This window comes from Hoplias malabaricus, chromosome 18 (assembly GCF_029633855.1).
Source record: "Hoplias malabaricus isolate fHopMal1 chromosome 18, fHopMal1.hap1, whole genome shotgun sequence".
Taxonomy (NCBI): Eukaryota; Metazoa; Chordata; class Actinopteri; order Characiformes; family Erythrinidae; genus Hoplias; species Hoplias malabaricus.
The window spans coordinates 2,207,587-2,279,675 of record NC_089817.1 but is presented as its reverse complement, the minus strand read 5'-3'; the positions used below and the strand labels follow the sequence as shown (position 1 = coordinate 2,279,675).

The window sequence follows — 72,089 nt, the reverse complement described above, 5'->3', positions numbered from 1 at the left end:
AAATATTATCTGTACAGTATCAAACACACAGTTGCAACATACACATTTATATCTACCAGTAATTAAATTCATATTCACATGATAATGATCATTAATAATTTTAAACTCTTTCTTTACAGGTTTTGTGCAATGTGAAACCACTTCTCCATTTGTGGATCCTCCCCACTAATATAAAAATTTGCATCTCCTAGTGTCGCAGTCACACAGCTCCAGGGGCCTGGAGGTTGTGGGTTCGATTCCCGCTCCAGGTGACTGTCTCTGAGGAGTGTGGTGTGTTCTCCCTGTGTCTGTGTGGGTTTCCTCCGGGTGCTCTGGTTTCCTCCCACAGTCCAAAACACACGTTGGTAGGTGGATTGGCAACTCCAAAGTGTCCGTAGGTGTGAGTGTGTGAGTGAATGTGTGTGTGTCTGTGTTGACCTGCGAAGGACTGGCGCCCCCTCCAGGGTGCATTTCCACCTTGTGCCAAATGATTCCAGGTAGGCTCTGGACCCACCACGACCCTGAATTGGATAAGCGGTTACAGATAATGAATGAATGAATGATATATTTCAAATGTTTATTTCTTTTAATTTTATGATTATAACTGACAACTAATGAATACCCCAAATTCAGTGTCTCAGAAAATTAGAATATTACTTAAGACCAATACAAAAAAAGGATTTTTAGAAATGCTGGCCAACTGAAAAGTAAGAACATGAAAAGTGTTAGCATGTACAGCATTCAATACTTAGTTGGGGCTACTTTTGCCTGAATTACTGCAGCAATGCTGCGTGGCATGGAGTCGATCAGTCTTTGGCTCTGCTCAGGTATTATATGAGAGCCCAGGTTGCTCTGATAGTGGCCTTCAGCTCTTTGGACCTGCATTGTTGGGTCTGGTGTATTGCATCTTCCTGTTCACAATACCCCATAGTTTCTCTATGGGGTTAAGGTCAGGCGAGTTTGGTGGCCAATTAAGAACAGGGAGACCATGGTCCTTAAACCAGGTACTGGCAGCTTTGGCACTGTGTGCAGGTGCCAAGTCCTGTTGGAAAATGAAATCTGCATCTCCATAAAGTTGGTCAGCAGCAGGAAGCATGAAGTGCTCTAAAACCTCCTGGTAGATGGCTGCGTTGACCTTGTACCTCAGAAAACACAGTGGACCAACACCAGCAGATGACTTGGCACCCCAAACCACCACTGACTGTGGAAACTTTACACCTGACCTCAAGCAACATGGATTCTGCACCTCTCCTCTCTTCCTCCCAACTCTGGGACCTTGATTTCCAAAAATGTACTTTCATCAGAGCACATAACTGTGGACCACTCAGCAGCAGTCCAGTCCTTTTTGGAAGTGAGATGCCTCTGATGCTGTCTCTTTCTCAAGAGTGACACAAGGAATGTGACAGCTGAAACCCATGTCTTGCGTACGTCTGTGCATGATGGTTCTTGAAGCACTGACTCAATACTGACTCAAAACAATACTGCTTAGGTGGAAAGATCCTCTTCCTCTGACTTACACCCAATGGATCAGAGAAGTTATGCAATATATCAAACTAGAGAAAATAAGACACAATCTCCAGTGCAGTGCAAATGTTTTATGTAACCTGGCAGCCCTTCTTGACAACTGTAGAAAATATGGAAGCTGGAAATATGACCCATTAAGATGCACTATGTATAAAAAATGAAGTATGTATTTATTTCAAATTACCGTGTACCATGTTATTCAATGTGTATAAACTTTTGCTTCTATTTCTCAAATGCAGGTCTGGGGAAAGGTTGGGATTGGAGGGATTAAAAGGATAAGGGACTGATTGTATTCTATATGTTTAAAATGATTAATAAAAAGACTTTGATTAAATAAAAAATATTAGCTCATGGACAGCTTCCACAGCCGAGCAACTGCATCCAGGCCTTAATATCATCAAGCACAATGTGAAGCTTCAGATGCAGTGGTGTAAAGCATGCCACCACTGGCCTCTAGAGCAGCGGAGATGTGTTCTCTGGAGTGATGAATCACGCTTTTCAGAGAGAGAGAGAGAGAGAGAGAGAGAGAGAGAGAGAGAGAGAGAGAGAGAGAGAGAGAGAGAGAGAGAGAGAGAGAGAGAGAATTGTCTTAGGGCAGCCTTGGCCTAATGGTTACAGACCAGGCATGGTACAGGTAGGTTGCTGGTTCGATCCAGCGGGAGCATCCACGGCTGAAGTCCGCTTGAGCAAGGCACTGAACTCCAAAAGCCTGCCACTCTGGGTGTGTTCACAGACCCTAGTGCACTAGTGTAAGTGTGTGTGTGTGTGTTCAATGCCACAGATGTTTAAATGGGGAAGACACATTTAGTTGACAAATAATTGCACGTTTCATTTTTTTCCATTTCATTTCAGTATTTCAGGAAGAAAGGTGGGTGTAGCCTGTGAGTGGTGGTGGAAATTAGCCCTGTTTAGTAAAGAGTCTAACATTAGCTTATTCATATCTCCACAATATGTCAATGTTTACATTTCACCCTTCCCTAGCCAACATTTAATCAATACAGGCAAAGTATTTAGCAGCTGTTCAGACTAAATAAGCTTATCCCTGCCTCTGCCTTTTACCAGGACAGAAAGAAGTAGCCTTTCTTCCTCATCGCTATGTACTGCTCCCAGCCGAAAGAGGTGAGCAACAAAGTGTTCAACCATCATGCCTGCTGGTGTATGTAGGCTTTTGCTGGTTTAGTGCTGTTTTAGCTGGTCAGCAATAGGATGCCAGTGCTAGATGTCCAGCGTAACAGTCTCCGGAACATAAACATAGCATATGCTGATTTTGCTAATGACAAGCCACACTGGTCTATGCTGCTATTGATTAAAAAATCTGCTTGTAAAATTTTAATAAATTTAACTATAAAAATATCAATATAACATAATATAAAATATAACAATACAGATATACAAACATACTATTAAAGTGACAGAATCCATAGAAAAATGAACAAGCATCTTAAATTACTAATTTCAGAGTTATATTGAAATATGTTTTGGAAACAGGAGGTTTTGCCTGAATAGAAATAAACAGACAGATCTGAAAAGGGTAAATGACATATACATTTTGAATCTTTATAAACTCTATAAACATTGGTCTGTACTTTTTCTAGTTTTCTTAAAGCTCTTCGTCTGTCTTCTTCTCCTTTTGTGCTGGATGTTGCAGGAAAGAATCCTCTTGCAGGGAAAGATCTTTTACTTTTCCATCCATCATCACTGTCTTGATTCCCTGTTTCATCAGAAATTCCATCTTTAGTGTCCTCTTTCCTTCTACTCACATCTCCTCTTTTTTCTACTTTAGCCTGTATTCAGGCTGTATTAGGCCTCCTCCTGGTCACTCAGATCCTCATCTACAGCAGTCCTCCTTCTCATTCTCAGGTCACCTCTAGTTCTAGGTTCTCTAAGTCACCTCAGACATTGAGTTCTCTTCTTGCTTTTGGAACTTGGATACAGTTTTATCGTTGTCTCTCCTTGTCCTGTTTCAATGATGCTTCTTCCTTGACTGATGACTGGAAGCTGAGGATAGACTTTCTCAGTTTTTGTCGAGTCCACATGTGAAAAAGTCACATTAACTTTTGCCATTTGTTTTTCTATTACCTTTGTATGCTGATTTATTGCTTCTGCACCTTTCTCCCTCTTTTCTTTTGCAGCCTTTATCAGTTTCTGATTCAAATAACTGGAGAATGCCAAGCTCTATTTGTCTTTTTTCCTTTCGCTTTACTCTTTGATGCCCTTTCTTCTGTCCTGCTTTGTATGTTGATACAAGTACCTCTATCATTTTAATTACATCTGGGTTAAGTGTCCCCTCTGCCGGCCATGGTTGGTCTATGTCAGGCCATTGCTTATAACATTTTTCTGATAATTTTGCAATGCCTTTTATTAAAGAATTATTTTTCTTAATTATTTCAACAGGAGTAACCCCTTTTGAAACATTAGTGCCCATCTTTGGCATAATAATGGCTTAATACGTCCCCAGCTTACACCTTTTAAATTATTTCTCTCCTTTTTACCTCTGTTTATAGGCCACTATATTACCACAATCAACAGAAATTAAACCCAAATTGAAATTGCCAACTTCAGAGAAATCAAATTTTAATATGCAATACAATTCACACCACTAAATCCCCTTTACTAAGTAATATAATTACTAAGTACACCATAAACTTAGATTTATTAATCATTCAATAACTACCTTGTAATTAAAGAATATACAAACTTATATAAGGCTCAACAAGCACTTCTACATATGATAATTATTACCACTAAATATTTGCAACCCCATTACACCTACAGCAAAGCTTAGATCAGAAAACCCCTTTCCAAACAATAATTTGTCTTCACAAAACCTCATTTATAACTCTTAATGGAATTATAATCAAATAAGCATTATTTTTAAAAAAGGAACAACCTGTTGACAAGCTTTCTTTGAAGAAGTCTATGTCATGTACTGTAGCACAAATAATGGACTAAATGCAAATAGACATAACAATCAATGAATTTCTAACTATTACTTTTTTGCTTTTTAATAATGAGACCTATTAATGATTAAACCTAAATATATTAATGCAAGTGTTTGTGAAAGATAGTCTGTGGGTAAAAAGATAACTGGCCTTTTCTTGAAGTCTGTTCTGGGTAACACTATGTAACCCCCCTTTGTCTTTTCGGCCAGCTGCCCATCTCTGCTTGTCTCACACACCCCACAGGATAAGGGAAACAGACAAATAGAAATTTAATACATTGAGCTTAGTTTTTTTTTTGGTAATTAAACATTCAGTGAGATTATCTGTATTTTATTCACCAACATTTAGTTCATGCATAACATGTTTTATCCTTCATTCAATATTGTATGATTATTCTACATGTAAAACAACTCCAACTCCATTGGCTTAAGCCTGAATAACTTTTTTCTTAACAGCCCAGAAATTTCAACAGAATTTTATTTTTATTTCTAATAGTATAATAATATAATAGTATAATACTATAATATACTATAAAATAATAGTATAATAGTTTAAATCCAGCAAAGCTCACTGCCATGCCCACAGCAAGAAAGAGACCCTCAAATTGGTGACAAGAGCTTCAGGATCAGTGATGAAGGAGAAAGCCACATGCTCCCTCAAAATGATCAACTTCTGAAGTGCTGTCTTTGAGGCCCAAGAGAGACCTTCATGGATGTGTCCCACACAATGATGCATTTATTCATTATCTGTAACCCTTAACCAGTTCAGGGTCGCAGTGTGTCCAGAGCCTACTTGGAATCATTGGGCGCAGGAATACACCCTGGAGGGGGCGCCAGTCCTTCACAGGGCAACACAGACACATTCACTCACACACTCACACCTACGGACACTTTGGAGTCGCCAATCCACCTACCAACGTGTGTTTTTGAACTGTGGGAGGAAACCGGAGCACCCGGAGGAAACCCACACGGACAACGGGGAACACATCAACTACTCACAGACAGTCACCCAGAGGAAACCCACGCAGACACAGAGCGAACACACCACACTCCTCACAGACAGTCACCCGGAGGAAACCCACGCAGACACAGAGAGAACACACCACACTCCTCACAGACAGTCACCCAGAGCGGGAATCGAACCCACAACCTCCAGGCCCCTGGAGCTGTGTGACTGCGACACTACCTGCTGCACCACCGTGCCCTCACAATGATGCAGATAAGCGATAATGGAGAATCCCCACAGAGAAATTCAGAATGCCACATAAACATAGCATATGCTGATTTTGCTAATGACAAGCCACATTGGTCTATGCTGTTATTGATTAAAAAAGTCAGCTGGTAAGTTTTTAATAAATATAACTATAAAAATATAAATATAACATAATATAAAATATAACAATACAGATATACAAACATACTATTAAAGTCACAGAATCCATAGAAAAATGAACAAGCATCTTAAATTACTAATTTCAGAGTTATATTGAAATATGTTTTGGAAACAGGAGGTTTTGCCTGAATAGAAATAAACAGACAGATCTGAAAAGGGTAAATGACATATACACTTTGAATCTTTATAAACTCTATAAACATTGGTCTGAAGAAGTGTTCATTCTTCATCTTCAATGGCTAATTATAGAGTCACTGTTGTTTATTTGCTGTAATGTGAAGTCAGGTGATAGAAAAGAATCTCTGCAGACACGGTTAAAGGTGTAAATACATCTATATTTACAGAAACAATGTCTTACGGGTTCTTAAGGATCCTGTGAGAGAGATGTCCAATTTAGTGCTCTCTGGTCTCTCTCCCGGCTCTTGGTTTGCACTTCCATCTATATGATCTTTAACCTTTTCAAATATGGTAATATGGAATCTGGTCTACATTTGCACGTTCAAGGGACTAGGGGAGGGGTAAAAATGTATAGTCTCTATCCTCACTGAGAGCTTATCCTAAACATTTCTCTGTTTGGAGGACAGACACAGAGCATACGTCTAAACATATAGAACAGTGAACATCTCTTAATACTGCACTTAAGGCCTTATGTTTAAATATACATCATCATCTTTCCTGGTCTATCAGGAACCTATATCCTACTCTGCTAAATTATCACATGACTTCAAGGAACTCCTCTCCATATCCACCTACATAAGTACAGACACCATTATGAGTTTCATTTCTCAAAGCAGAGATCTCACAGCAAACAGCAGCAAGGGAGTGGCACAAGACTGAAAGCTGTTTTTGGCTCAGGTTGTATTTCATTATTTATATTTTTTTTAACTATTTATGGCATTAATGGTTAGATTGGGGTCAGTCTGAACTTGAACTTTTTTAAACCTTATAACTGTAAACTATATGTTCCCATTGTAATAAAGACATTAATTACAATAATAATATTATAATTTATTATAATATAATACATTTATATACCGATCAGTCATAACATTAAAACCTTGTTTCTACACTCAGTCTCAGCTCCACTGACCACACAGGAGCACTCTGTAGTCCTAAATTGCAGACTGTAGTCCATCTGTATTTTATTACCCCCCTTTCTCCCTGTTCTTCAGCACTGCACTGACACTGACGTGGTGGTGGTGTGTTAGTGTGTGTTGTGCTGGTGTAGAGTGGATCAGACACTGAGAGAATGGAAAATGATTGTAATACAAGGTTCAATATATATTATTAAATTGTGATTACCATATTTGTTTGAGAGTGAAATTAAATGGAAATTATGTTTTTACATACATTTTATTATAACAATATACTACTGACCAAAACATTCATGATAGTTTAAACAATCCCATAAATGCACGACATATATGCACCTGGCCCATATAAACAGAGTCCAAGCAGCCAGTTAAACAGTCAACATACAAATCAGCCCCAATTGGCAACAATTAAATAAGTCATTCTGCGACATGAACAAAGCACCAAACAAAGAGAGATCTTTATGCACTGTAAAATGAACCTGGAACACCTGGGAATTTCTCCTTAATCCTGCTAGTGAGAAGAAGATGTAGTACTAAAATTAAAATAAATTAAAACCGAAATTCTCTCTGTGCTTCAGGTCAGCCTGTCTTTCTTACTTCTACCATGATGGCCTCACAAGTAGACCAGTCTGAAGAGCAACCAGCCCAACCAGAATCTAAAGCAGAACCACACACCAAAGCTGAATCAGACTCTAATAAGAAAACAGGCTCTAAAGCGGAACCAGGATCTACAGCTGAATCAGACTCTAATGTGGAATCAGCCTCTAATGCGGAAACAGGCTCTAATGCAGAACCAGAATCTAAAGCTGATTCAGACTCTAATGTGGAATCAGAATCTAATGCGGAAACAGGCTCTAATGCAGAACCAGAATCTACAGCTGATTCAGACTCTAATGTGGAATCAGAATCTAATGCGGAAACAGGCTCTAATGCGGAACCAGAATCTAAAGCTGATTCAGACTCTATTGTGGAATCAGACTCTAATGTGGAAACAGGCTCTAATGCAGAAACAGGCTCTAATGCGGAAACAGGCTCTAATGCGAAACCAGAATCGAAAGCTGATTCAGACTCTATTGTGGAATCAGACTCTAATGCGGAAACAGGCTCTAATGCGGAACCAGAATCTAAAGCTGATTCAGATTCTAATGTAGAATCAGACTCTAATGTGGAAACAGGCTCTAATGCGGAAACAGGCTCTAATGCGGAACCAGAATCTAAAGCTGATTCAGATTCTAATGTGGAATCAGACTCTAATGTGGAAACAGGCTCTAATGAGGAACCAGAATCTAAAGTTGAATCAGACTCTAATACGGAACCACAATCTACATTGATATCAGACTCTAATGTGGAATCAGGCTCTAATAAGGAAACACGCACTAAAGTGGAAGCAGAATCTAATGAAGAACCAGGCTCTAAAGAAGAACATGACTCTAAAGAAGAATATAACTCTAAAGCGGAACCAGTCAATGCAAACTCCAAAGTGAATACACCTACTGTCCATGATGTGTCCAGGTCAAGTCATAACCCAGCTTCTGCTTCTGGTACTGTCCCAGGTCTGTATCAAGTTTTCAGTCTGAATCACCTTCACTGTGTAGGAATTAGAAATGATTTTATTCACTGTCTAACATTCATTTTTGTGTTTTCAGCTAATAATTCTCAACACCAGCACCAAGGTGTGAACTATGCAGAGAAAGTAAGTCATTTCTCACCATCACCTTCTTAATTTTCACACTTTCACGTCATGTGGTAGCAGGTTATGGAGGCCCATAACCTCCAAAAAGTTTAACAATCTACTCAAATATTTTACAAATGCTGTCTCCAGAAATTCAGTTCAATTCAATGTTGTTTATAGATCACTTTTTACTGGTGTTGTCATAAAACACCTTTGCAGAATTCTGGGTCCCACCTTCAAGTAATTGTCACATAAGTGATAGTGGCAGGACATACTGTCAGAGAGTAAAGCCCTAATGTATAGTTCTACATGAAACCTATGCCAGAGGCAACGTGTCGACGAAAACCCCTGATGCACACCTCTCCAGAAATTTAACTTAGCACTATGTCGACACAGACCAAACTAATGAACAAAGGAAAAATCTAGATGTCTCCAGGTAAAAATAACTCAATGGAAGAACATGCTGGTTTGTATTTGTATCTTTCCAGGCATCTCATGTAAACTATGATCTGACCCAAACAACAACCTACTCTCTAAATAGTCCACCTTAAAGATTTATAAAAGTAATACTACTACAACATTGCATTGTGTACTATGTAGTGTAGAGGTAGATGTTTGAGATTCAGCCCTAGTCGTGGGGCGGTGCAATTGCAGAAAAACACAGACACCAACACAGAAACACAAATGCTTACAACAGTGTAGGGCTCTTGCATAGCCTATGATGTAGGCTCTACGTCGAGTAAATGCAAAAGTATATATTGGCTTTTGCTAGTACAGTCCATGCCCATAAAACATAAAACTGAGAGGTGTACTCACAAGTATTACGGAAGGAGTTCAGTGTGGCTTATGAATGTTTATGAAGCCTTACGTCCCCAGTTGGATAGATTAATATATGAAAAGGGTGAAGACAGGTTGGAGGTGGGAGCAAGTTCCCCATGGAAATGATGTGAATTTGCAGGGTATATATAGAGCTGAGGGGAGGAGTTTGGGTGTGGTCCTACTCCCAAAGTTATGTTATTACATAACTACAATAAGACCATGGCTGTTGTCACGATTAGTGGAGGGCGGACTGACGGAGACGCACACGCTAAAACACAGTACTTTTAATTAAACAAAACAGACCTCAAAAAAAAGGAAACACGATGACTGGAAAACAAATCACAACAGAGGAAACGAAACGAGGAACAGCAGAGACAGACTAGACTTGGAAACCAAATGAAACGAAACGATGATGTGGAAAACAATGACAGAGAAACAGCGGAGACAGACAGACTGAATAACATGACAGAGGTAACAACATGGACCAAAACAGTACAAATGACCGACAAACAGGAGAGACACAAGGGAACTTAAAATACCAGACACAGACAAGATACACCTGGAACAGATAATGAGAGGGCAGGGTAACAAATGAGACACAGACAAGGAGGCGGAACAAAGGCGAGACTAGGGCGGAGACATGGACAACAACAAACAGAGCCATTTGCTAAGAGAGCACATGGCAGGGAAAACGGACATGACAGGACGAGGGCATGACAGCTGTAATGGCTGAAATGGGGAGGTGAACTCAGAAGGTTTTGGGAAGGAGTTCAGGGTGGCTTATGAATGCATATAAAGCCAAACCCCAAATATTACGGGAATGCTAGTCATTAAGTGCTACAGAATGGTCAGGTACAGAGGTAGTTTGGTGGAGGGTTTGGTTGATGTCCTGAATCGTGATTTGGTGAGTGAAAAGGGGTTAGTGAGTCCATGAATGAACTACCTTTAATAAATTGGTGCATGAGATGGTATAGGAATATTATTAGGTTGAGTAAATTGAAAGTATATATATATATATATATATATATATATATATATATATATATATATAATATAGAGGTCCTAAAACAGAAACTTGCTTGCTATTACTCTATATTTAAATCCGTCTTTGTGTAGTGAAGTGTAATGTATGTGCATTAATTTCTAATAGGAAATTTGAATTTTTGGGACTTTAATAATTAAAATGTAGATGCACAACTATTTTCTCAGATTGGGATCTGAGATAACAGCCAGAGAAGGGTTGTAAACCACACTACAGGCCCTGTTTATGACTCAAGGCCTTTAAGGCTCCTCAGTGGAATGCAGAGAGACCCACAGACTCACATAATATTCCACTTTGATTAAATGTCCTCTCACACATCTTAAAGAATTTTAAAACTAAAATAATCAAACATTCCTTAATTCCTAAGTTCTTACCTGGTGAACAAGTTGCATATGGGTACAACTGTCTGAAATTAATTTCATTTAGACAATCAAAATGGGTGGAATCTATATACATGTGTTTAAAATCACCTTTTTATTTGAACTTATGTAGGAACCAACGTCGACACATACTCTGTGTGTTATTTTGTTAAGAATGATGTAAAACATGGTTTTGTCTGAATTATATTACTTTGTTTTAACATCTAATCGTTTATATTGCAAAAGCATGATTCACAAATCTTGGATATTCATTCAACAGGAATCTTCCTTAAGTCTTTGTCTTGTCAAGTTTCATAAAGTTCATGTGATGTCACTACCAAGGAAGATTCTAGTCTACATGAAACATCCAATCAGGAGCAAGAGATGCTCCAATCCTCCATCCCTGAGGACCAATCAGGCCTTCAAGGCGGGTTTCCTAAAACCTAGTTTAAAAAGTTGCGGTAAATTCTGAATTCTCCGCTTAGTTCAGAGATCAGCTTAAGAGTCCAGCTCTGCAGCTCTCTTGAGGCTTCTCCGGAATCTCTTCAGATTTCTCTTATGGCAATCTCCTAAAACAGGCTTAGCTTATTCCAGCAGGGTCCAGGCAGAACAAACCCAGTACATAAAAAGAAAATGTAGAGAGAGAAAAAACAGGGAGGGGTGGAATGAAGGAGAAACTAGGTTCACCCAAAGGTGAATCTGCTTCCAATCAGAAAGCTCAGCTAAGAGAGCCCAGAAATTCAAACAGAAGTTTTATTTTTATTTCTAATAGTATAATAATATAATAGTATAATACTATAATAGTATAATATTATAATATACTATAAAATAATAGTATAACTGTTTAAATCCAGCAAAGCTCACTGCCACGCCCAGAGCATGAAAGAGACCTCAGGCCTCTGACCTGGTGACAAGAGCTTCAGGATCAGCGATGAAGGAGAAAGCCACATGCTCCCTCAGAATGATCAACTTCTGAGGTCGTGTCCCGCACAATGATGCAGATAAGCGATGACGGAGAATCCTCACAGAGACCTTCAGAATGCCACCAGCTCAGACTGAGTGGTCGCTATGTCCAAGACCGTGTCTCTGACCAAAGCCAAAAGGGAGAAGAGGAATGGCTGCTGCTGCAATGAGGCCTGTGTCGGCAATGCTCCAGAAAGCCCTGCACTGGAAAGCCCAGCATGTCTGTTATGTCTTGCAAGCCATCTCCAATCCTCCAATTTATCGGGGATAAAGAAGGTCACTGGTTAAATTATTTCATAGCTCAGGAGATATTTTTTTAGAATTTATGGTAATTATATAGAGAAATTCACTCATATATTAATCTCCCTGCTCCCTCATGTATCGCTGTATCCCAATTCATTATATGAATATATAATCAATATTCATTATGTGATATTACATTTAATAAACCTCACTCAGGACACTCAGGTAAAGAGAGGGCTGAGCTGTCAACCGATCACTATCTGGTGATGAGTTGGATCCGATGACCTGGTAAACACAAACGTATAGTGAGGGTGTGCTGGGAAAAGCTGGCAGATGACTCTGTCCAGAGGGATTTCAACTCTCACCTCTAAGAGAACTTCTCACATGTTCTAGAGCAGGTGGGGGGAATGGAGTCTGAATGGACCCTGTTACGGACTTCCATTGTGGAAGCGGCTGTCAGTGCCTGTTATGCGTGGCAACCCAAGAATGCATTGGTGGACACCAGGGGTGAGGGAAGTTGTCAAGTGAAAGAAGGAGGCTTTTCAGGCTTGGCTGGCTCTGGGAACTTCCAATTCTATGGATGAATACCGGCAGGCGAAAAAGACTGCAGCTGTGGCAGTTGCTGAAGCATAATCCAGAGCATGGGAGGAGTTTGGAGAGGCCATTGAGAATGACCTCAGGGCGGCCTCAAAGTGGTTCTGGAAAACACTCTGACTGCTCAGGAGGGGGATGGGAGACACAGCAAGAATGGTGAAACCCAGAACTCGACTGATTCCATTTCCATTGAGTCGGATTCCATTTCCTTGTCTGAGGTCACTGAGATGGTGAAAAAGCTTTGCAGTGGCAAAGCTCCAGGAGTGAATGAGATTCGCCCAGAGTTACTGATGGCAATCGATACTGTGGGGCTGTCTTGGATGACGAGCCTATACAATATTGCATGGACCTCGGGAACAGTGCCTTTGGTTTGGCAAACAGGGGTGGTGGTTCCTATTTAAAAAAAAAAGGGGGACCGGAGTAATTGTGCCAATAATCATGGCATCAAACTTCTCAGCCTCCCTGGAAAAGTCTATGTCAAGGTGCTGGAAAGGAGAATCCATCTGATAGTGGAACTTATGATTTTGGAGGAACAATGCAGATTACATCCTGGCAGTGGAACTATGGACCAACATTTTATTTTTTCACAGATGATTGAGGGGGCGTGGGAATTTGCTACTCCATTCTACACATGCTTTGTGGCTTTGGAGAAGGCATAAGACTGTGTACCCCGAGAGATTCTGTGGGAGGGCCTCCGGGAGTATGGGGTGCCAGAGTCACTCCGGCGAGCCGTATGATCCTTGTACTCTAAGAGTTTGAGTTGTGTTCGCATCCTCTGCAGTAAGTCAAGCTTGTTCATTGGATTCCATCAGGGCTGTGCCTTATCTCCATTCCTGTTCCTGATATTCATGGACAGGGTGGCGAGGCATAGCCTGGGACAGGAAGGCTTTCGTTGAGGGGCTTGGGAGGTGGCATCTCTGTTTTTTGCGGTTCTTCTGGCTTCTTCACACGTAGGCCTTCAGTGTTCAATTGAGCAGTTTGCAGCCAAGTGTGAAGTGGTCGTTATGTGGATCAGCACCTCCAAATCTGAGGCCATGGTTATCTCCTGGAAACAGATGGCATGCACCCTTCAGGAAGGGCACAAGAACTTACCCCAAGTGAAGGAATTAAAGTATCTCAAATTATTGCTCATGAGTGATGGGAAGAGGGATTGTGGGCTTGTGGGTTAGGTGCAGCATCTGCAGAAATGGGGTCACTTTATCGAACCGCCATAGTGAGAGAGAGCTGAGCCATAAAGCAAAGCTCTCAATTTACCGGTCAATCTACGTCCCCACTCTCACCTATTGTCATGAGCTCTGGATAATGACTGAAAGAACAAGATTGTGGATACAAGCGGCCAAAATGAGCTTTCTCCAACAGGTTGCTGTGCGTACTCTCCGAGATTGAGTCACTGCTCCTTCACGTTGAGAGGAGTCAGTTGAGGTGGTTCGGGCATCTGATGAGGATGCCTCCTGGACGCCTCCCACTTGAAATATACCAGGCACGTCCAACTGGAAGGAGGTCCCGGGGTAGACCCAGGATACGCTGGAGGGATTATATCAGAGGGATCCCCCAGGAGGAGCTGGTGGATGTTGCAAGTGACAGAGACGTCTGGGCTTCTTTGCTCGCACTGTTGCATTACATTATGTGTAATGTTGCTCAGCATTATAGCTTACTTGTCCAAGCTGAGACAGGACAGGTAAAGACACTACATATTACTTAATGGCTCCCAACAATGGATCTTAGCTAAATGAATTAAATAATTAATTATTAATCAAACAATAATTAATTATCAATGACTTCGCTACATTTGTGTGGTTTAGTTTTCCTCAACCTGGCAACCATTGCATTGCAGCATTGCATCTGTGTAGACAAAGAAAACTCTCCACTGTTTTTAATGTGGAGAGCAATACCTATTTTACTGACTAACATGAGCTAAAAACTATATAAAAATACAAGATAGGACTAGTAAGAAATAACTTGTATTGTTGCACATTCTTAATGTTTCAATTTCTTAGAATTAGTGATCATGCATTACATCAACCCATTTCTACAGGGCTTTAGCTGCTAGCCAGGCTTCTCTCCAAGTGGTATAGCAGAATCAGTTATACTTTATAATTTTATTATGATTGATCCTCTGTAGTGTTTTTGGCTCCGAAATGGAATCTCACCAGAAATTAAGAATTACATACAAAAACAGTGCGCACACACAAATAAATAACTGGGTTTATCAACATAGTTGGTTTATTCAACATATTAATGAAACTTGAAACTTGATTATACATTCATATAATGAAATTAAAAATACAAGGAAACATGACGGAATTTCTCTATACTATCTACCCTAAATTCTAAAAGTGAGCTATAGTTTATCCCAGAAATACACTGAACACCAACCTCTGAGCTAGGAAATGAACCATGTGACCTTACTTTCACCATTGGGATGATGTGCCGGAACCTGGTTCAAGGCAAAATTAATTCACAGCTCTTGAGCAAAGGCCCCTAACCCCCAAACTGACCCTCGGTGCTGAGGAGGTCACAGCCCCCTACTCCGGCTGTGTGTGTGTTCACTGCCCCTAGTGTGTGTGGAGAAATGCTCAATAGTGTGTGTTTGTGTGTTCACTGCCACAGATGGGTCAAATGCAGAGAAGTAATTTCCCTAAGGGATCAATAAAAGTGTTTCTTCTTTTTTTCTGAAGCCATTGGCCTGGACTTAAACTGTTGTTCCACAATTTTCAGCTTTCAGAGGTCTGAGGTTAATTTCATTTCATCATAAAGTTTCCTAATTTGGTAATACACACATAGAAATACAAACTCTAGCTGGAATTTCTATTGCCTTGAGGCAGTGGCTCCAACTTAACTGAACTTGCTGGCTGGAAGTAGATTCACCCTTGGGTGAATCCCTAATTCTCCTCTTTTACTCAATTTCTGCAGTACTGAACTTCCAGGACAGAAGTCCAAATCCAAACTGTCCTACGGACTTGCTGGAAAACTCTCTTTTCTATCTCTAATCCTTCTCCTCTTTTCTTCACTACCCCCTCACTCATCTTTTGTCCTTCCACTTAAATCCTTATACATTTTTTTTCTTTTTTTGCCACTGCTTTGTATATTCCATTGCCTATGCTGTATATATTCTTACATTAAGGCCCCACCAGTACAGCAAACATGTATTAATATTGAACCTAAATATATATTTGAGCTGCCACCTATATTAATTCTCTGCATTCACTGTTAACTATCAGGCATCTTAAATCTCAAATAATGTTTGATGTGATAAAATACTTGTTTGACATACAGGCATAAATATTTTTTTCAGAATTACTGAAAAATTGAAATCACATGTGCCAGATGGAATTGTGCTTTGACATCATCTTCTCCTGCAGAGTTACTGAATTATTATCTTTTGTATTAGGTTCAGAATATGTACTCAGATAATCAGCTCTTACTTATACAACCTATTGGGCATACTTTATGAACTGGAGTATTAATACATTGACTCACTGCTGAAAAATTGCAAGCTTAACTGAGGAAGAAACTGATTTGGATTTTGGAGCAGTTGCTAACCAGTCAGCAGAGAAGACAATAAAAGCGATGTTTGGAAATTATTAACAGATCATCATTATTAAACAGAAAATAAACAACCTCTGTTAATATTTCAGGTATTTTTTTGCAATACTAATAGAATTCTACTTCAAGTAAAGGCTAATTTTATCATAATTTGTTTTGAGGTGCACCAGGTGCCATGGAGCTTCTGTACACACTCAAACAGAATAAACCAGGCCTGCTTTTCACTTGCTTTTAACTTGAGTGCAATGACAAAGATTCTTAATGTGTTCAAATGAAATTCTTTTACAGGAGGAAAAAACAGAGCTTGATGCAGAAGAAGACACTGTACACTCTGATGAAAAGCTTGAAGAGTTATTAACGAGACTTCAAGTAAAACTGACACAAAAATTAAAACCTGCAGATGTTCTACAAATAACTGCTGACTCCCTAAAGCCCAAAGAGGACTGTGCTGAGGATGAACTAGTTCAAATATTCTTACAGAGGCTGCTGTTAGGGGACTACAGAGCAAGATATATTAGCATTAAAGAAGCAGCCAGTGACCTTCACCACAATCAGTCAGGTACCATAAACAAAAATGAAGAAGAATCATTTGAATTTTTTTTTTCTGAAAAGCCAGCATCTCTTGACCAAGCAATACATAATGATCCTATTCATCCCATGGATGTTCAGTTGGCAGTGTTCCTCTGTTCAGATGGGTTCCTAAAGCAGTTGATAGTGACTAAGCTTTCATACTGTCAGTATGCTCTGCCTCTACTAGTGCCCAATCCATTCACTGGAGGAATTGAGTTCCCACTCTGGGCGTTCCAACAAGTAAGGAAAAGCTGGAACTCCAGTAAAGTTTCTGGAAAAGTTAACAACATGGCCAGTGCACAAACTCCAATGGTGGCTGTTTTCAGATTTGGCTCTATTTCCACATCCAAGTCTCAGTTGATCAACAGCCTGATCAATGAGAAGCACAATACATTCTTCCACAGGAATTGCCCGGGCAGCAGTAGAAATCGTCTACTGATGGATGGTGTAGTGGAGATTGACTGGTACTGTCCATCTGGAAAAAACACTGATCACTTCCCTGATTGTGTGGCATTTTGTAATCTGCATGGTGATGCAGAAACTCATGAGAAACAATTGGAGATGCTGAATAAAATGTCCTCTTTGGACATTGTGGTTTTAGGCAATCCCGAAAAAGGTAGCACACACACACAAGCCCTAAAGAAGCTCTACAGTGACCCAAAGCCTCTCATTTGCCTTTTTTGTGATGATGAATCCCCTGTCAGTGGAGTGAAGAAATTGAAATACAGAATTGGTCTTAAAGGCAGGAATCAGGCAGCTGTATCTGCAGAACTCCAAAAAACTCTCAAAGAGTGTTTCCCAAACTTGAGCTCCACCTTCAGCCTTGAAGATGTGGGCAAAATAAGCGGAATCACAAAAGATATAGAGGACAATCCTGAATGCATAAAACAGAAGGAAGCTGCTCTCCAGATGATAAAGCTGCTGAAAGGAATGGAACTGTCCAAAATTAAGGAGGAATATCTGCCTTGTCAGGGAACACTGTGGCGTGACTGGTGTAAGAGGAACAAAGAACTACATCAAACATATGATGGTCATACAGAGATGGAAATCAGCAAAAAACAAAACGAAATGAAGCAGATTCGTGAAAAGCAAGCAGCACGTGGTCTCACAAACTTCCAAAAGCTGTTCATTCAAACAATAAGTTATTGTTCAACAGAAAATGAGAAATCTTACTTTCTGAAGTGGGTGGAAATACTTTTAGATATGTTCACAGCTGATGATCTCTCTGCTCTGCATCATAAATATGATGAAAAGTGGTCAAGTGTTCTGGACTTGAAAAAGAAGCATGACAAATCAGAAAAAATTAAAGCTGAGCAAATCAAACTTGAAGAAATATCTAAAGAGCTGAAAGCTGCCACCTTTGGTTTGGAACACATTCTTAGGGAGATGGGCCAGCTGTACGAGTCATTTGTATCTGTAGATCCAGAAACCAGACTATGTGGACAAGAAGTAGTTCTCGCGCTCCCCAAACTTGCAGCAGAGCTCTTAACATCAGGGCATCCACTGGAGCTGATGGATGGTGATGCAGCTCATGTTCCCATGATCTGGATTTCTGCAGTTCTAGATGAACTTATCAAGAAGCTGGGAGACAAGCGAGTATTTGTTCTCTCAGTTTTAGGAGTCCAGAGTTCAGGGAAATCCACCATGCTCAATGCTATGTTTGGACTTCAGTTTGCAGTCAGTGCTGGAAGATGCACAAAAGGAGCTTTCATGCAGCTGGTAAAATTATCTGAGGACTCAGAGATAAAACAAAATTTCGACTACATTCTTGTTGTTGATACAGAAGGTCTCAGAGCTCTGGAGTTGACCGGCATATCAACAAGACATCATGACAATGAATTAGCAACATTTGTTGTAGGACTTGGGAATACAACTATAATCAACATTATAGGAGAGAACCCTGCTGAGATGCAAGATGTCCTTCAGATTGTTGTCCAGGCATTCCTGAGGATGAAGAAGGTAAAACTGTCTCCAAGTTGTTTATTTGTGCATCAGAATGTTTCCGATATCATGGCTAAAGAGAAGAACAAAGAGGAAAAAAGACATTTGCAAGAAAAATTGGATGAAATGGCAAGGTTAACTGCCAAAGAGGAAGTCTGTGATGCTGCTTGCTTCAGTGATGTCATTGCATTTGAAATTAATAATGATGTCCATTACTTTGCACAGCTCTGGGAGGGCAGCCCTCCTATGGCTCCACCAAATCCAACCTACAGTGAAAATATTCTGGAGCTAAAGAAATCTCTACTACAGCAGGGTTCAAAACTGCACTGTATAACACTGAAACAACTCAAAGACCGGATTACAGACCTGTGGACTGCCCTCATGAATGAAAACTTTGTTTTTAGCTTCAAAAATACATTGGAGATTTCAGTGTACAGACAGCTAGAGGAGGAGTATGGGAAGTGGACCTGGAGCCTTAGGAGCACAATGTTAAGAATTCAAGACAAACTTTACAACAGAATCAAAAACAATCAACTGGAGAAAGTTGAGTACAAGTTTCTTGTTGAAGAAATGCAAGACACATTTGAAAATGTGAAAATCTCAATGACTTCCTTCTTTGAAAGTGAACAGGAGAAAGACATCATGGATCAGTGGAGGGGGAGGTTTGAAAAAAAAGTAAAATATCTACATGATGACCTCATAAAACAAGCAGAACGAGAGTTAGTTGGCATTCTCGAGCAGAGAGAAGGATTTAAAAATTTGCAAAAACAAGTATCACAGTATGAGGCAAATTTTTTTGAGAAGAGTAAAGAACTTGCTTTATCTCTCCAGAACAATGAGGATGATGAAGGGAAGAAGAAAGAACAGTTTGATTCACTGTGGGAGAAATGGATCTCTGAGTTGACTGCTACAATCCAGCCCATGAGACCAGTTGCTATAGCAGAGGACATTTTCCAAATTTTGTGTGAAAGCTATGAAGTGGCACTCGTGATCAGTCGCAGAGAGTGTAAGGAATACGTTGAAATACATATGTTGTGTGATTATACCCCTTACGTAAGACAGAAAAAAAAAAAGCCAAATTTTTCCAGCAAAATCCACTTTACCACCTGATGACCAAAACTCAGTAAGGAATCTGACACTTAGTGTGATCAAAGAAACTAAATACTTGATTAAGTCAAAACCAGTAGAACAGATGGGCTACAATCCAAGTCACATTCAGGAGATTGTTCTCCTCGTCAAACAGATGATAAAGGAACACAAGACCTCCAAATACGAGTTCACCAAAGAGTTCTCAGTGGATCTCTCTCTGTTTGTGTGTGAAACTGTAAAAGTGCCATTTGAAGAGTTACATGAGAAATTCAGGAATGCCAATGATCCCATGGTCTACCTAGAGAATAAGAAACCAAGATACTACTGCATTTTCCAGAAATTCTGCCAAGGTGCTCCTTCGGTGGTAGCATTTGGTGCATCAATGTGCAGCAAACTTGGAGAATCCATCCTGCAGAGTGTCTACAATCAGACAGCCACTGATCTGGCAGATCAGATGAAATCAGACCTTCCAGCATTTAATGGGAACAGGTCAAAGCTGGAAAAACACATTCTTAAATCACTGGCAGAAGAAGAGAACTTTCAGAAGTATAAGACCTACATAATGAATGCTCGGGAACACTTTGAGAGCTTTATTAAAGAGGTAGTGAGGAATTATATGAAAAAAGAAAATCCTAGAGCTCTCAATTAAATCATGGGAATTATTGCACACAAAAAGCAGTGTGTAATCACAGCAGCACAAAGTGCAACTGAAGAAATGAAAAAGAAACCAAGAGACGCAAATATGTGGTTGGAGTCATTTTCCAGGAGTCTCAAAGATGAGCTTGTGTGTGAAACAGAGCACCTCAGTGGTAATAACACTCAGGACGTCCGTGATTTTCAACTGCTCACAGAGTTTGTGAAAAATGAAATGTCTTTAATTACTGAAGAACTGAAGAAGAATTTAAACAGTGTCTCTGCTCTAAAAATGGAGAAGTTTAGTAGGAGACCAGATGAGATTCTGATTGAGCAGTTCTGTCACTGCTGCTGGGTGCAGTGTCCTTTCTGTAAAGCAATCTGTACCAACACCATGGTAGACCATGATGGAGATCACAGTGTGCCTTTCCATCGAAACAGTGGAATAAATGGGTGGCATTACAGTGGAACAAAGAATCTCACCATTGATTTCTGCACAACCTGTGTGGCAAGTGATCGGTCCTTGGTCACATCTTTTGACTCTGACACAACAGTGCCATGGAAACAGTACAGAAGAGCTGGTCCTGAATATGCAAACTGGAGCATCACTCCTGATCTCTCTGAGCTCCCGTACTGGAAGTGGTTTGTGTGCAGGTTTCAGAAAGACCTGGAGAATCTCTACAACATGACTTTCCAGGGAAAAGGTCAAATTCCTGATCAATGGAAGAAATACACAAAAGAGGAAGCCATTAAAAGTTTGGATAAATACATTTAACAGTGCTGAAGTGCTAACATTATTAATTACTGTACCCAGCAAATCAAGAAAATGATCACAGGTTCAGCTTTGAGAATCAGCTCCTGAGATATAAAAATATACTGCAGTATAACTGTCTATAAATCTTTAAATTAAATTTCCTTTCATTTCTCAATCACTGGAAAACCTCTTTGTACAACAAGACCCAACAAAGCCTTTAGTTTGAGATGTATAAAAACTGTTAACACAGATTTTCAATGCTCTCATATGAGCTAGTTCTGAAAATCATTAAGCAGTCAACCATTCCTTTTTCATTTCTCACAGATATGTTCTGTTTACATAGTGTCAATGATATTTTATTTGTATTTTTTAATGAATAACTCAATTTCATTTACTAATCAATTTGTGAATACTATTGTTTTATTGTATTGATTAATTTATCAGTCAAAGTTTAATTGTGGACCACAGATGTCTGGAAAAAAGGCTTTATATTGTTCCACATCTATTATAAATGTAGGCCATTAGGGTTTAACATAAATCTTCATTTACATTTACAGCTTTTAGCAGACTCTTTTACCCAGAGCAACTCACTTTCATGTTTCTTACCTTCTCCTGGTTTGTGCTGCTGTCAGGCACCAGTTAGCTGGGGCTATACTCTGTAAATCACATAAAACATGCTTTAAATAAATGAGTGTATATTACTTCTGTGTCATGACATCTTCTTTATATTTGACTCAAGAAAATCAGAATATACTGAATTTAAACAAATAAAAATGTTTTTAAATGTCAATAATAAAATGAAAATGTAGATTATTCTCCTTACGAAGTCACAGAATACATTAACATTTTATTTGAGTGGCTCACTCTCGCAGTGTGATTCTCCTAAAAATAACTACAGCACTAATTCTAGTAACGAAGAGCCATATTAGCAAAATAAATCCTGTCAAAATAAAAAAACACAATAAAAATGATTTCTTTACTCAATCACAAATTATAATCGGAGGGAACTGAATTAAATGAATTATAGGACACCTGAAGATTTAAAAGAAATTTAATTTTGAAGGGAAAATGTACTTTTTAAGCCACTAGCAATATTACTATATATAGAATACTGCTATTCTAGTTTTATTATAGAGATGTTTACCCGAAATATTAAAACTACTGTGATTTGGTCTAATTGTCTCGTAGGAAACATGGTGCCAGTGTTTCAAAATTGTACCTAAAATTACACTTTAAACTATTTTTTTTACTGTTTTACTTTATTAATATTGTGCCAGCTGATCAGGCAATACTAGATTCACTTGATATTTTGCATAAAATGTCAGAACTCTGATTCAGAATTGATTCTGTTGTATGTTCTTTTGTAAAGAGAGAACTGTTTAGAACTGTTTTAAGGTGTCTCTTCTTTAGTCAATATTGAGTAAGTAAACACACACTTGTTCTACTCCTCCTCCTATGACCTATGGTTTGCTGTTTGTTCCCGTCTCCTGCTGGATCTCAGTACACTATTTGACACTATCTGACAGTATTCTACTTTATCATCTTACGGACACAGTGGGTATCAGTGGGAATGTGCTGAAATGGTTTAAGTTCTATCGTTGTCATAGTACATTTATAATTAATTTAGGAAATATTATATTCTAGAAATAAAAACCTTTTATGAAATTATACTGATGAGCCCCAAAAGGACCTGGGCAAATATGTTTGGGGTTTTCTTTTTCATAAATTAATTTTATTTCTCTATTATTTTGCTTGTTCCATCATTTTGTAGGTGTAACTGTGTATTGTAACTGTGTATACCAATGCGGCGTGGCGACGAAGCTTACAGCAGACATTGGGCGTTAAACTGCTGGATGTCCAAGTGGTGTTCCAAAAATCAAGTGGGCTTTATAGACAATTGGTTACGTTTTGAGGGCAAGCCTGGTCTTATAGGTAGGGATGGTATCCACCCCACACGGGAGGGTGCTGCCTTACTTTCTTGCAGCATAGCACATAGTCTTTTAGTTAGTCAGCAGAGTAGTGTAGATAGCTGCTGACAATCCAGAGCCAGGACCAGGCCGCAGACAGACAGGCTAAACCGACCGTCTGCGAACTGTCTTGAGGCGTCACCCAGGTTCAACTGTATTGAGACTGTGTCTTTCCCCCGAACTAAATGTAAAAGTAGAAAAACAAAATCAGCCTGTTTCAGCAACCTAATCAATATTAAATCATACACAACACCTAGCAGCAACAGAACTCAGAACTAAAATTTGGGTTACTCAACATAAGATCACTAAACTCAAAAGCACTCATCGTAAATGATATTATAAGTGATCATAAATTCAATGTTTTCTGTCTCACGGAAACGTGGATTAGACCAAATGAATATTTAGCACTAAATGAATCCACCACCCTAGGCTATAATTATGCACATAGCCCAAGAATATCAGGCAAAGGAGGTGGAGTATGTGTAATTTACCAAAATACCCTAGAAATTAGTCTTAAACAATGTGACACCTTCTCTTCTTTTGAGGTTCTCTCCACTATTATTACAAATCCGGTCACAAAAAAGGACGCATTTTTATTATGCAACATTTACAGACCACCAGGGCCTTACTTAGAATTTCTGAAAGAATTCAGCGATTTTGCTACAAACCTAGCAGTGTGCAATCATAAAGTTATAATTGTAGGAGATTTCAATATCCATTTTGAGAAGGAAAGTGACCCACTAAAAAAGGCATTTACCTCAATCTTAGACTCTATTGGTATTACTCAAAATGTAACAGGGCCTACACACTACTGCAGTCACACTTTAGACTTAGTTCTGACACTAGGTCTTAACATTGACAAAATTAATATCTTACCGCAATCCTCAGCAATCTCCGATCATTACTTAATTTCATATGAGCTACGTCTTAGCCATAATATATGTAAGAACCCTCGCTATTCTACAAGGCATATAATAAAACCATCTACCGCCCTACAATTTATAGAAAACCTACCAGAACTATTGACCCCAGTTCCAACTCCATCAGACCCAATGGACCTAGATGTACTAACTGATTACCTAGAAAATACCTGTCGATCTACTTTAGAAAAGGTAGCATCACTTAAACATAAAAGTATAAGACAGAAAAAGCTCGCACCATGGTATAATGATAAGACCCGTACTTTAAAACAAACATTACGAAAACTAGAGCGGAAATGGCGATCAACCAAGCTTGAAGTGTTCCATTCTGCCTGGAAGGACAGCCTTATAGAGTATAGAAATGCCCTCACTAAAGCTGGCTCAGCATATCTGGCCTCGCTGATCTCCAACAATAAAAATAATCCGAGAGCACTGTTTAGTGTGTTTTCTAGAATTACAAAAAATCAAGCAGTTTCTGAACAACTAATTCCAGCAACTCTCACCAGTAAAGATTTTATGGACTTTTTTAATAATAAAATTGAGAATATTAGACAACAAACTCAAGCCACAGGATTAAATCCATCCTGGCTGCCACCCGATGTGAATGATATAAAACATAATGTAACTGTAAAAGAAAGACTTGAAACCTTTTACCCACTCCCACAATTAGAACTAGAGAAGATTATCACCTCCGCAAACTGTACAACTTGCACACTTGATGCAATTCCCACAAAGTTGCTCAAAGAAGTACTACCAGCTATTATTGATCCTCTTTTAACTATAGTAAACTCATCCCTTAGCCTGGGCCATGTACCCAAAGCTTTTAAACTAGCAGTTATTAAACCTATGATCAAGAAACCAAATCTTGATGCTAGTACACTGTCTAATTACAGGCCTATTTCTAATTTGCCATTTCTGTCCAAGATCTTAGAAAGAGCTGTGGCCCAACAACTTAGTTCATATCTACATAAGAATCATATATATGAAAAATTCCAATCTGGATTCAGGCAACATCATAGTACAGAGACAGCTCTAGTCAAGATAACAAATGATCTTCTTCTTGCCTCTGATCAAGGCCACGTATCCCTGTTGGTGCTTCTTGACCTAAGCGCAGCCTTTGATACAATAGACCACAATATTCTCATAGAAAGGTTAGAAAACATGGTTGGAATCACAGGGACAGCCCTATTATGGTTCAAATCTTACTTAACGGAACGTTATCAATTCGTAAAAGTAAACAATCTAAATTCAAATTATTCTAAAGTAAGATTTGGAATGCCACAAGGCTCTATTTTAGGACCATTATTATTTACATTATACATGTTACCGCTAGGCACAGTTATAAGAAACCATGACATTAACTTTCACTGTTACGCAGACGACACACAATTGTATATTTCAGCCAAGCCCGATGACAAACACAGATTAAAGAAAATAGAGGACTGTGTAAAAGACGTGAAAGGCTGGATGTTGCGTAACTTCCTCCTTCTAAACAGCAACAAAACAGAGGTCCTGCTTTTGGGTCCAAAAGTGGCAAGAATTAAATTATTAGATTTAATTTTAAATCTCGCTGACTCTCCAGTTAAACCTGGTTCAGCAGCAAAAAATCTTGGTATCATAATTGACCCGGATTTATCATTTGATCAACACATAGGTAGTATCACTAGGACAGCTTTTTTACATCTTCGCAATATTGCTAAGATTAGAAATGCCTTATCCCTCCAGGACGCAGAAACATTAGTACATGCCTTTATTACTTCAAGGCTTGACTACTGTAATGCACTACTGTCAGGATGCACCAGCAGCAATTTAAGAAAACTTCAACTAGTTCAAAATGCTGCAGCTAGGGTCCTCACTAAAACTAGAAAATTTGAACATATCAGCCCAGTTTTATTATCACTTCATTGGCTGCCTGTTAAATTCCGCATTAACTGCAAAATTTTGTTATTAACATATAAAGCTCTACATGGGCTTGCTCCTGAATATCTTCAAGATACAATTTCCCATTATGAGCCTCCACGTTCACTCAGATCACAGAATACTGGATTTTTAATTGTTCCCAGAATTCAGAAGGCCTCAGCTGGGGGAAGAGCCTTTTCTTATAAAGCCCCCAAACTCTGGAATGATCTTCCAGAAAATGTTCGGGACTCAGACACAGTCGCAATCTTCAAATGTAGGCTAAAAACTCATTTGTTTAGTTTATCTTTTGGTAGCTAATGCTCCCCCATAGATAAAGGCGGCAGATTCGGGGGGTTCATGGACACAGGGAATTATAGAAAACTGAGACGCTGGTGCTGTCGTCCCGCCGCTTCTCGCGATCACTCAGGTTTGTTGACGGTGGAGCGGAGGGATGCCAGTGTTTCAGGATGCTCCCGTGTCTGTGTGTCCTCCTGGTTCTCTCCTTTTAGTTAAAGCTGTCATAGTCAGATCTGCTGGAGTCATTAGCCACACTCTGGAAATTTTCATATTTTCTACTTTACAAACACAAAACAGTTCAAAACTAATTCCATCCCTTTACATCTTTCCGAGTAAACGACTGCCCACCTGTCGGTCTGGACACTGATGGATGACTGTCGAGATCCTCCTCCACGCTTCAGACCAGCTGCCCACGCTCCAGCAACCACCAAGTGCCTTGAAGCTGTCCCTACACTGAATTTCTCATGGACTACTAACTATTATCACCAGTAGATTGACCAGAGGAGGATGGGTCACCCCTTGTGAGCCTTGGTTCCTCCCAAGGTTTCTTCCTCAGCTGGGGGAGTTTTTCCTTGCCACTGTCGCCCCCTGGCTTGCTCACTTGAGGGTTTTACATTTGTTTTTACATTTCATGTCAAATCTTTGTCTTACTGGAATTCTGTGAAGCTGCTTTGTGACAACATCAGTTGTGAAAAGCGCTATATAAATAAATTTGATTTGATTTGATTTGATTTAAATGTAATGAGTAACATCTCACCTCATTCACACATTCAGCTGCTGCAGTAGTTGCACTAAAGCGTAGTGTCCAGCAGGGGACAGCACAAAGCAGATCACCACCTAAAGCACACAACACCAAACAGCATTTAGCTGCTGCAGTGACAACACAGGAGCACTTTGTAATTTTACAGTTAGTCTGTGGCTCTGCATACTGTATTACCCCCCTCTCCCCCTGTTCCTCAGCGCTCAGGACCCCCACAGAGCAGGTGTGATGTGGTGGTGGGTCATTCTCAGCGCTGCAGTGACACTGACATGGTGGTGGTGTGTTAGTGTGTATTGTGCTGGTGTAGAGTGGATCAGACACAGCAGTGCTGCTGGAGGTTTTAAACCCCTCAGTATATTAAATTAAAGGACCACAGATTCTCTTCATTCATGGTGACTTAAAAAAAATAAATAAATAAAAAAACCCACTCATCAGTATCACGTAACTCCTTCAGACACACCCATAATTTGACTAGGCACTCTAGGGCAGAGAAATACAAGGTCATTGCGGTCTGGGATGTCCTCTCTGATATATTACAGTAACACTTTAATTTTTGAGGCACAGCAGAGAGAGAGAGAGAGAGAGAGAGAGAGTAGGTTGGTACATGAGCTTTGCACATGCAGACTGACCAATTAAATGTTTACAGAGAAGGTTATCAACCAATAACGGTAGCTCTACAGTCAGACCGTCCAATCAGAAGATTTTAGGCTACTTCACCACTCCCGCTTGTCACTCAAGCGAATCAATCGGAGTAGGGGAGGGCGGGAATAGTTTGTAAACGAAACGCTTCTCGAAGTTCTATGTAAACTCTAGAAAAACAAAATCTCGGATGTTTGTGAAATTCCGCCGGGACATATATTAAGTCTAAAAAAGATGACATGTCCGGGTAAATAAAAGAGGACGTCTGGTCACACTATGTAAGGCTGGTCTACATAGTCCCCAAGCTGGTGGTGCAGTGGTGGTCAAGGCATTGGCCCTATCACCAGGATATTGTACGGCTGATTCCAGGTGGTGCCTCAACCCTCTTAGAAAGTACTAGAAAGTCCTATGGTTCACTTTAATTACTGAAAGTTTTATTACCTGACATCTCTGAGTGCAATACTTGGGCTGCTCCTGTTAATGTCATTTACTTACACTTTTATAAATATAAACATATCTTCATATCTATATAATATTTATATTTTTTTTTTGGGGGGGGGTGAAGAAATTCTGTTACAACCCAGTCTAGGGTTGAACTGTAACAGAATGAGGTGTGTGTCAGGATTAGTGTATGGGAAAGGAATAACTGTAACAGAGACGTGAATGTGGACGTAAAGGACACAAACAGAAACACAGAATGGATAATGAATAGAATATATATTGTATAGGTGATATTTACAAAGAGACAAACACCAGTGAATTTCGGGATGGCCTTATGCCGACAAAAATAACAAAAAACACCCATCCTAACTGACCCCCAAACAGCTCTAATTCACCTAAGTGAAAACAAAAGGAAACAAAAGACAATGTCTTACCTTACTCTTTACACATACTTATTTCTAAAGTATTTAGAATACTTTACAAATAACAGATCTAACATAAGTAACCAAAAGGGGCAAAAACAAACTCGTTGTCAAAGTAAGAATATCACAAAATCAAAACCAGGCAAACACACAGAATTTAATATACACAACAAAATCACAGAAGCACAGAGCACAAACACAGCTGACTAGCAGCTTACACACAGACGTATTTATGATTGCCGCCGAGATGAGTAACCAAGAAGAGTAACCAAGATGGCGGCGCGCACAGATGAGCAGCTCAATGCTCTCTAAGCTACCTGCTCAGTGCCATCAATTCATAGCAAAACAGTTACCCTGAAGCGGTCCACATAATAGCTGGTGATTTTAATCATGCTGATTTAAAACGAGTCCTCCCTAAATTTGATCAGCACACCAAATGTGCTACCAGGGAGAAAAATACACTGGATAAGGTGTACTCAGATTTAAAGAACAGTTTTAAAACTACCCTATTACCACACTTGGGTCAATCAGACCACTGCTCTATATTTCTAACTCCGGCATACACCCCCCCAAAAAAGAGCTCACCCTATCACAAAAACTGTCCAGACATGGCCCGAAGGAACTTCCTTACAGCTGCAGGACTGCTTCGAAAGAACCAACTGAGACATCTTTGAGGATCAGGACCTGGAAGTGTACACATCAACTGTACTCTGCTACATCAAGAACTGTGTGGACAATTTAACAGTGGACAAACACATCAGGGTTTACCCAAACCAAAAACCCTGGTTAACAAAAGAGGTCCGAATTCTCCTCAACAAGCGTAACATCGCATTCAGGTCTGGGGACAGAGCCTTAAACAGCGTGGCAAGCACCAACCTGAAGAGAGGCATCAAAGAGGCCAAGATTGCCTACAAGAGGAAAATTGAGGAACACTTCACCAACAACGACCCACGTCACATGTGGCAGGGCATTCAACACATCACCAACCACAAGTCCAGAAACTGCTTTTTGCTCGCTATGAGGTGGGAGCAGCGGAGACAAACACAAGACCTCCACCAGTCTCCAATAACCACATCCTCATGCTGCAAGAACACGAGGTGAGACGTGTACTTGAAACAGTGAACCCCAGGAAAGCTGCTGGTCCGGATGGTGTGACAGGAAAGGTGCTGAAAATATGCGCAGACCAGCTCTGTGACATTTTCACAAAAATCTTCAACCTGTCCCTATCAAAATCCATCATACCACCATGTCTGAAGTCTGCCACCATCTTCCTGCTGCCCAAAAAGAACACCATCAGCGACCTCAATGACTACTGCCCAGTCGCACTCACATCGGTTATAATGAAGTGCTTTGAGAGACTGGTTCTACAGCACATCAGAGCCACTCTCCCTCCCAGCTTCGATCCACATCAGTTTGCTTAAAAAACAAACAGGTCCACTGAGGATGCCATCAACACTACCCTTCACACAGCACTCACACACCTGGAACACCAGGGGAACTATGTAAGGATGCTTTTTATAGACTTTAGCTCCACCTTTAATACGGTCATCCCCAGCAGACTGGTGACCAAACTCATAGACCTTGGACTTTCTCAATCCACATGCATCTGGATTAAGGAATTTTTAATAAACCACACCCAGTCTTTTAGATTAGGCCATCATCAGTCCTCCAGGGTAACACCCAGCACTGGAGCTCCACAGGGCTGCGTGCTGAGTCTTCTCCTATATGTATTCTACACCCACAACTGCACCCCCAACCACTCCAGCAAAACAATCATCAAGTTCGCGGATGACACAACCGTGGTGGGACTCATATCTGGTGGAGATGAGACCGCCTACAGGGATGAAGTCCTGGGAGTGGTGTGCAGAGAACAATCTCTCCCTGAACTCCTCCAAAACAATAGAACTGGTCATAGACTTCCGAAGGAAATGCATAGACCCAACACCACTGATCATAAATGGGGACTGTGTGGAAAGAGTCCCTTCCTTCAGATTTCTGCACATCTCTGAAGATCTCTCCTGGACCACCAACACCACAGCTGTGGTTAGGAAGGCACAGCAGGGACTCAGGAGAATTCTCAGGAAAAACTACCGTCAGGAGAAGCTGCTGGTGTCCTACTTCCGCTGTGCCATCGAGAGTGTGCTGACCTACTGCATCTCAACATGGTACAGTGGCAGAAAGGAGAGCACTACAGAGAGTGATCAACATGGCCCAGAAGATCATCGGCTGTCCACTGCCCAGGCTGGATCTGTTCAGCTCCCGTTGCCTAAGCAGGGCAGCCAGTATACTGAAAGACTCCTCCCACTCTGTACACCATCTCCTCCAACAGTTGCCCTCAGGAAAACACTTCAGGTCCATCACATCCAGGACAAACAGACTGAAAAACAGCTTTGACCCCAGTGCTGTACAGGAACTGAACACACACATTTCTTAAGCCACTCAGGGCCTGTGTAATACACAGCAAACACACACACATTAATCTCTTCAACTACTCAGGGCTTGTGCAATAATCTGTTATTTATATTGTAAAAAACTGCATGTTTCTACTGTTTTGTTTGTTTATGCACTTTAAGTTGCTAATTTCGTTGTACCTGTGCAATGACAATAAAGGCTATCTATCTCTATGATGTATAGGAAACAATGACAGACAGAACACATGGAGTGGATTATGGAACGAATTCTAGACGGGTGAACAAACACACGGATTGGAACAGACTGCAGAACCTAGAATTTTACAGAGACAGTGAAAGAGAGAGAGAAAACACACAGCGCAGCGTAACATGCTTTAACAGGCTCTAAGTGAAAACAGCAGCGCTAGGAGCAGGTCACAGTGGCTCTCGGCACTTGTAGCAGTTGGTGAAGAGGCGTGGCGCTGTGGTAAACAGTGTTTTTGGACTCTAATGATGTCAAGAACAAGTTGTTTTTCAGCAGAGTGTTTTCTTCTGTTTTGTTTTCACGTGTACAGAAATCTCGCTTAGTTTATACTCTGTTTTGGCCTCTGGATTTAGTCCCTCTGGGCTCTGTTTTTCTTATTTCCCCTTTGTCCTTTGTGTAATAAAATTTCAAACTGGTCACGTCTGTGTCTAGCCTTTGCTTTTGTCCAGTGAGCAGCTGAAACTGAGCTTTCTTTACACAGATTTCTCAAAAAAAGAGTCGCATTGCCTCCCTGGAAAAAAAATGCTCCTCCCTGTTCCCTTACAGATGTAATAAACTACGGTGGAGGTCATTTTTGTTAGATAATGATTTAGTGGTCACTATGTGTTTTTGGGGAATTTCCAGGAACACAATGTAACTCATTACTAATGAACAAGGTGTTACTGGGTTTTCATTAGGAGTTAATTAAATCATTAAATAAATCATTAGGCATAGACCGAGACACTTTGTTTTTTTACCCATTTACAGACACTGGGCCTTCGTAAACACATTAGAGCGGTTTCGAGAGCAAACCGACTGCAGAGCAGCACATGGAGAGTTTTATACACAGGGTTTGTTTAATTATTAAAATGATGAATGTCACCTTTATGGGCTTCCTTGTGTTTAATGGCTCCCATCTCCTTTTTTGACACTCACTACTGAACAAATCTATCAAGTTTATTTAACATCATGTACTTGAGTAAATGTAATGTAATTACTCACCTCAGGAAAATTGCCTTTCCAGGTTCAGCAGCTGCACTAAAGCATAGGGTTCAGCAGGAGGTAGCATGAGGCAGATAACCACCTAAAGCAAACACCGCTGAAAAAGGGACTTAGCTGCTGCAGTGAAGTTCTGTGAAGTTGAGGTATACATGACCATTCTAGTGAACTGGATGGAGAGAAATGATATATATCATTTATAAAACATTTTGCAATTGATTGAACATTTGTATCATAAAAACAACACCCCAGGCTCTGTTTATGGCACACGGTCTCCAGTGCTTTCCTCTAAAAAGGAATTTTGGTTTAAACCAGAAACTCTGTAAATGGTCAACTTTTCTCACATTTTGAAATGGCTTTTACTCCAAATATTAAAATTACAGGATCAAACTTTCTTTAATCCCCACAGACTTGATAAAGAAATCGAATCAAATTGATCTCAAGTTTTCCAGGTGTTATACGACTGTTCAGACGTAATTCCATTTGGACAAGCAAAAATTTTATTGCAATAATGAGATTAAAATGACAATTTTACCATGAATCAGCAGCATCTCCACATGGTAACTGTCGGTTACAAATAACCTACAAATAAAACATAAAAACTAGGTTTTACTGTGTACAAACCTAGATAGTGTTGCATCAGTCAAGGCCAAACAATTTAGAGAGAAAAGGCTTGCTCCGTGGTACAGTGACAGCATGTGTGCTTTAAAACTGGCTGCTCGTAACCATGAAAGTAAATTGAGACATACAAAACTAGAATGTTTCCGAACTGCACGGCAGCACAGCCTCACCGACTACAAACATGCCTCATCTAAAGCCAAATCACAGTACATCTCTTCCCTTATAGAAACAACAAAGACAACCCTAGATTCCTTTTAGCACTGTATCAAATCTAATTGACAACAAAAAGGAAATCAACCCCATTGTCCCCTCTGATTTCTGTAGTAATGACCTCATGAGGTTTTTAATGATACAATTGATTGCCTCAAAACCCAAAATCAGTCCAATGTCGCATCGGCTCTTGTAGATGAACCCCCCCACCTGCTCTGAGGTGCACTTAGACTACTTCAATTCTGTCAATGAAAATGACTGCTTAGTTTAATTAGCTCATCTAAATCATCTTCATGCTTACTGGATCCTGTACCAACACAATTATTTAAACAAATTTTACCTAAAGTCATTAGACCATTGCTCACAATAATAAACTCATCCCTCAACATTGGATATGTACCAAAACCTCTGTAACTAGCGGTAATCAAACCAATTAATAAAAAACCCAATCTCAACCCTTGAGCTCACAAACTACAGGCCAAGATCAAACCTCACTTTTATTGCTAAGATTCTAGAAAAAGTCGTGTCACAGCAGTTGTGCTCTTACCTACAAAACAATGACATTCATGACATTTTTCAGTCTGGATTTAGATCAAATCACAGCACAGAAACAGCTCTAACAAGAGTAACTAATGACTTACTCCTTTCACATGATAAGGGCTATATCTCTGTTCTGGTGCTGCTTGACCTTAGTGCAGCATTTGATACCATAGATCATGTGATGCTACTTGATAGGCTGGAAACTCTGGTAGGAATAAAATTATCTGCCCTCTCTTGGTTCATATACTATTTATCTGACCATTGTCAAGTTGTTTATCTGAATAATAATTCCTTTAAAAATACTTTAGTTAAATATGGTGTTCCACAAGGATCAGTGCTTGGCCCTGTATGGTTCACACTCTACATGCTGCCACTCGGTTGACTAATCCGTAAGCATGGTATTGAATTCCACTGTTACGCTGATGACACAACTGTATATATCAGCCAAACCTAATGATGTTGCTTGTCTATGTAAAATAACAGAATGTCCAACTGAAATTAAAGACAGGATGATGCAAACTTTTCTCATGTTAAATTCTGATAAAACTGAGGTGTTGTTACTAGATACAGATACTCAGATACATTCACTCAGAAATGCTGCTATTAATCTTGATAATTCAACAGTAAGACACAATACCATCATTAAAAACTTAGGGGTAGCCTTTGATTCGACTCTCACATTTGATACCCACATATCCAATACAGTCAAAACCACCTTCTTCCACCTACACAATGTTGCCGAAATTCGGCATACCTTATCCTTAAAAGATGCAGAGAAACTAGTGCATGCTTTTATAACTTCACGTCTAGAAAACTGCAATGCGCTCCTGGCAGGGAGCTCGTGCAAAGCGTTACACAAGCTTCAGTTCACAATGCAGCAGCCAGGGTGCTCACTAGAGCTATAAAATTCGATGATATATCCCCAGTTCTCTCGTCCCTGCGCTGGCTACCTGTAAAATTTCGCATTGACTATAAAATACTCCTCTTAGCTTATAAATCTCTAAATGGTTTAGGACCACAGTATCTTACTGAACTTCTCATACCTTATCGCCCGTCACGTACACTTTGTTCACAGGATGCCCATCTACTCTTTGTTCCTCGCATTAAGAAAAACACTGCAGGAGGAAGAGCCTTTTCTCACAAAGTTCCTCAACTCTGGAATAGCCTCCGGTTACTGTTTGGGGCTCAGACACACTCTCAATCTTTAAATCTAGACTAAACACCTACCTTTTCAAACAAGCTTTTGGTTAATCACTCACTTTCAGGTTACTCCTTCTCTATTGGTGTTCGAGCTGGTTTTCATATTATCACTGTTCTGTATTAACCCGGTCATATGACCATAGCTACAGCTCTTTTAGTTAGTCTGTCGCTGGGTTCTCTTGCCTGACCCGTGGAAGCTTTTTTCGCAGGACAATTTTGCCCGCTCTTTACCATGAACCTGCTAACCTCTGTATTTTTATCTGTTCCCTTTGTCTGGTTCTCTTTCTCCTGTCTCTCTCATGCTTTGAGAGATGTCCTGCTGCTCTCCAGGTGTTGCCCTGATCCAGACCGTGTGTGTTCTGTACAAGATCCTGGCCTTGTCTCATCTACACTATCATGCTTGGCCATGCTGTTTTATCTCAGATTAACTTTGCACCTACTTTTAACTCACACAGAATCCCTGATCACCTCCTCCTTCATCAGACTCATACATCACTAATATACTACATTCACATTACTATAACCCCTTCATCTGTCATCACTTCACTTTTACTTCTGTTCTGTTCTCTGTTGTGTCTCCGGTGTCGACCCGAGGAGGATGGGTTCCCCGTATGAGTCTTGGTTCCTTCCAAGGTTTCTTCCTCGTGTGCTGAGGGAGTTTTTCCCTTGCCACTGTGGCCCCTGGCTCGCTCACAGGAGGCTTGGACCCGGATCTCTGTAAACAGAGGCTCCAAGGCCAGTGGTGGTGGCTGGAGCGTGGGCAGCTTGTCTGAAGCGTAGAGCAGGATCTCGACAGTCATCCATCAGTGTCCAGACGGACAGGGGGGTGGTCATTTACTCTGAAAAAGGAAAAGGGATGGAGTTAGTTGTGATCTGTTTGTGTGAATGTAAAGCAAAGAATGTGAACATTTCCAGAGTGTGGCTAATGAAAGCTTTAACTAAAAGAGGAGAAACAGAAGGACACACAGATGTGGGAGCTTCCTGAAACACTGGATCTCTCCGCTCCACTGCCAACAAACCTGAGTGATCACGTGAAGCGGCGGGACAACACCAGCGTCTCAGTTTACTATAATTCCCTGTGTCCATGGACCCCCTGGATCTGCCGCCTTTATCTATGGAGGAGTATTAACTGCCAAAAGCTGTATTTCTAATTTGAAGTATTTCTAATTTGAAGATTGTGACTGTGTCTGAGTCCCGAACATTTTCTGGAAGATCATTCCAGAGTTGGGGGCTTTATAAGAAAAAGCTCTTCCCCCACCTGAGGCCTTCTGAATTCTGGGAACTATTAAAGGTCCAGTACTCTGTGATCTGAGCAATTGTGGAGGCTCATAATAGGAAATAGTATCTTGAAGGTATTCAGGAGTGAGCCCACGCAGAGCTTTATATGTTATTAACAGAATTATGTAATTGATATGGAATTTAACAGGTGTAGGTCATTGGAATCTCATTGCACCCACTCACCAAATCCATTGTGGAATACCCCTGTGCACCAGAAAGAGCATTCAGGGACTCCTCAATTTGAGGGAGAGGAAATGCATCCTTCCTTGGTTGGCTATTCAACTGATTGTAATCAACTCGCATACAAAAACTGCCATAAAACTACCCCCGGTATAGACACATTCCTCCTACCCGTCACTTTAGCAAGGCCAGTCATACCCATTAACTACTTACTCCTGACTGAATGGCAATACTGGAAGGCTTGCTGCCAGGTGGATGATGCATGAATAACTGGAGGGAGATCAAAAAGAGCAGGACCATATTGACAAAATAGCACATCATAACATTCTCAAATGATGTTCATCCCCTGGAATCTCAATGGAGGACAATACACCTGGAGGATCCTTCACTACCAACCAGCCACATCTAGAAAGTGCTTTACTCTGCACTTCAACAGTTAGCTATATGCAACCAACATACAGGATCTCTAATCCCTTTACAGAATTTTTCAAAAAAAGGAAGAACCAGAAAAGAGGAAGAATTTCTTGGTTTATGGTCATCCAGGACCCAGACAATGCATTATACTAAACTGGTGTCGTCCACCGCTTCACGCGTTCACTCAGGTTTGTTGGCGGTGGAGCGGAGGGATGCCAGTGTTTCAGGATGCTCCCATGTCTGTGTGTCCTTCTGGTTCCCTCCTTTTAGTTAAAGCTGTCATAGTCAGATCTGCCGGAGTCATTAGCCACACTCTGGCTATGTTCACATTCTCTGCTTTACATTCAAACAGATCACAACTAACTTCATCCCTCTACCTTTTTCTGAGTAAACGACACCCGCCTGTCCGTCTGGACACTGATGGATGACTGTCGAGCTCCTGCTCCACGCATCAGACCAGCTGCCCACTCTCCAGCCACCACCACTGGCCTTGGAGCTGCCCCTACACTGAAGTTCTCACAGACACCTAACTGTTACCAGTAGATTGACCAGAGGAGGGTAGGTCCTCTGTGTGAGCCCTGGTTCCTCCCAAGGTCTCTTCCTCAGCTGAGGGTGTTTTTCCTTGCCACTGTCGCCCTTGGCCTCGCTCTCCTGGGGATTTATACATCTCTACATTCTTTACATTTTTTACATTTCATATCAAAACTTTGTCTTTACTGGAATTCTGTGAAGCTGCTTTGTGACATTTTTGATGATTTGACTAGGGGCGGCACGGTGGTGAAGCAGGTAGTGTCACAGTCCCACAGCTCCAGGGACCTGGAGGTTGTGGGTTCAAGTCCCTGGTGACTGTCTGTGAGGAGTGTGGTGTGTTCTCTCTGTGTCTGCATGGGTTTCCTCCGGGTGACTGTCTGTGAGGAGTGTGGTGTGTTCTCTCTGTGTCTGCGTGGGTTTCCTCCGGGTGACTGTCTGTGAGGAGTGTGGTGTGTTCTCCCTGTGTCTGTGTGTCTTTCCTCCGGGTGACTGTCTGTGAGGAGTGTGGTGTGTTCTCCCTGTGTCTGTGTGGGGTGTGGTGTGTTCTCTCTGTGTCTGCGTGGGTTTCCTCCGGGTGACTGTCTGTGAGGAGTGTGGTGTGTTCTCTCTGTGTCTGCATGGGTTTCCTCCGGGTGACTGTCTGTGAGGAGTGTGGTGTGTTCTCCCTTGTCCGCGTGGGTTTCCTCCCACAGTCCAAACAAAAACCCCAAACACGTTGGAAGGTGGATTGGAGACTCAAAGGTGTCTGTAGGTGTGAGTGAATGTGTGAGTGTGTGTCTCCCTGTGAAGGACTGGTGCCCCTCCATGGTGTGTTCCCACCTTGCACCCAATGATTCCAGGAAGGCTCTGGACCCACCGCCGCCCTGAACTGGATTAGGGTTACAGATAATGAATGAATGAATTAATGATTTGACTAATCCAGTTCTCCAAACACAGAATGGAAACCAAGTAGTCCCAGCAACATAAAAACAAACCAAAGGGCAAACTGACAAAAAAACACAAAAAACTAAGAACACAACTCTAGACAGGACAAAGGCTTCTTATACTGCTAACCTAATAAAACAAATAACTTCAGACTAGGACACTGTAAAGAAAGGACTTCATACACAGAGCAAATAAATACTTTCCACTCGGCCAACCAATCATACCTCTCAGGAAGTCACTGAAGCCAGCACACACATAAGTGTAAAAAAACAAGCCATGACTGCCAATAATCCATAACAATCAAAACATAAGAAACAAACTAAACTGCTACCTTACCTAAATACAACTGAGAACCTCCAGCAGAAAGCTTGCAAACCGAGAACCAAAAGAAAAGAAAAAAAACTACCCTGTCTTTCAAGCTACAGGCCTCAAATGGCCTGCAATTGTGAGTAAGCCTCCCCTATTGAAGGGGAGAAGGCACCAAAAAAAAAAAAAAGTGAAAACACTGCTGTACTGAGTCATGATGGAATCGCTATAATTCTTTTAAACATTGCAGTGGATGAGCAATTGTTGACATTAGGAGTCCTAAGCTGCAACAAAGATGACAGTTTATTTCTGTAGACACATCAATAGTATGGGCATGTGAGTTTAGGAAGTCTACCCACATCCTCCTTCACATACAGACACCATTATTGGTTTCAAATCTCAAAGCAGAGAACTCACAACAAACAACACCAAGTGACTGGCACAAGAAAGTAGAAAGTTTCCCTTTTCTCAGGTTGTATTTCATTATTTTACTTTCTTTAAGTCTGTTATAAGGTTTTTTTTTGTTTGTTTGTTTGTTTTGATTTTTGCAGCAATCAACCACAATATAATGAGTTCCAATTGTTATATATCTTAATCATAATTGTCATAAAATATTGTTACCATTTTTTGACTGATAATTAATCTGAAATGAACATGTTCTTAGAGGCATTTTAATATAACAATTTACTGTTATTATGTACTGAGAATGATCATTTTCCTTTAATAAAAACCCAGCTTATTTCAGTTTTTGCTCTGTATCAATATAAAATGTCAATAATATTAGTGACACAGAGATTAGAACACAGACGTGCAGAAAGCATTTTTGGGTGGTGTTTCAACTTGTTGATCCATGGTATTTATGTAAATGGAACTAGTGGACACAGTAGTGAATGTATGTTTACCTAAATGTAATAATCGGGACTTTGCTTGGCAGCATGACTATGAAGCACCGCAACCATCTTCCTGTGTTTCTACTCTGCTCTCACACTGCACTGCAATTTAACAAAAGAATAAATGCTGGGATTATAATCATGCTGGAATTGATAATATTGTGCTCAAAATGTTATTCATTTTTGATTTGATATCAGTTCTCACACACCAAGCTAATTACTTTGGCTATTCAGGCGTTAACATGGGGTGGTATTGACAGTTTGGGGACAGGCTCATGGCTGTTTCTATCAACAAATGTCATGGTCAGTGTGTGGTAGTTCCTGGAATTAGAATGTGACCCTTAGCTGTGGCTTCAGAATACAGAGAATGAGCAAGGACTCAGCAAACTGTGATTTAGGGTTATAATCGGTTTAAATGTGCAGAGGATGAGTCATTAATGACATTAGGCATCCTAAGATATTCATTTATGGAGAAATTTACAATATACAACATAAGGAGACAGGAGTATGGTCAACAGGAATATGTACTGACTTGAGAATGTGAGAATGACCCCGGATCACTACCTTAACGTGGTGGAGGGGTTTGCGTGCCTGCGTGAGCCTAGGAGCTATGTTGTCGGGAATAATAGCCCCTGGTAGGGTCTCCCAATGCAAATTGGTCCTAGGTGATGGGCCAGACAAAGAGTGATCCATAAAGACCAAGATGAAGAGAGTAAAACTGGGACACAGCTTCCCTTGCCCAGAGGAGGGTTACCGGGGCCTCACCCTGGAGCCAGGCCTGGGGAAGGGGCTCATTGGCAAGCACCTGGTGGCCAGAATTTCACTCATGGGGTCCTCAGGGTGAGAGGCGTAAGGCAGGCGTGGGCTTACTCATAGCCCCCCGGCTTAGCACCTGTACGTTGGGGTTTACCCCAGTGGACAAGAGGGTAATTTCCCTTTGCATTGGGGAAAGGGCTCTGACGGTGGTTTGTGCTTATGCACCGAACAGCAGTTCAGAATACCATGCCTTCTTGAGGACCCTAGAGAGGGTGCTGGAGAGCAGTCATTCTGGGGACTCCATTGTTCGGCTGGGGGACTTCAATGCTCACGTGGGCAATTACAGTGAGACCTGGAGGGGCTGTGATTGGGAGGAACGGCCCCGCTGATCTGAACCTGAGTGGTGTTTAGTTATTGGATTTCTGTGCCCATCACAGTTTGTCCATTACAAACACCATGTTCAAGCATAAGGGTGTCCATAAGAACACCTGGCATCAGGATACCCTAGGCCGCATTTCGATGATCGACTTTATAGTCATATCATCGGACCTGCGGCCATATGTTCTGGACACTTGGGTGAAGAGAGGTGCTGAGCTGTCAACTGATCACCACCTGGTGGTGAGTTGGATCAGATGGCGGGGGAGGATGCTGGACAGACCTGGCAAGCCTAAACATGTGCTGAGGGACACAAGCCTAAACGTTTGCTGGGAATGTTTGGCAGAAGAACCTGTCAGAAAGATCTTCAACTCCCACATCTGGCAGGGCTTCGACTCCATCCCGGGGCTGGTGATATCCAAATGGGCCATGTTCCAGACTTCCATTGTTGAGGCGGCTGAACAGAGCTGTGGCTGCGAGGTTGTCAGTGCCTGTTGGGGTGTCAACCCCCACACTCGGTGGTGGACACCCTGGGTGAGGGAGGCTGTCAAGCTGAAGAAAGAGTCCTATCGAGCCTGGTTGGCTCGGGGGACTCCGGAGGCAGCTGACAGGTACCGAGGAGCCAAGCAGCTTGTGGCTTCGGCTGTCACTGAGGCAAAAACTCGGGTGTGGGAGGAGTTTGGTGAGAACATGGAAAACGACTTTCGGTCAGCTCCGAGAAGTTTCTGGCAAACCATCAGACGACTCAGAAGGGGAAAGCAGTTTTCCACCATACACTGTATATGGAGGGGGTGGGGAGTTGTTGACCTTGACTGGGGACGTCATTAGGCGGTGAAAGGAATACCTTGAGGATCTTCTCAATCCCACCAGCACGTCTTCCACAGAGGAAGTAGAGTTTGGGGACCCCTTGTAGGGCTTGTCTATCACTGGGGCTGAGGTGGCCGAGGTGGTAGGAAAACTCCTTGGCAGTAGGGCCCCGGGATGGAGGAAGTTCGCCCCGGGTTCCTCAAGGCTCTGGATGTTCTGGGGCTGTCCTGGCTGACACGTCTTTGCAACATCGCGTGGACATCGGGGGGCATTGCCTCTGGACTGGCAGACTGGGGTGGTGGTTTCTCTTTTTAAAAAGAGGGATCAGAGGGTGTGTACCAGTGTGTTGTGGTGAAGAGAGTGCTAAGCAGAAAAGCAAAGCTCTCGATTTACCGTTCAATCTATGTCCCAACCCTCACCTATGGTCACGAGCTTTGGGTAGTGACCGAAAGAACGAGATCGCGGGTACAAGCGTTTGAAATGAGTTTTCTCCGCAGGGTGTCTGGACTATCCCTTAGAGACAGGGTTAGATGCTCTTGCATCCGGGAGAGACTTGGAGTGGAGCTGCTGCTCCTTCACGTTGTGAGGAGCCAGATGAGGTGGTTCGGGCATCTGGTTCGGATGCCTCCTGGACGCCTTCCTGGTGAGGTGTTCCGGGCATGTCCAACGGGGAGGAGGCCCCGGGGCAGATCAAGAACACGCTGAAGAGACTACATGTCTCAACTGGCCTGGGAATGCCTCGGTATACCCCTGGAGGAGCTTGAAGCAGTGGCAGGGGAAAGGGAGGTCTGGGTTTCTTTGCTCCGACAGCGTCTCCCGCAACCCGGACCCAGATAAGTGGTGGATAATGGATGGATGGATGGATTGATGTATATTCAAATGATGTATAATTTAATGTCCATATTTGAATATGCTATTATGTGTGTGCAGCACATAGAAATGTATTACTATTCTGGGTTTCCACATATATATTTTTTTCTGTGTCCATGCGCATGGAGAGTTTCCTGAGAGAACGGGGAAGCAATAATTCTTTAAGTGTCTCAGTCCTGGAGCAGAAAATAATGTAAACAAGAGCTATACCATTACCTTATATGTACAGATGGACCTGTACCTATGTACCTATATTAGTGAGGAGTGTAGGACTGAGATAGAGAGATAGGAATAGAGACGAATGTAGAGAGACAAATGGAATTGGCTGATTCTCTCCCAGGGCGGCACGGTGGCGCTGCAAGTAGTGTCGCAGTCACACAGTTCCAGGGACCTGGAGGTTGTGGGTTCGATTCCCGCTCCGGGTGACTGTCTGTGAGGAGTTGGTGTGTTCTCCCCGTGTCCGCGTGGGTTTCCTCCGGGTGCTCCGGTTTCCTCCCACAGTCCAAAAATACACGTTGCAGGTGGATTGGCGACTCGAAAGTGTCCGTAGGTGTGAGTGTGTGAGTGAATGTGTGTGTGTCTGTGTTGCCCTGTGAAGGACTGGCGTCCCCTCCAGGGTGTATTCCCGCCTTGCGCCCAATGATTCCAGGTAGGCTCTGGACCCCCCGCGACCCTAAATTGGATAAGCGGTTACAGATAATGGATGGATGGATGGATGATTCTCTCCCAGCCCTTATGGCTGGTAAGATGCTGTTCTTTTGTGAAATAAAAATTTATTTAAACCGCTACACAGTGTCTGGCAGAGATTCCTCTTCACCACCCACAACACCCCAGAAGAAAGGCACAACAAGACGTCCCATGTATTTACATTTTGTGTGTGTTTGTACAACTGAAAGAGCTCATTTGTGCTCATCTGAAACACATAACACTTTATGCACATTTTCTAAAGTGATAATATTTTCCACTCATATTTACTATAGTCAGAAAATGACAATACTGACATTTCCAATAACTGATATCCAACAGCAAACATTAATATTAATATTACAGAATTAATACTAAAAGAAAACAAGTGATCTTAAACTAGTTTTAGAGTTAACTCTCCTGGTGTGGCAATGTTGTGTCAAATTATCTAGAAAAATCATGTGATTTCAAGGAAGTCTGCCCCACATCCTCCTTCATATATACAGACACCATTATCGGTTTAAAATCTCAAAGCAGAGATCTCACAACAAACAACAGCAATTGACGGGCACAAGAAAGTTTCCTGTTGTTCAGGTTGTATTTCATTAGATTCATTTATGATTTATAATGGCTTTTTAGTCTTGTCAGGAGTCCATCTGAACACTATGTTTAGCACTTAAAATAGATGCATTTAAAAATATTTAAAAATGCAGAGGATATTGAGTTCCAATTATTATACATTTTTTTAAATAGTATTACTATTTTTGATCCCCAAACAAGCGACTCCCGGGCAGTGTAGACCTAGACCCCATCTGGGAGCTGGCGAAGGGCAAGGAACCTGAAAAACAAAACAGAGACCAAAAGACTGAAAACAGGACTGGAGCTTGGACAGGGGTACTGACAGGAGACATGACAAGGGCCTGCACAATTGGTCAGGATAGGGTTCTGGACAGAGGGAGAAGGGACAGGGGAATGGGCATTGAACAAAACTGAGATTGAACTTATGACAGTAGCAAGAACATGAGACTGAACAGGGGACAAAACACTGGGCTGGAACAAAGTCTGGACCTGAAGCAGACCCCAGAGCAGGAGCAGTCCTGCAACAACATCCTCAGAGGCAAGGACAGGGGCTGCTCAAGGGGCAGGGACTGTTAAGAGCTGGACATAAATATTGTTGATATCAGTCTAAATATTTAATAATTTATTCTTCTTGGTAACCTTTATATTCCTTCCGAATATCATTGCAATCCCACACTTTCATCTGGATGCAACTGTTTTTCACTATTCAAACATGGTATAGGATATTAACTGTTAACAAATGTATGCTTATGCTGACTATGTAAAATGGTTTATATTTCAGGAAAGGAACAGACAACAAAGAATAAAACACTCTTCAGCTGAATGACAAACAGAAAATTTCATAAACATCTAGTGTTTCTACATCTGTGAAAATGGGTAAGACTATAAGATCAATGAAACAAAGAATCAAGCCATACTAATCTCTCCTGGACTTAAAACCACATGATGTTATATTTCAGATACGGAGCTTGAGGAACTCACTGTGGTCCTTTTTGGAAACAGCTCTGCAGTTCAGTTTGGGGTTGAGAACATTCTGCTTGGACAACCCACTACAGATGGTGCTGATTTCTCATCGACTCTTCCCAAATCAATAAAGATATCAGAACGACGTGTCAATGTCATTAACCTTCTAGACCTGCAAGAGAATGAATGTCTGGACTCTGTGGACCAGGGCACTGCTCGTCTCATCAATGAAAATGAAATCGATGCCTTTGTGTTTGTACTTCAGCTGCGCAAGTTTACAGATACTGATAAGGTGGGACTGGATTGGCTGCAGAGAAAGTTTGGTGAAAATGTTCTGTCTTTTGTGGTGATTCTCTTCACATATGAAAAAGAAGAGGACTGTGACACCATCATAGACGACCTGAAGAATAACTCAGTTTTAGAGCAGCTGCTTCAGAAATGTGGAGACAGGTACCAAACCTGCAGCAAGAGCATGAATAACCAACCCGAAATGAGGAAACTGTTAGGGAATATTGACCACATAGTCTCTGAAAACAACCACTGCACTTACACTGCAGAATTCATCGCTTCAAACCTCACAGATCCACAGCACAGGAAAAAACAGCAATATGGTAACAATTTTATCAAACTCTTTTAAATATTTCATCCTTTTTTCATATATATTTGCGCCTGCTGCTTACAAAAATAATGGATATGTAACATATGAAGAAATTGTAAAACATTAAGAATGATCTGAAAAATATTGACTTGAATTTGTTGACAATTTCAAAATACTAAAACGTATTTCTATGCTTCTGTATTTCTGTGTTTATATTAGTTTCCTAAACTAACTTAAACATACAAAGAAAATACTTTGTCCATTGCAAATCACCGCTTGTCAATATAATACATAAAAAAGTAACAACTTACATATTTTCTTTATACAACAAATGAGGATAATTTACCTGTAACTGTGTTTTTTTTTTTGAGTAGGTATAATTAATCAGTCATTAGTAGTTTGTAGTTATTAGTCATTTGTAGTTATTAATAGCTATTACTTTACTAATTCTTACAGATGTTACAGCCAGCATATTACAAGCATAAAACATAAAAAAGGACCTTGATATACCATAATATTTATATATATAAATTTAACAACTGACCAAAAGATTAGAAAACAATCAAAGTAAATAGATCTTGGGCAAAAAGTTGAAAAACCTCAATATACTACTAACACACCCAATAAAAGAATGAGACTTTATAAAAGAGGAGACCTGATACTGTCTGGAAAGTGTCAGTGTTTATGCATTATTGAATCATATGTGACAAACTCATGAGTATTTTGTCAGATTTATTTTCATTAATTTAAATTTGTCTTTAAAACGAACAACTGACATTCAGTTTTGAGAATTTGGTCTCTCTCCAATAATAGAGATAGGAGCCTGGTCCTGTGACTGGAAATAACTGCCTGGATGTGTTGTAAAAATGTCTGCCCAGTGAACAGACTTTGTAACCATATATTATTTTGCACAATGGAGGTGGGATCCATGTAAAAGAAAGAGAGACAGATAAAGGTCAAGAGCTTATTAACTAGATTCCTATATGTTTTGAGGTAAAATATGGAGGCAGTGTGTACACACCCTGAACCATCAACACCTGTCAACAAACAAGTCAAATGATGATATTTTAACACCATGCCACATATCACCACTTCTGCTGTTCTCCATAACACGCATCAAGATGTAACCTACACTTTATTCACTTTATTTAAATTCTTGAGTACCAATAGTGTTTTAAAGGGTGAATATGCTTTTGGAAAGCTTTATTCTCAGAATATGATTTCTTATGTTTTCAATGCCGGCCTTAAACCCAACCAAAGGGTGTCCCATGTAGATACATCCACCATTACGTTCAATCCGACTTAGCCATGTGACCAAACATCCCACCCACTGGGTTTGCATTTTCCCACCTAGCCACATAAGGGTACAAGGGTGTCATACAAACAAAAATATAAATGCATTTCAGCTTGTAAACCACTTAAGAAGTTTCCTAACTTAAGAAAGAAACTGTTGCAATGGAAATGATTATTCTCCCAGTCAGTGGAGTTCAGGCTTGATGTGATTACATTCATATGTGCATTAGTGTGTGATAAATTATCTGTTTGAGAGTTGTAGGTTAAAACAATACAAAAAAATATCTGACCACCTCTAGATGTCAGAGGATGATCAAGTGTTATCTGTCTCTGTTACATTTTTCAGTCCCTACTTCAACCATGACGGCTTCACAAGTAGATCAGCTGGCTTCTAATGCTGAATCAGCCTGTCCATCCTCCAGTGTTGAATCAGCCTGTCCATCATCGAGTGTTGAATCAGCCTGTCCATCATCGAGTGTTGAATCAGCCTGTCCATCCTCCAGTGTTGAATCAGCCTGTCCATCATCGAGTGTTGAATCAGCCTGTCCATCATCGAGTGTTGAATCAGCCTGTCCATCCTCCAGTGTTGAATCAGCCTGTCCATCCTCCAGTGTTGAATCAGCCTGTCCATCCTCCAGTGCTGAATCAGCCTGTCCATCCTCCAGTGCTGAATCAGCCTGTCCATCCTCCAGTGTTGAATCAGTCTGTCCATCCTCCAATGTTGAATCAGCCTATCCATCCTCCAATGTTGAATCAGTCTGTCCATCCTCCAGTGTTGAATCAGCCTGTCCATCCTCCAATGTTGAATCAGCCTGTCCATCCTCCAGTGTTGAATCAGTCTGTCCATCCTCCAGTGTTGAATCAGCCTGTCCATCCTCCAATGTTGAATCAGCCTGTCAATCCTCCAATGTTGAATCAGTCTGTCCATCCTCCAGTGTTGAATCAGCCTGTCCATCCTCCAATGTTGAATCAGCCTGTCCATCCTCCAATGTTGAATCAGCCTGTCCATCCTCCAATGTTGAATCAGCCTGTCCATCCTCCAGTGCTGAATCAGCCTGTCCATCCTCCAATGTTGAATCAGCCTGTTCATCCTCTAGTGTTGAATCAGCCTGTCCATCCTCCAATGTTGAATCAGCTAGTCCATCCTCCAATGTTGAATCAGCCTGTCCATCCTCCAGTGTTGAATCAGCCTGTCCATCCTCCAGTGCTGAATCAGCCTGTCCATCCTCCAATGTTGAATCAGCCTGTTTATCCTCTAGTGTTGAATCAGCCTGTCCATCCTCCAGTGTTGAATCAGTCTGTCCATCCTCCAGTGTTGAATCAGTCTGTCCATCCTCCAATGTTGAATCAACCTGTCCATCCTCCAGTGTTGAATCAGCCTGTCCATCCTCCAGTGCTGAATCAGCCTGTCCATCCTCCAATGTTGAATCAATCTGTCCATCCTCCAGTGTTGAATCAGCTGGTCCATCCTCCAGTGCTGAATCAGCCTGTCCATCCTCCAGTGTTGAATCAGCCTGTCCATCCTCCAATGTTGAATCAGCTGGTCCATCCTCCAGTGCTGAATCAGCCTGTCCATCCTCCAGTGTTAAAACAGCTGGTCCATCCTCCACTTTTGAATCAGCTGGTCCATCCTCCAGTGTTGAATCAGCTGGTCCATCCTCCAATGTTGAATCAGCCTGTCCATCCTCCAGTGCTGAATCAGCCTGTCCATCCTCCAATGTTGAATCAATCTGTCCATCCTCCAGTGTTGAATCAGTCTGTCCATCCTCCAGTGCTGAATCAGCCTGTCCATCCTCCAATGTTGAATCAATCTGTCCATCCTCCAGTGTTGAATCAGCTGATCCATCCTCCAATGTTGAATCAGCTAGTCCATCCTCCAGTGCTGAATCAGCCTGTCCATCCTCCAGTGCTGAATCAGCCTGTCCATCCTCCAGTGTTGAATCAGCTAGTCCATCCTCCAGTGTTGAATCAGCCTGTCCATCCTCCAGTGCTGAATCAGCCTGTCCAACCTCCAGTGTTGTATCAGCCTGTCTCTCCTCTGGTATGTATTCAGTGTACACAACTTTTAAATCTGGCACAATTCCTAAAGCATTTTCTGTGTCTGCCTCAGTAACTGACTCAGGCTCCCCATATATTTTTTTTTAAAGTATGTTAATAGTACACAATTATTTATTAAGTATTTTTTTACTTTGATTTTCGGTTTCTAAATCCCAAATATTTTACCACCACAATAACTGAAAAGCCCTAAACAGATCCTGTCAATACAGAAATACACAAAGGTGAAATGTGTACTATGTATGTTTTTGATTTAAACTTATATTATTTTGCATTGTTTAAATTAAATTAGTTACAGCTCCAGTGACCTGGAGGTTGTGGGTTCGAGTCCTGCTCCGGGTGACTGTCTGTGAGGAGTATGGTGTGTTCTCTCTGTGTCTGCGTGGGTTTCTTCCGAGTGCTCCAGTTTCCTCCCATGCTACACATTGGTAGGTGGATTGGAGACTCAAAAGTGTCCATAGGTGTGAATGTGTGAGTGAATGTGTGAGTGTGTGTTGCCCTGTGAAGGACTGTCACCCCCTCCATGGTTCCTGCCTTGCATCCAGTGATTCTGGGTAGGCTCTGGACCCACCCCCACCCTGAACTAGATAATGTTTGCAGACAAATATGGAATGAATGATAGTGGTAAAGCAAGTTATGCAGAGTAATTAAGTAAGGCATAATATTTTATTCACCAACTACTGACTCATTTTTGTATTCTCAGTTATTCACTCACAGCAACGACAGCAGGGTGTGGACAATACAGAGAACAAAGGGATAGCACATGAACAACAAGTAAGTACTTTTTTTACCAGCAATGTCCTTATATTCACACTAGCAAAGTCTAACCTGCAAGATCCAGAATAGGGGTCTGGTGCCCATTTGGCACAGAGTGGGGGCAAAGGGGCCCCTGGCATCAGGGAACTTGGCACATGGAATAAAACCTCATTCGGGGGGAAGGAGCCAGAGCTGGTGCATGAGGTTGAGCGATTCCAGCTAGATATAGTTGGGCTCACCACTACACACAGTGTGGGCTCCAGAACCAAATCCCTCGAAAGGTGTTGGTCTCTCTCCTACTCAGGAGTTGCACAGGGGGAGAGGCGCCGGGCGGGTATGGGGATACTCACAAGTCTCTGACTGGTGGCTGTACAGTTGGAGTTCATCCTAGTAAACAAGAGTGAAATTTGGAGAAAGTGTATGACCGTGTTCCCAGAGAGATGCTGTGGGAGGTGCTCCAGAGGTGCCAGGGTCGCTCTGGCGAGCCGTATGATCCTTGAGTACGAGTTGTGTTTGCATCCTCAAGTAAAGCTTGTTCAATGTGGGCATTGGACTCCTTCAGGGCTGTGCCTCATTTCCACTCTTGTTCCTGATGTTCATGGACAGGGCGGCGAGGCATAGCTTGGGACAGAAGGACTTCTGTCAGGGGGCTTGGGAGGTGGCCTCCAGTGTTCACTTGAGCAGTTTGCAGCTGAGTGTGAAGTTGTCGGTATGCAGATCAGCACCTTCAAGTTTGAGGCCATGGTTATCTCCCGGAAACAGGTGGCATGCTCTTTTCAGGTCATCACTCGTGAACATGAACCCGAGATACTTGAACTCCTTCACTTGGCATAGATTCTCACTGCACACACACCACACTCCACAAACACAACACAATCACCGCAAACAAACAAATATGTTAGAAAAATAGTTAGTAAATCCTTCCACCAAATTATAGTTCCTCAACAAGTAGCTTGTTGTTACGTCACTGTGACGAGCTCCACAGCACTGCACTCACAGACCTAACTGGCTCAGGCTCAGCTCCTCAGCACAGTATCACTAACACCTCAGTACAGTATCACTAACACCCCACTACTGTATCACTAACACCTCACTATAGTATCACTGACGCCCCAGTACAGTATCACTGATGCTGCACTAAAGTATGACTAACACCCCACTCCAGTATCACTGACACCCCGCTACAGGATCAGTGACACCCAACTACAGTTTAACTGATGCCCCACTACAGTACTATTAACACCCCAGTACAGTATCACTGACACCTCACTACAGTATCACTAACACCTCACTACAGTATCACTAAGGCCCCACTACAAACACCCCACTGCAGTTTCACTGATGCCCCACTACAGTATCACCAACACCTCACTACATTATCACCGACACCCCACTACATTATCACCGACACCCCACTACAGTATTACTAACACCTCACTACAATATCACTGACACCGCAATACAGTATAATTAACATCTCACTACAGTACCATTGAAACCCCACTACAGTATCACTAACAACTCACTACAGTATCACTGACACCCCAAGACAGTAACACTAACACCCCACTACAGTATCACTCACACCCCACTACAGTATCACAAAAATCCTCACTACAGTATCACTAACACGTCACTACAGGATCACTGAAATCCCACTAGAGTATCACTAACACCTCACTACAGTATCACTAACACCCCACTACAGTATCACTGAAACCCCACTACAGTATCACTGACACCCCACTAAAGGTATCACTGACAATCCACTACAGTGTCACTAACACCTCACTACAGTATCACTGACACGCTACTACAGTATCACTAACACCTCACTACAGTATCGCTGATGCCCCACTAGAGTATCACTAACAACTCACTAAAATATCACTTACACCCAACTACAGTATCACTAACAACTCACTACATTATCACTAACACCTCACTATAGTATCACTAACACTCCACTACTGTATCACTAACACCTCACTACAGTATCACTGACACCCCACTACAGTATCACTAACACCTCACTACAATATCACTGACACCCCACTACGGAATCACTGACAGCCCACTACAGTATCACTAAGGTCCCACTACAAACACCCCACTGCAGTTTCACAGATGCCCCACTACACTATCACTAACACCTCACTACAGTATCACTGACACCCCACTACAGGATCACTGACACCCAAGTACTGTATCACTAACATCTCACTACAGTATCACTGACACCCCACTACAGGATCACTGACACCCAAGTACTGTATCACTAACATCTCACTACAGTATAATTAACACCCCACTACAGTATCATTAACACCCCAGTACAGTATGAATAACACCTCAATAGGACATCATTAACACCACACTACAAAAATAACACTACAGTTTCACTGATGCCCCACTACAGTATTACTAACATCTCACTACAGTATCACTGATGCCGCACTAAAGTATGACTAACACCCCACTCCAGTATCACTGACACCCCACTACAGGATCAGTGACACTCAACTACAGTATAACTGATGCCCCACTACAGTATTACTAACAACTCTCTAAAGTATCACTGACACCCCAAGACAGTATCAGTAACACCCCACTACAGTATCACTGACACCCCACCACAGTATCACTGACACCCCACTACAGTATTATTGATACCCCACTACAGTATCACTAACACCCCACTACAGTATCACTGATGCCCCACTAGAGTATCACTAACAACTCACTAAAGTATCACTGACACCCAACTACAGTATCACTAACACCCCACTACAGGATCAGTGACACCCAACTACAGTATAACTGATGCCCCACTACAGTATCATTAACACCCCAGTACAGTATGAATAACACCTCAATAGGACATCATTAACACCACACTTCAAACATCCCACTACAGTATTACTAACATCTCACTTTAGCATCACTGATGCCACATTACAGTATGATTAAAACCCCACTCCAGTTTCACTGAGACCCTGCTACAGGATCAGTAACACCCAACTACAGTATAACTGATGCCCCACTACAGTATCATTAACACCCCACTACAGTATCATTAACACCCCACTACAGATCACTGACACCTCAATACAGTATCACTAAAGCCCCAATACAAACACCCCACTGCAGTTTCACTGATGCCCCACTACAGTATCACCAACACCTCACTACAGTATCACTGACACCCCACAACAATATCACTAACACCTCACTACAGTATCACTGACACCCCACTACATTATCACTGACACCCCACTACAGTATTACTAACGCCTCACTACAATATCACTAACACCCCACTACAGTATCACTAACACCCCAGTACAGTATCACTAACACCACACTACAGTTTCACTGACACCCCACTACAGTATCACTGACACTTCACTACATTATGACTGACACCCCACTACAGTATAAGTAACACCTCACTACAGTATCACTGATGCCCACTACAGGATCAGTGACACCCAACTACAGTTTAACTGATGCCCCACTACAGTACTATTAACACCCCAGTACAGTATCACTGACACCTCACTACAGTATCACTAACACCTCACTCCAGTATCACTAAGGCCCCACTATAGTATCACTAACACCTCACTACAGTACTACTAACCTGCCGAGTACACCACCCAGACCCCTAATCTGCTGAATAAACTAATCCAGATAAACCTGCTTTGCCCAAGTGAGTCTTTATCTAGCCTGGTGAGCCGCATCTCAAATTTCTGCATGTTCCCTTTGTAGTGCACCGTAATAGGTAACCAGCCATAATGCATTATAATTCTAATATAACACATAGCAATTTTAAACCACAGTTGAACAACTTAATTTTAATCATTTTGTGCTCGGTTCTAAACCCACTGTCATGACTTACATGTAATGTTAGTGCACTATGTAGAGAATGGGGAATGATTTGAGACATTTCTTGAATGTGCACCTAAAAAACCTCATGAACATTAAGGACAGTTATGTTTCATATCTCCTGACCACCAGGGCGGTGCCAAAAGTGGATGTATCCATGCCATGACATGGCCTACCAAGAGTGTATGCCAACAAAGTCACTCACATGACACAGCAGGAGATTCCCACGCAGTATATAACTGCCCAGATCATGCTGTACTGCCTTCTTCTCTTCTCGCCTTGGAAGCCGATTGAGCTTCAGAATTTTCCCGACCTCCAAAGCTGTTTATTTTTTCTTCTCTTCTCTTCACGTCTCTTCGAGGGATACGTCAGCTGACTGCCATACATAGCCTGGTACACCAGAGCTTAGGTATGAGCCTATACTCAGTATGAACCACCATGAACCTAACAAGTGAGTACCCTTCTCCAACCTTCAGATGCACAATTTGCAGTACATCGAGGGCTACAGCGCTGGGCATCAACACAACCTAGTGCGATTTTCATTCCTGCTCCTCAGTGCTCGGTACACCAAATCCACTGAGGCCACGCAGTATACGCCGGTATCAAACTGCTTTTGTGATGTGCTTTTTTCTTAGGCAATGCTATCTCACATTAGCTGCATTCACTGCCCTTCCATCTTGGAGCCCAAGTCTTATGGGGCTCTATCTGACAGGATGGACACTGTTTTCTCCAAGCTGAACCAGCTGAAGAGCTTGGTTTTAGCTATGGGCAGCCAGACTCAGAGGCAGTCAGAAAAAGCCACTGTGTATTCACGGGGCTCTGCTTCACTGCCACCGGAGCCGGATTTAGATATTCTTTCCACGGTTGTATCAAATGTGGGCTTCCCAGCCCTGCCGCCTAGTGATCTTGAGACTGAGCCCCTCACTCTAAGCCCGAGCTCCCTACTGCCGCCTCGCTCTTTCTCTTAGAGTTGAGCTAGAGAGGACAGAGATACCCCTGCGGCATCTTCACGATGGTGGATGGACTTGCAGTGCCTCCATGTCAGGATTTTGTGAAGGAATTCTCTGCCACCTTTTGTAGTGAGAGATCATGCCATCCAACAGATAGCTCGCATGCTATCTTCCATGTCTGGAGCGACTGACTACGGTTTAGTGAACATGCCGACTATCAACCCCTGTGCGTCATCGGATGAGGCTCTTTGTCAGGAGTCCCGCTGCGACTGGTAGGCTGCTCAACATGCTATGCATCCTGCTCATAGCCCTTCAGAACCTCCCACTACCGCGGAGGACCCCACCGCTCCAGAAGAATTACTGAATCTGGTCCTTTTAAGAGCTGGCTATATACTGGCCTCAAGTCTACATGCTCGTCATCAAGTGTGGTTGGCCCAGTCCTCCCTACCCGAGCCGTGCCGCGCCACACTATGATCAGTACCCTGGCTCCTGGTTATCTCTCAGGCCCTGCAGCCAAGGAAGCCCTGGAGTGCCGCTCTTCCCACACCGAAGCATGGAAACTTCATGGTGTGGGACAATCCCAGAGCTTTCATCGCCCACCGCACAGACAAAAGTCATGACAGGAATCATGACCGGGGAAGTTGGATTAGCCTTCCAACTACCCAAGTGCACCCAGGCGATTCCACAGCCCCTGTGCCAGCCCCTAGGCAGCACACATTGCCCCCTACATGGCATGTACCCCACTGTTTTACCGCATATCGCCGCTGACAAGCCCCAGCTGGTAACTGGACCCCTCCCTGCTTTCCATCAAGCTTATTGGGACAGGACGATTTCAGATCTATGGGTCCTTAGTACCATGTAAAGGGGTTACAGAGTGCAGTTTTGCCACCAGCCACCCCTAAGTTCTCGCACAGTGTTTACCAGAGTTCAAGACCCACACTGGGCAGCAAGGCTCTCAGGAAGTTTGAGTTCGCCTGGACAAAGAAGCCATAGAGTTAGTGGACCCTAATGTTCAGCCAGAGGGTTTTTACTCGGTTTATTTTGTAGTTCCCAGAAAGGATGGCAGGCCCAGAGTCATTTTAGACCTCCGGCGGCTAAACACCTGTTTAAAGGTTCTACCGTACCATATGCTGCACACGGTTCACGCTTGTCGACCTTGTAGAATGGTTCACACTTGTTGACCTTGCAGATGCTACCTTTCATATTCCCATTGCTCTGGAGCACAGGTGCTTCCTCTGGTTTGCCTTAAATCAGAGGGTATACCAATTTTGTTTCTTACCATTCTGCCTCTCCCTGACCCCCAGGGTTTTCACAAGGTGCGTACGTGCCGCCCTGTCCCCCCTTACGGACCAGGGGCTGAAAGTTCTGTCTTACCTAGACGACTGGCTCGTGTGCGCCCCGACAGAACAGTGGGCGCACATAGACACACTCCAATTGCTGCAGCACACACAGGCACTGGGGTTTACTGTGAATTGGGGCAATTGTGTGCTCATTCCAACCCAATCCATAACCATTCTGGGAATGGTACTGGAATCATGCCTTATGAGAGCATCCCTCCCCCAGGCTCGTACTCGAGCCATACTCTGCACCATCCACCACTTGAAACTAGGATGCAAAGTCTGGTTTTTGGATTTCTTGCTGATGCAGGGACTGCTTATGGCAGCCTCGCAGGTGGTGGCACTGGGGAGGCTCCACGTCCAACCCTTCCAGATGTGGATCACCAGGTTAAGGCAGGACACAGTGCGTCACAGGCATTCTCTTGTCCACATTTTGGGAGAATGTGTTTATGCCCTGAATATATGGACCTCTATCATCTTCCTCCAATCAGGTGTCAGGTTGGGGTGTATCTCCTCCCACAGGGAAGTGATTAACACAGACATGTCCTCCCACTGTCTGGTGGCCAGTATGTCATCACAGGGCAGTTCAGGGACTCTGGTCCAACTGGCAGACCCAGAGCCACATCAGCACGCTGGAGCTGCGGGCAATTTGGCTTGCCCTGAGACATTTTCTTCTCATGCTCCAAGGGAGGCATGTCTTGGTACGCTCGGACAACATGTCAGCGGTGTATCATGTGAATCACTTTTGCAGAACGAGATCCCGTGAGCTCCTGAGAGTTGCCCAGGGTCTGTGGACATGGGCTTACTCACAGTTTCTGTCTCTCAGAGCAGCACACGTGGCTGGCTCGTCCAACAACATGGCAGACACCCTCTCCTGCTACACTATACACCCAGGATGTTGGAGAGTGCATCCTGAGGTGATTCAATCAGTGTGGAAGTTGTTTGGGAAAGCTCAGGTGGATCTCTTCAACTCACGTGACACAATGCATTGCCCCCCTGTTGTTTTCTGAAGAGTCACAAGACAGCCCACTGAGTGAGGATGCCCTAGCCCATGACTGGCCGGGGTCACTACTCTATGCTTTTTCTCCCTTTCCACTACTTCCAGCTCTCTTGGACAGAGTACGCTGGGAAAGCCATTGGGTTCTTTTGGTGGTACCTCGATGGCTATACCAACCGTGGGTTCTTCTTCTGATTTACCTGGGTTCAAGGTACACCATGGGAGCTTCCGGGTCGTACAGATCTGCTCTCACAACTGAGGAAAGGTGTGGCACCCCCAGCTGGAACTGCTTCGGCTGTGGCTGTGGCCCTTAGGCCCCCCACTGGGCTAGAGTTGTGTTTTCCCCAGGTGCAACACACTATTGATAATGCTAGAGCTCCCTCTACTCGTGCCTGGTGCGCTGGCCAAGGTTTGGACCTGCACTCATGCATGCTACTGACAGTTCTGTCCTTCTTGCAGTCACAACTGTATGACAGGAAGTCTCCATCCATGCTTAAGGTGTACATGGCCGCCTTGTCGCACCACTTGGTGCTGTCCGATGGTGTTTTCTTGGGTTCTCAGGAATTGATTACCTCCTTCTTGAAGGGGTCGAGACAACTGGTCCCACCTTGTACACTTCAGTCTCCACCTTGGGGCTTTTCACTGGTGCTAGACGGCCTTTGTCAGGCACATTTTGAGCCATTGGAACAGGCGAGCCTCAAGTGGGTCTCCCTGAAGGCCATTTTTTTACTAGCCATATGCACAGTTAAGTGGATGTGTGAGCTCCATGCTATGTCCGTCAGCCCCTTATGCCTGCGGTGGGGCATAAATGATTCTAGCGTCAGGTTGAGGCTGAACACTGCAGTGTTTGAGTAAAATTGGTACGTGACTTTTTTCTGTATTATTATTGTCGAAGTAAACTGAAGATAATTTAGTGGTGACAAATGTGATGATAACCTCAGCTAGTGACTTTTTAGCAATGGTGTTCAGCAGACTGATACAGTGGTTGTGAAAATCCGTGCTGTTATCACAAAATAAAGCATGCTTTAGAGCGCTTCTCAACCAATCAAAGTGAGTGACCGGAACTAACTGTTATATAAACATACACAAAACACAGGAGTGGGCGAAAAGGGCCCGATAGAAATCACGAGAACAAGACATAAGGAACACAGGTAAAGCATGACAAATTAATATGAAAACTGTTCAAGAAAAAAAATAGAAAAATATATATATGATTAAGGACAAACAAATAACTCTAAAGAAAGACCATCATTTTCAGGAGGGTAAATAATTATATATAAATACTTAAATATATAAATATTAATTAATATGATGTCACTGTGATTTATCTTAATTTAAACTGTTTTTACAGGTTTCTTTAAAAAAATGTACTCTGTGAATTAAATATTATTTTATTTTTCTTTTCTGCAGACCCTGACATCTAGATGTGGCAAGATGTGGCAAAATGTGGTGTCAAAGATACTTGGAGTATTAAAAAATGGAATAAAGACTCGAAAGGTAAAGTTGAATGTTCTTCATAGGTGCTCACAACATCTTATAATAAGCAAGTGTAACTAAGGTCTAACGAAAGTAGTTTCAGAATAACACTACTTTGTCCAGCATTCCCTTTGATCCTGAGTTCCTGAAAAGCCAGCTGTAAATTAGTGAAGCCTGTTTTCTATAAACAGACTAACAATTGAGAACTGCATTTTAAAGAAAGAGTAGGAAACCAAGGACATACATTTTATAGGAGAAACAAGAACAAGAAATTAGAAATTAAAACAGGGGAAAATGAAGAATATTTTTTTTACAACAAAGGCAGTTTAGCTTAAAGTATGAACACTTTATTTACAAGGAAAAATTGAAAGATAATTACAAAATAAATAGTAGTAAGTTTAATAAAACGAAGAAAATATTAGATCAATAAATTTTACTTAACAAAATTTTTTTTCTTACTAGCAGATATAAACAGAAAGGTACGACGGAGTTTTAGGGCCACAGTGTTGAAAAAAAAAACAAGATTCCAAGATGTCGTGTGAATGCGTTTAATAAATAATTCATGCATCCGATTCAGGGTTTAAATACTAATCGCACTGTGGTCCTGATGTGGAAGAGAACTGAGTGTTTATTCCTGAAATCTATGCCATAGCATGACTTAAGCAACACACTGCATTCCACAGTTACACTGTGTCTGCTCCATTATACGCAGCGAATTATTCCGAGATTTTTTCTTAGAATTTTTCCGAGTTTTTTTCTCAGAATTATTCCCCGTTTTTTTTCTTGGAATTCTGACTTTAATCTCGGAATCTTGTTTTTTTTTTTTTTCGACGCTGTGGCCCTAAAACTCACAATGCTAAAAAGTTAACTCTGCTCTGATAGAACCATGTCAGAACACACGCCGCTGAAAGAGTAACTCCACTCTGATAGAACCGGGTCAGAACACATGCCGCTGAAAGAGTTAACTCTGCTCTGATAGAACCGGGTCAGAACACACGCCGCTGAAAGACTTAACACCGCTCTGATAGAACCGGGTCAGAACACATGCCATTGAAAGAGTAACTCCACTCTGATAGAACCGGGTCAGAACACATGCCGCTGAAAGAGTTAATTCCACTCTGATAGAACCAGGTCAGAACATGCACCGCTGAAAAAGTTGATAGAACCGGGTCAGAACATGCACCACTGAAAGAGCTAACTCTGATTGAACTGGGTCAGAACACATACCGCTGAAAGAGATAACGCCACTCTGATAGAACCGGGTCAGAACACACACCGCTGAAAGAGTTAACGCTGCTCTGATAGAACCGGGTCAGAACATGCACCGCTGAAAGAGTAACTCCACTCTGATAGAACCGGGTCAGAACACGTACCGCTGAAAGAGTTAACTCCGCTCTGATAGAACCGGGTCTGAACACGCACCACTGAAAGAGTTAACTCCGCTCTGATAGAACCGGGTCAGAACACACAACACTGAAAGAGTTAACGCTGCTCTGATAGAACCAGGTCAGAACACACACCGCTGAAAGAGATAATGCTGCTCTGATAGAACCAGGTCAGAACACGCACCGCTGAAAGAGTTAACTCCGCTCTGATAGAACCGGGTCAGAACACGCACCGCTGAAAGAGTTAACTCTGCTCTGATAGAACCGGGTCAGAACATGCACCGCTGAAAGGCTTAACACTGCTCTGATAGAACCGGGTCAGAACATGCACAGCTGAAAGAGTTAACTCCACTCTGATAGAACCGGGTCAGAACATGCACCGCTGAAAGAGTTAACTCCGTTCTGACAGAACCGGGTCAGAACACACACCGCTGAAAGTGTTAACACTGCTCTGATTGAACCGGGTCAGAACACACACCGCTGAAAGTGTTAACGCTGCTCTGATTGAACCGGGTCAGAACATGCACCGCTGAAAGTGTTAACTCTGCTCTGATAGAACAGTGTCAGAACACGCACCGCTGAAAGAGATAACTCTGCTCTGATAGAACTGGGTCAGAACATGCACCGCTGAAAGGCTTAACTCAGCTCTGATGGAACCGGGTCAGAACACACACCGCTGAAAGAGTTAACTCCGCTCTGACAGAACCGGGTCAGAACATGCACCGCTGAAAGAGTTAACTCCGCTCTGACAGAACCGGGTCAGAACATGCACCGCTGAAAGTGTTAACTCTGCTCTGATAGAACAGTGTCAGAACACGCACCGCTGAAAGAGTTAGCTCCGCTCTGATTGAACCGGGTCAGAAAACACCGCTGAAAGTGTTAACGCTGCTCTGATAAAACCGGGTCAGAACATGCACAGCTGAAAGAGTTAACTCCTCTTTGATAGAACCGGGTCAGAACACACACACACACACACACACACACATACATATATATATATATATATGTGTGTGTGTGTGTGTGTGTGTGTGAATGTGCCCAACACATTCTATGTTCCTAATATATTTATATTAGGGACGTGTTGCAGGCCTCAAATTCAAAATGAGTGAATATTTGCAAAAAAAAAACAATATAATTTATCTGTTTGAACATTAAATTCTTGTCTTTGTAGTGTATTCAATTGAATATAGGTTGAAAAGGATTTGCAAACCATCGTATTCTGTTTTTATTTATGTTTTACACAATGTTCCAACTTCTTTGGAATTGGGCTTGTACAACACTCTGTAGAATAACCCACCAGGAGAAAAACCAAGTTACTAAGAAACATATTTTATCTCGAATACACTCTGTGACGAACAAACAAATAATCAATGACTTGGTCTGAAAGATTCCTTTGTCTCAGTTCCTGCCAAATCCCCAAGGCAGAGCCTCAGGACTAAACTGTGACTGAAACACGGTGGACCAATCACCAGCAGCTCAGGGTCCAATCGCGCAGGCTCCTCCCTCAATGAGGGAGCTAAATAACCCTTGAAAATCCCGTGTGCAGAATAAGTTGAGTCAGAATCAAGCAGTCAGTCAAGTTTGAGAAACAGTCAAAGAGTCAGGAAAATCAATCGAGTGGAGAACTGAATCAACAACAGCAACAGTCAAACTTCAACAAAGAGAATCGACTTGAGGATCCACACGGAACTGACTCCGTTTTAAATACTTAGAGCCTTCTGCAGAATATTTTTAATTATTATTGGTTTTGTTTCTTTTGTTTTGTTTACTCATTTTGTATTGCTCCACAAAAGCCCCCACACTAGAACTGATCCACAGCTTGTAAACTTGGTTTGGCCAAACAAATGAGAACGTCCGAGAACAGAAGTATAATCCCCAGACGTCGTCATTCAAGCAGGAACAAGCGCTTCATCGAGTCGCCACCCCCCGTCCAGAGCATCGAAGGACCACCCAGCCCAGATCGAGAACTGCCAATGTACCCAAAAAGGCTTGAGACCTCAAACCAGGACTACGATTACGCAGTTCCCTGACTACGCAGGGTTGGCACCACCAGGATCCCCACCTCAGACCAGAACTTCATCTGGAGCGAACCGCTATGAAAAGCTCATTCTTCAGTGGTCTGGTAGGCTCTTGTGTGCTCTCAGGGAAATGCCAAGTCCAATTTAACTTTACCAGCTACACACCTGTTTTATAGTTATAGTTAATTTCTTAATAGTCTCAGTTAATGCACTATACATATTAATTTCCTTTTGACACACATTATTGAAGGTCATAAAAGGGGTTCTTTCACCAATTAGCCCCGTCTATAAAACTTTAATATTTAGTCCCATGCTGTGAAAGCTATTGTTATCCAAATAAACAACTTTTTTATATTATAAAAGTATTCTGTGTTTGTGTTGAATTTGCTCATAAAAGTCAAGTGTAAAGTAACATCTCACCAACAGACTGAACAAGGTTGTAAATGAACTGCTTCATCAGAGACAGTTCACCTGAAATTTACCAGCAAGGGGCATACCAATCAGAACCAGAGAAAGGCAAAAATAAAAATAAATAAATAAATAAAAAAGGTCCTCTATTATGAAGGGCAAGTCACCCCTACAAAGCCTATTCAAGTAAGGTCACAGCAAATACAAAAAAGAACACAGGTTTAGTCTGATACAGGTTGACCCAGACTGAAAGAGAAGAGCAGCTCTTCAACTACAGGACAAGTACCACTTTAAACCTTTTCTCAAAGCCAGCCATTAGGGAGTTGAGCACACGGGTAGAGCAACAGGCAGCAAATCACCACAAAAAAACGGGGGACATAACAGGCACCATGTCAGTGTGACTGCAGCCCTGAGTATGATTCACCATCCAAATCAGACCTGGTCTGTGGTGGTTCTTTTATTATAGTGACATTTTATCATAGTCATTCATTTATTCTCTTGGTTTTCTCTTGTTCTGTCTGCAATTTGTTCCCTTTCTGTTTTTTCTTGTCTTTTTTCTGTGGTGCTTCTGTTTCCATGTCTCAGGAGAAACATGTCTTTGGGAAGGTGCTGTTAATTCTGGGTCCCTTTTCTGTTTTTTTTCCCACCAATTTGTGATTGTTCCTGTCTCTAGTGGATTGATCTCCTAAGTGTATTTAAACATTTAACTTGACTGCAGTGACAAAGATATTTAATTTATTCAAACAAAACTGTTTTACAGGAGGAAAAAACAGAGCTTGATGCAGCAGACGACACTGTACACTCTGATGAAGAAAAAACACTGAAAGAAAATACTGAGGCGTTATTAATGAGACTTCAACTAAAGACAAATCTGATTAAAAAATTAAAACCTGCAGATGTCCTTCAAATAACTGCTGACTCCCTAAAGCCCAAAGAGGACTGCGCGGAGGATGAACTAGTTCAAATATTCTTACAGAGGCTGCTGTTAGGCGACTACAGAGCAAGATATATTAGCATTAAAGAAGCAGCCAGTGACATGAATTACAATCAGTCAGGTACAGTAAATATAAAGGAAGACAAATCATTTGAAGGAGTTTTTTTTTCTAAAAAGCCAACATCTCTTGACCAAGCAATACATAAAGATCTTATTCACCCCATGGATGTTCAGATGGCAGTGTTCCTCTGTTCAGATGGGTTCCTAAAGCAGTTGATAGTGACTAAGCTTTCATACTGTCAGTATGCTCTGCCTCTACTGGTGCCCAATCCATTCACTGGAAGAATTGAGTTCCCACTCTGGGCATTCCAACAAGTAAAGAAAAGCTGGAACTCCAGTAAAGTTTCTGGAAAAGTTAACAACATGGCCAGTGCACAAACTCCAATGGTGGCTGTTTTCAGATTTGGCTCTATTTCCACATCCAAGTCTCAGTTGATCAACGGCCTGATCAATGAGAAGCACGATACATTCTTCCACAGGAATTGCCCGGGCAGCAGCAGAAATCGTGTACTGATGGATGGTGTGGTGGAGATTGCCTGGTACTGTCCATCTGGAAAAAACACTGATCATTTCTCTGATTGTGTGGCATTTTGTAATCTGCATGGTGATGCAGAAACTCATGAGAAACAATTGGGGATGCTGACCGAAATGTCCTCTGTGAATGTTGTGGTTTTAGGCAACCTAGAAAAAGGAAGCACACACACACAAGCCCTAAAGAAGCTCTACAGTGACCCAAAGCCTCTCATTTGCCTTTTTTGTGAAGATGAATCCCCTGTCTATGAAGTGAATAAATTGAAATACAAAATTGGTCTTAAAGGCAGGAATCAGGCAGCTGTATCTGCAGAGCTCCAAAAAACTCTCAGAGAGTGTTTCTCAGAGTCTATCTTCAGGCTTAAAGATGTGGGCAAAATAAGAGGAATCACAACAGATATAGAGGACAATCCTGTAGGCATGAAAGAAAAGGAAGCTGTTCTCCAAATGATAAAGCTCCTAGAAAGAAAGAAACTATCTAAAATTAAGGAGGAATATCTGCCTTGTCAGGGAATACTGTGGCATGCCTGGGCTCAGAAGAACAAAGAACTACACAGAGTAAATGATGCTGATATAGAGAGGGAAATCAGCAAAAAACAAAATGAAATGAAGCAGATTCGTGAAAAGCAAGCAGCACATGGTTTCTCAAACTTCACAAAGCTGTTCATTGAAACAATAAGTTCTTGTTCAACAGAAAATGAGAAATCTTACTTTCTGAAGTGGGTGGAAATACTTTTAGATATGTTCACAGCTGATGATCTCTCTGCTCTGCATCATAAATATGATGAAAAATGGTCAAGTGTTCTGGACTTGAAAAAGAAGCATGACAAATCAGAACAAATTAAAGCTGAGCAAATCAAACTTGAAGAAATATCTAAAGAGCTGAAAGCTGCCACCTTTGGTTTGGAACATATTCTTAGGGAGATGGGCCAGCTGTACGAGTCGTTTGTATCTGTAGATCCAGAAACCAGACAATGTGAAAAAGAAGTAGTTCTTTCACTTCCCAAACTTGCAGCAGAGCTCTTAACATCAGGACATCCACTGGAGCTGATGGATGGTGATGCAGCTCATGTTCCCCTGATCTGGATTTCTGCGGTTCTAGATGAACTTATCAAGAAGCTGGGAGACAAGCGAGTATTTGTTCTCTCAGTTTTAGGAGTCCAGAGTTCAGGGAAATCCACCATGCTCAATGCTATGTTCGGACTTCAGTTTGCAGTCAGTGCTGGAAGATGCACCAAAGGAGCTTTCATGCAGCTGGTAAAAGTATCTAAGATAAAAGTAAATTTTGACTACATCCTTGTTGTTGATACAGAAGGTCTCAGAGCTCTGGAGTTGACCGGCATATCAACAAGACATCACGACAATGAATTAGCAACATTTGTTGTAGGTCTTGGAAATACAACTATCATCAACATTATGGGAGAAAACCCTGCTGAGATGCAGGATGTCCTTCAGATTGTTGTCCAGGCATTCCTGAGGATGAAGAAGGTCAAATTGACTCCAAGTTGTTTATTTGTGCATCAGAATGTTTCCGATATCACAGCTAAAGCGAAAAACAAAGAAGAAAGAAGACGTTTGCAAGAAAAATTGGATGAAATGGCAAAGTTAGCTGCCAAAGAGGAAGTCTGTGATGCTGTTTGCTTCAGTGATGTCATTGAATTTGATATTAAAAATGACGTCCGTTATTTTGCACAGCTCTGGGAGGGCAGCCCTCCTATGGCTCCACCAAATCCAAGCTACAGTGAAAATATTCTGGAGCTAAAGAAATCTCTACTACAGCAGGGTTCAAAACTGCACTGTATAACACTGAAACAACTCAAACGCCGGATTACAGACCTGTGGACTGCCCTCATGAATGAAAACTTTGTTTTTAGCTTCAAAAATACATTGGAGATTTCAGTGTACAGACAGTTAGAGGAAGAATATGGGAAGTGGACCTGGACCCTCAGGAGTACAATGTTGAGAATTCAAGACAAACTTCACAACAGAATTAAAAACTATCAACTGGACAAAGTTGAGTACAAGCTTCTTGTTGAAGAAATGCAAGGCACATTTGAAAATGTGAAAAGCTCAATGACTTCCTTCTTTGAAAGTGAACAAGAGAAAGACACCATGGAGCAATGGAGGGGGAGGTTTGAAAAAAAAATAAAATATCTACACGATGACATCATAAAACAAGCAGAAAGAGAGTTAGATGGAATACTGTTGCATAGAGAGCATTGTAAAAATTTGGAAAAACAAAAATCACAGTATGAAGCAAAACTTTTTGAGAAGAGTAAAGAACTTGCTTTGTCTCTCCAGAACAATGAGGATGATGAAGGAAAGAAGAAAGAACAGTTTGATTCACTGTGGGAGAAATGGATCTCTGAGTTGACTGCTACAATCCAGCCCATGAGACCAGTTGCTATAGCAGAGGATATTTTCAAAATTTTGTGTGAAAGCTATGAAGGGCCACTCGTGATCAGTCGCAGACAGCGTAAGGAATATGTTGAAATGCATATGTTGGGTGATTATACCCCTTACGTAAAACTGAAAAAAAGGAGCTGGGAAATATTTCAGGTAAAAGCCACTTTATCACATGATGACCAAAACTCAATACGAAATCTGACACTTACTGTAATCAAACAAACTAAAGACTTGATTAAGTCAAAACCAGTAGAACTGATGGGCTACAATCCAAGTCACATTCAAGAGATTGTTCTCCTAGTCAAACAGGCAATAAAGGAACATGAGGGCTCCAAATACGAGTTCACCAAAGAGTTCTCAGTGGATCTCTCTCTGTTTGTGTGTGAAACTGCAAAAGTGACATTTGAAGACTTACATGAGAAATTCAGGAATGCCAATGATCCCATGGTCTACCTAAAAAATATGAAACCAGGATACTGCCATGTTTTTCAGAATTTCTGCCGAAGTGCCACTTCAGTGGCAGCATTTGGTGCATCACTGTGCAGCAAACTTGGAGAATCCATCCTGCAGAGTGTCTACAATCAGACAGCCACTGATCTGGCAGATCAGATGAAATCAGACCTCCCAGAGTTTAATGGGAACAGGTCAAAGCTGGAAAAACACATTCTTAAATCATTGGCAGAAGAGAAGAACTTTCAGAAGTATAAGACCTACATAATGAATCCTCGGGAACACTTTGAGAGCTTTATTAAAGAGGTAGTGAGGAATTATATGAAAAAAGAAAATCCCAGAGCTCTCAATAAAATCATGGGAATTATTGAACACAAAAAGCAGTGTGTAATCACAGCAGCACAAACTGCAACTGAAGAAATGAAGAAGAAATCAGGAGACGCAAATATGTGGTTGGAGTCATTTTCTAGGAGTCTCAAAGATGAGCTTGTGTGTGAAACAGAGCACCTCAGTGGTAATAACAGTCAGGACATCCGTGATTTTCAGCTGCTCACAGAGGTTGTGAAAAAAGAAATGTCTTTAATTATTGAAGAACTGAAGAAGAATTTAAACAGTGTCTCTGCTCTTAAAATGGAGAAGTTCAGGAAGAGACCAGATGAGATTCTGATTGAACAGTTCTGTCACTGCTGCTGGGTGCAGTGTCCTTTCTGTAAAGCAATCTGTACCAACACCATGGAAGACCATGATGGAGATCACAGTGTGCCTTTCCATCGAAACAATGGAATAAATGGATGGCATTACAGAGGAACAGAGAATCTCGCCATTGATTTCTGCACAACCTCTGTGGCGAGTGATCGGTCCTTCTACCCATTTTCTGACTCTGATACAAAAGTGCCATGGAAACAGTACAGAACAGCTGGTCCTGAATATGCAAACTGGAGCATCACTCCTGATCACTCTGAGCTCCCGTACTGGAAGTGGTTTGTGTGCAGGTTTCAGAAAGACCTGGAGAATCTCTACAACATGACCTTCCAGGAAAATGGTCAGATTCCTGATCAATGGAGGAAATACACAGAAGAGGAAGCCATTAAAAGTTTGGATGAATACATTTAAAAATGCTGAAATGCTTTATTAAATATTGTACCCAACAAATCAAATAAATATCATCACAGGTTCAGATTTAAGAATCAGCTCCTAAGATAATTCTTAAAATAAATAAATAAAAAAACCTGCAGTATAACTGTCTATAAATCTTTAAATTAAATTTCCTTTCATTCCTTCTTAATCACTAGAAAACCTCTTTGTACAACAAGACCCAACAAAGCTTGAGATGTATAAAAACTGTTAACACAGATTCTCAATGTCCTCATATGAGCTAGTTCTGAAAATCATTAAGCAGTCAACCATTCCTTTTTCATTTCTCACAGATACGTTCTGTTTACATATTGTGTCAATGATGTTTTATTTGTATTTTTAATGAATAACTCAATTTCATTTACTAATCAATTTGTGAATTAATTTAGCAGCCAAAGTTTAATTGTGGACCACAAATATCTGGAAAAAAGGCATTATATTTCACTTTAGTTCCAAGTCCCAAATCTATTATAAATGTAGGCCACTAGGGGTTAACATGAATGCTGTTTAATAAAATGAAGAAGAATCATTAAAAAATTTACTGATTTTCCTTAAAAATAACTAAAATATTAGTGCAAAATGTTGCTTAAGTGTGTGTATGACTTCATACAATGCAAACTGTAGAAATTATAGCTTTGTTTATACAGAATTTCCAGTTTATGTGAAAAGAAATGAGAATTAAAATATACAGTGATGTTTTTGTTAGACATTTTCACTTTTAATGCTTAAATTAATGATTGCTGCTCTGAAATCTTCATTTACATTTACAGCTTTTAGCAGACTCTTTTATCCAGAGCAACTCACTTTCATGGCAGTGTTTCTGACCTTCTCCTGGTTTGTGCTGTCAGGCACCAGTTAGTTGGGGCTATACTCTGTAAATCACATAAGAGATGCTTTAAATAAATGAGTGTATATTACTTCTGTGTCATGGCGTCTTCTTTATATTTGACTCAAGATCATCACAATATACAGAATTTAAACAAATAAAACACTTTTTAAATGTCAATAATAAAATGAAAATGTAGATTATTCTCCTTATGAAGTCACATAATACATTAACATTTTATTTGAGTGGCTCACTCTCGATGTCTGATTCTCCTAAAAATAACTACAGCACTGATTCTAGTAACGCAGGGCCATATTAGCAAAATAAATCCTGTCAAAATAAAAGAACATGATAAAAATGATTTCTTTACTCAATCACAAATTATAAATGGAGGGAACCGAATTAAATTAATTATAGGACACTTGAAGCTTTAAAAGAAATTTAATTTTGAAGGGAAAATGTACTTTTTTAAGCCACTAGCAATATTACTATATATAGAATACTACTATTCTAGTTTTATTACAGAGATGTTTACCCGAAATATTAAAACTACTGTGATTTGGTCTAATTTTCTCATAGGAAACATGGTGCCAGTGTTTCAAAATTGTACCTAAAATTACACTTTAAACTATTTTTTAATGTATCCTGAGTTTTACTGTATTACTATTGTGCCACCTGATCAGGCAATACTAGATTCACTTGATATTTCACGTCTCCTGCTGGATCTCAGTACACTATTTGACACTGTTGATCACAGTGTTCTACTTGATCATCTTACGGACACAGCGGTTATCAGTGGGAATGTGCTGAAATGGTTTAAGTTCTATCGTTGTCATAGTACATTTATAATTAATTTAGGAAATTTTATATTCTAGAAATAAAAACCTTTTATGAAATTATACTGATGAGGCCTAAAAGGACCTGGACAAAAATGTCTGAGGTTTTCTTTTTCATAAATAAATTTTATTTCTCTATTATTTTGCTTGTTCCATCTTTTTGTAGTTGTAACTGTGTATTGTAAATGTAATGAGTAACATCTCACCTCATTCCCACATTCAGCTGCTGCAGTAGTTGCACTAAAGCGTAGTGTCCAGCAGGGGACAGCACGAAGCAGATCACCACCTAAAGCACACAACACCAAACAACATTTAGTTGCTGCAATGACAACACAGTAGCACTGTGTACTTATACAGTCAGTCTGTCTGTGGCTCTGCATACTTTGTCACCCCCCTTTCCCCCTGTTCCTCAGCGCTCAGGACCCCCACAGAGCAGGTGTGATGTGGTGGTGGATCATTCTCAGCGCTGCAGTGACACTGACGTGGTGGTGGTGTGTTAGTGTGTGTTGTGCTGGTGTAGAGTGGATCAGACACAGCAGTGCTGCTGGAGTTTTTAAACCCCTCAGTGTCTTAAATAGGACCACAGATGTCTATTCTCTTCATTCATGGTGACTTTATAATTAAAATAAATAAATAAATAACCTCAAAGGTATCATGACTCCTTCAGACGCAACCATAGTTTGACCAGCCACTCTAAGACAGAGAGCAATCTCTGCTGGTCATTAGAATTTTGTGTCTTAAATAGGACCACAGAAGTCTATTCTCTTCATTCATGGTGACTTAAAAAAAAACACCTCAGAGGTATCACATGACTCCTTTAGACACACCCATAATTTGTCTAGCCACTCTAGGCGAGAGACCAACCTCTGTTGGCCACTTGAATTCGGTTTTTTAAATAGGACCACAAATCTCTATTGTCTTATTTGATGGTGACTTAATAAATAATAAAAAAAACAAAATCCCTGGCCTGTGTTCTCCCCGTGTCCACGTGGGTTTCCTCCGGGTGCTCCGGTTTTCTCTCACAGTCCAAAAACACACGTTGCAGGTGGATTGGTGACTCAAAAGTGTCCGTACGTGTGGGTGTGTGTCTGTGTTGCCCTGTGAAGGACTGGCGCCCCCTCCAGGGTGTGTTCCTGCCTTGCGCCCAATGATTCCAGGTAGACTCTGGACCCTGAATTGGATAAGCAGTTACAGATGAATGAATGGATGAATGAATCCCTGGCCTAGAGTGGCTAGACAAATTATAGGTGTGTCTGAAGGAATCATGTGATACTGCTAAGGCTTTTTTGTTGTTGTTGTTGTTTTTTTATTTTTTTAAAGTCACCATGAATGAAGAGCTTAGAGATCTGAGGTCCTATTTAAGACACCGAATTCACATGGCCCACAAAGGTTGCTCTCTACCCTAGAGTGGCAAGTCCAATTATGTGTGTGTCTGAAGGAGTCATGTGATACCTCTGAGGCATTTTTTATGCCTCATAATTGTAATTCACCCCAAAATCATGTGATCCCAGGGCCTGGGAAAGCTGAGTGGAGTGGAATGGAGAGAATCAAATTTTATTGTAAATGTGCCGCACTCAGTGAGGAGCACTTGCTTCCTCCAAGACACGTGAAGACAGCCATCACCACTTTTCAAATGGTCCTGGATATAATCAATAAAACATAAATGATTTACAAAAAACAAACAAACACAAATAACAAAAATTCTTAAAAACCTAACCATAAAATCTACCAAGATAAAGAAAATATCAACAAAAATAATCCATAATTAAATTAAATAAATACAACCCACTCACACACACATGCACACAATATAATTCACACCCCACAAAAAAAAAAATTCAAGGTCATTGCGGTCAGGGATGTCCTCTCTGAGATATTACAGTAACACTAATCTTTGAGGCACAGCAGAGAGAGAGAGAGAGAGAGGGGGGGGGGGGGGGAGTAAACCAGAACATTAAAGCAAACAGCAGAGTTTTTGTTTTGTAAAGGAAAGGGTTAATCAGGAGTGTGTTCCTCTTCACTGTGGGAACCGTCTCTGCTGAAAAGACTAACACTGCTGTAAGACTCCTCCATGAGACTGAAATACAGAGGATGAAGGAATGAATTATTGAAGCTACACTTTAAACCTGTTTTTAAATATAGAGATAATAGGGATAGGGTTTAGATCTGTACTGACTCCTCTTTACTTCCAGTGCAGAGTCTGTGTGTCACTCGTAAACATTATATTTTATGACTGTCATTCTAAGGAGACAGCAGCATTGCTATATCTTTACTTTACTTAAATCTCACTGTGTAAACACTCCATTTCTATCAGGTTATGGATCGTGCTGCTCTGTAAAGCTGCTCTGTAAGGCTGCTCTACAAGGTCCCCGAGCTTAGCACTGAGCAGAAGGGGCTCCTGGTGGTGCAGTGGTGGTCAAGGCATTGGCCCTATCACCAGGATATTGTACGGCTGATTCCAGGTGGTGCCTCAACCCTCTTAGAAAGTACTAGAAAGTACTGTGGTTCACTTTAATTACTGAGAGTTTTATTACCTGACATCTCTGAGTGCTATACTTGGGCTGCTCCTGTTAATGTCATTTACTTACACTTATAAATATAAACATAAACATATCTCAGTCTTGTAATTCTGGGGTAAACAGTATTTCTATAAAACTTACTTTTGTTTCGGGATAATTCACGCCTGCTCTATTGGAACGTGTGATTCTCTGATGGTGCCTTTCCCAAAGGCTTGATCCGAGGAGTTTTATGTAATAATTGTGACAGCGATGGAACGAGACAAGAAGCTAAAAATACAGACGGAAAGAATCAGGAGAATGAGGTCAAATTCCCTAAATATAGAAAACATGTCGCCCTCTCGCACACAAACACACACTCACACAGTCACTCCTGTCCAGTTCCCACACACATTCCAGAGAAAAGGAAAAACATTGTGGGAAAGATGTTCCGTTTTCTGAAATCTAATAATACACAATATTTACGTCAACTCTAATTTTATCACACTTTTGCTGGACTGATGCCTGAGCAAAACGCAATGCAGGACAACCAATCAGAACAGAGCTCATTTACATATATTAGTCTTAAGGCACCGTTAAAAAGGCACTGTTTAAATTTCTGAGGGATGAAAATAGGTAGAAATAGGGTTAAGGCACAAATCCTCTTTAAGTCCTGAAATCTTGAATCAAGAGAAAACGAACACAAAACTGCAGCGCTGAGTCTCCTCAGTTCCCAAACGCTTAAACAGTGTCAGTATAGATTATGGCCTGTTGAATATAAACATGGTTTCAGTGAACGTTACATGTTTTTATCTCGGTTCAGATTCAAACCGAAACTGATCTCTGATTTTCCACTGATCATCTTCCTGTTAAACACTCTCCTTCTCATAAACACAGATCCAGATCAAACTGGACACAGAGCTTCCGTAGTACTGCCCTTTATCCCCTCAGCTCCCGGTCACTGCAGGTCAGAGGATTTCAGAGGAAAACTGGG

At 41.5% G+C, this 72,089-nt stretch overlaps 1 protein-coding gene and 1 pseudogene across 1 annotated transcript; both read left to right on the top strand.

Moving 5' to 3' along the window:
- The first annotated feature begins 7,538 nt into the window (after positions 1–7,538).
- On the top strand, positions 7,539–21,177 carry LOC136675135 (interferon-induced very large GTPase 1-like; annotated as a pseudogene).
- A 17,589-nt stretch (positions 21,178–38,766) lies between these two features.
- Positions 38,767–67,838, top strand: LOC136675133 (interferon-induced very large GTPase 1-like). The gene is made up of 7 exons (XM_066651556.1): positions 38,767–38,810; positions 44,081–44,175; positions 44,259–44,873; positions 46,500–48,194; positions 48,912–48,982; positions 57,547–57,633; positions 62,184–67,838. The coding sequence occupies exons 2-7, from the start codon at positions 44,172–44,174 to the stop codon at positions 66,915–66,917; spliced, it is 7,206 nt and encodes a 2,401-aa protein (XP_066507653.1). The 5' UTR covers positions 38,767–38,810; positions 44,081–44,171; the 3' UTR covers positions 66,918–67,838.
- The last annotated feature ends 4,251 nt before the right edge of the window (positions 67,839–72,089 follow it).

Bases quoted from the DNA above. Each gene is read 5' to 3' on its own strand.
- LOC136675133 (XM_066651556.1), top strand. The intron at 44,874-46,499 runs GTAACAATTTTA...TACATTTTTCAG, and splicing joins CAGGAAAAAACAGCAATATG to TCCCTACTTCAACCATGACG. The intron at 57,634-62,183 runs GTAAAGTTGAAT...ACTGTTTTACAG, and splicing joins ATGGAATAAAGACTCGAAAG to GAGGAAAAAACAGAGCTTGA.